This window comes from Physcomitrium patens, chromosome 21 (genome assembly GCF_059467195.1).
Source record: "Physcomitrium patens ecotype Gransden chromosome 21, ASM5946719v1, whole genome shotgun sequence".
In the NCBI taxonomy this organism is placed as follows: domain Eukaryota; kingdom Viridiplantae; phylum Streptophyta; class Bryopsida; order Funariales; family Funariaceae; genus Physcomitrium; species Physcomitrium patens.
Genome location: NC_143430.1, coordinates 12,321,407 through 12,393,495, shown reverse-complemented (window position 1 = coordinate 12,393,495; position 72,089 = coordinate 12,321,407). Strand labels below are relative to the sequence as shown.

The 72,089-nt window shown below is 37.2% G+C and overlaps 2 protein-coding genes and 1 long non-coding RNA gene across 13 annotated transcripts; all 3 read right to left on the bottom strand.

Moving 5' to 3' along the window:
- Positions 1-31,514: 31,514 nt before the first annotated feature.
- LOC149986765 (uncharacterized) lies at positions 31,515-37,233 on the bottom strand. Its single transcript, XR_016499879.1, has 2 exons — positions 36,550-37,233; positions 31,515-36,287 (listed from the first exon to the last, which is right to left on the bottom strand). It is a non-coding gene; the product is annotated as an uncharacterized LOC149986765 (long non-coding RNA).
- A 6,672-nt stretch (positions 37,234-43,905) lies between these two features.
- Positions 43,906-49,354, bottom strand: LOC112274273 (trihelix transcription factor GTL1). Of its 4 annotated transcripts, XR_016499705.1 has the most exons (5): positions 47,764-48,997; positions 45,551-47,363; positions 45,203-45,292; positions 44,862-44,944; positions 43,906-44,630 (listed from the first exon to the last, which is right to left on the bottom strand). XR_016499705.1 is itself a non-coding variant. In XM_024503595.3 (2 exons), the coding sequence occupies exons 1-2, from the start codon at positions 48,552-48,554 to the stop codon at positions 45,926-45,928; spliced, it is 2,229 nt and encodes a 742-aa protein (XP_024359363.1). In that variant the 5' UTR covers positions 48,555-49,354; the 3' UTR covers positions 45,089-45,925. The 4 variants fall into 4 exon arrangements, 1 of the variants encoding a protein (XP_024359363.1); XR_002967375.3 differs by having other exon boundaries at positions 43,906-44,944; XR_002967372.3 differs by having other exon boundaries at positions 43,906-44,944; positions 45,203-47,363.
- An 18,722-nt stretch (positions 49,355-68,076) lies between these two features.
- On the bottom strand, positions 68,077-71,295 carry LOC112274049 (uncharacterized). Of its 8 annotated transcripts, XR_016499888.1 has the most exons (5): positions 70,119-71,295; positions 69,515-69,998; positions 68,837-69,255; positions 68,597-68,681; positions 68,077-68,484 (listed from the first exon to the last, which is right to left on the bottom strand). XR_016499888.1 is itself a non-coding variant. In XM_090245893.1 (4 exons), exons 3-4 carry the CDS (start codon positions 68,756-68,758, stop codon positions 68,419-68,421), a joined length of 228 nt encoding a protein of 75 aa, XP_090102019.1. In that variant the 5' UTR covers positions 68,759-69,255; positions 69,515-69,998; positions 70,119-71,272; the 3' UTR covers positions 68,077-68,418. The 8 variants fall into 8 exon arrangements, 2 of the variants coding, with proteins under 2 accessions (XP_090102019.1, XP_090102020.1); XR_016499886.1 differs by having other exon boundaries at positions 68,597-69,255; XR_016499887.1 differs by having other exon boundaries at positions 68,077-68,681.
- Between the last annotated feature and the right edge of the window lie 794 nt (positions 71,296-72,089).

Here is a 72,089-nt window from a genome sequence, read left to right as displayed (position 1 = left end):
CGAGGATGCCCAGCCACAATAGGAACTATGCGGCTGGACAGTGAAATATCGCAACAACAACCAGGTTCCTTTCTTTCCGCTCAACCTGCCCTTTGTTTTACAATCCCTTTGCTTATTGGCCCTCAGAAATTGAGAACCTTAGCATTATTAGATTCAAGAGCATCTGCTTGTTTTTTAGACGAAGGATTTGCAAAGCGTCCTAAGATCCCTTTAGTACAAAAATCCAAACTTGTTCACGTTGAGGTCATAGATGGACGACCTTTATTGTCTGATAGTGTCACCCATGAATCAGAACCTATAGAAGTGACGTTTAAGGACCATAGTAGTCATATTATTTTCAATATTATTAGAATCCCATCAAATCCTGTTATTCTTGGTCTTTTCTGATTGGAAAAGCATAACCCATCCATAGACTGGAGATTGCGGAAGATGACCTTTCCCACAAAACCACCGAAGAGCAAGCCTAGTAGAAAACCCCAAATAGAGAAATCCTTATTTATTGGAGCAAGAGCATTTATAAGATTTTCCAAGGGAGGCACACCGTTTGTCATTTATGCGGCTCCAACTACCGAGGAGAAGATCTCGACAGCAAGTATACCGAAGCAATATAAGGATTTTAAAGACGTGTTTCAAAAGGAAAATGTCGACATGCTACCGGAACACAGATCATATGATTGCGCCATAGACTTACAGGAAGGAGCACAACCGCCTTTTGGCCCAATCTACAATCTATCGCAGATGGAGTTGGCGGAGTTGCGGAAGTACATCGACGAGAATCTAGCCAAGAACTTCATTCGTCATTCAAAATCGTCAGCTGGAGCACCTATCTTATTTGTGAAGAAGAAAGATGGCTCGTTGCGGATGTGCGTGGACTATCGAGGCCTCAACAAGGTAACAAAGAAGAATCGTTACCCGTTACCCTTGATTTTTGGTCTCTTAGAACAACTTGGACGTACAAGGATCTTTACAAAAATTGATCTAAGGGGAGCTTACAACCTCGTACGAATCAAGGAAGGAGATGAGTGGAAGACAGCGTTCCATACAAGGTATGGCCATTTTGAATATAATGTCATGCCCTTTGGTCTTACCAATGCTCCAGCGGTCTTTCAACATATGATAAATGATATTTTCCGAGAGTACCTTGACGATTTTGTTGTCATCTATTTGGATGATATTTTGATATTCTCCAAAAATGAGGAAGTGTATGAAAAATACGTTCGTTTGGTATTGGAAAAACTACGCGAGCGAGGACTATATGTCAAGTTAAAGAAGTGTTTATTTCACCAAATAGAGATGGAGTTTCTGGGGTTCGTTGCGACTACGGAAGGCTTGAAGATGGATCCCAAGAAGGTGGAAGCAATCGTGTCCTGGGAGGTTCCGAAGACGGTTACAGATGTACAATGCTTTCTTGGTTTTGCCAACTTCTATCAGATCTTTATCAAGAATTACTCTCAAGTTGCTGCTCCTCTCACTTGGTTGACATGCAAGGATAAGCTGGAATGGGGACCTCTAGCAGAGAAGGCGTTTTAAAACCTGAAGACCGCATTTACTATGGCTCCAATCTTGATACATTCAGACTTTACAAAGGCCTTCTATTTAGAAACTGATGCTTCGGATTTTGCTTTGGGAGCTGTACTTTCACAAATGGGAGAAGATAAGAAGCTCCATCCGGTTGCATTCTATTCTCGAAAGTTCTCTGCTGTTGAAATCAATTATGAGATCCACGATAAAGAACTTCTTGCTATAGTGGATTCTTTCCAAGAATGATGTCACTTTCTTGAAGGAGCTGCACATCCAGTGACCGTATACACAGATCACAAGAATTTGGAGTATTTCATGTCGGCTCGAGTTCTAAATCGACATCAAGCTCGATGGAGTATGTTGCTATCTAAGTTCGATTTTATTATCACTTATCGACCTGGAAAGCAGCAAGGACTATCTGATGCCTTATCAAGGAGATCGTATCTTGTACCAAAGGTTGGAGAAGCAGCGTTTGATCAACAATGTACGATATTATTGAAGCCAAAGCAATTTCAGCTTTGTGCTACTATTATTTCAATTGATGCTGACTTCCTGAATCAAGTACGTGCCATAACCATTGAAGATTCAGTAGTCATTGATATTAAGCAGCGTGCCAATGACGACAAGTTCAAGGTGGAGGGAGATCTTTTATACTTTGAAGAGCGGTTATATATCCCAAAAGGACCAGCACGACTCCGAGTTCTTCAATCTCGCCACGATTTTTCAGCTGCGGGACATTTTGGATTCAACAAGACCTTGGAGCTTATTTCTCGAGATTTTTGGTGGCCCCAAATGTGGAAGGATGTGAAAGATTTTGTCCTCTCCTGCGACATCTGTTCAAGATCCAAGAATCCTCGGCATCGCCCTTATGGACTCCTACAGCCATTGCCGATCCCACGTCGACCATGGTCTTCAATTTCCATAGACTTCATCATGGACCTGCCATCATCGAACTCATTTGAAAACATCTTTGTCGTGGTAGATCGGCTTACAAAAATAGCACACTTTGTCCCTTGCAAGAAGAAATCATTCAGTGAAGTCACAGCAAGACTCTTTCTTGATAATGTGTATCGATATTATAGACTACCAGATGATATCGTATCAGATCGAGGAACCCAGTTCGTATCAAAGTTTTGGAGATCTCTCTTTGAGATACTGAAGGTGGATATCAAGCTTTCTTTGGCTTTTCATCCTCAAACTGACGATCAAACGAAATGGGTGAACTAAGTCTTGGAACAATACTTACGATGCTGCATCAACTATCAGCAAGACGATTGGACCACATATCTATCGCTAGTCGAGTTTGCATATAACAACACCCTCCATGCGTCAACTCAATACACACCATTCTTTTCCAACTATGGGTATCATCCAAAGCTTGATTTATTGAGTCCATCAACAAATAACAATCCAGCAACTGAAGGATTTGCGAAACAACTATCAGAGCTTCAAAATACGTTGAAGCTTCAATTACAATCCCCTCAAGAATCCTACAAGGGGTCTGCAGATAGATTTCGAAATCAAGCAACTACTTTCAAAATTGGAGATAAAGCATGGCTTCTTCGACGGAATATTAAGACCAAGCGACCATGTCATAAGTTGGACTATCGAAGATTGGGACCATTTATCATCCAAAAGCAAATCAATCCAGTGGCGTACCGTCTGGAATTACCGGCTTCTATGAAGGTACATCCAGTCTTTCATGTTTCTTTGTTGGAGCCTTATTGAGAGTCATCTTTTCCTGGAAGAGTGCAATGTCCGCCACCTAGTATTGAGATCGAGAATCACGAGGAATACGAGGTTGAAAAGGTGCTGGATTTTCAACAAAGGTGGGACAAGTTGGAATATCTTGTTCATTGGTGCGGCTACGACATTAATGAGCGAACGTGGGAGCCAGCTGAAAATCTCACCAATGCGCCATAAAAGGTACAGGAGTTTCATCAACAACATCCTCATAAACCTAAGTCGGTTCGACAATAGCTTCTTTTTGAAGCTTGCTCATCCAAGAATATAAGAAAGGGAGAGAGCACCACCAAAATTCGTAGTTGATATAGTTATTTTTTCCAAGATAAAATAGAATTTTTTCAATAGCCATAGTTTGGTCTTTTGATATGGATAGCCAAGAGATAGATACTATGCCAGTCAGATTATCTCAACCAACTAGTTCACGAAGGCGACCCCGAGATGAAGAACCACCTGCACCATGATGACGACGGAGGATACCAAGTAACCGATCACTAGTGATTGTATTTGAGTCCGAGCAGGCTTATGATGGTCAACCAGAAGGCATATTTGCAGGACAATTTCACAATGAAGACACGGAAGTTCATGCTTGGTCAAAAGTTGAAGGAGTGGGCCACTACCGTTGGCTTCAAGGGTCGATGAACCACTTACCTCGTGAACAACAGTTGGAGTTCATAGCAGACGTTATGCGACAGATCTTCATTTTCTTGCGTTGGTACTGATTGACAACAACATTGCTTCTCAGAGACCTCAAAGCTAAAGGAGGGGGTGATGTTAGGGTCATAGTCCTTAGAACCTTCTAGAGACAAGCTTCTAGAACCTTCTAGAAGCAAGTCTCTGAAACCTTCTAGAAGCTTCTTAGTTGGTAGAAGATGTTAGGGACATAGTCCTTAGAACCTTCTAGAGATAAGTTTCTAGAACCTTCTAGAAGCAAGTCTCTGGAACCTTCTAGAAGCTTCTTAGTTGGTAGAAGTTGCTTGAGAAGCTTCCTAAATAGGAGTATATATTGGGATCGAGGCTGAAGAGTTCTTCAGTCTCGACAACACATCTCTTGGAGCTCTAGCTCACCTCTCTGGTGTTGTTCTTATATTCATCTGATTAATCTAGTTCTTGCCAGTTCTTCTTGAACTTCTTGGTAGATATCAAGTCTGTATTCTGTGTCCGTGACAGAAATATACTAATATAGATCTACATTGAACTTAAAATTCAACACATATTATTAATATATATATATATATATATATATATATATATATATATATATATATATTGTAGAGCCTATCTACAAAAATAATTATAATTAGAGGTAAAATTTTATTATAATTAAAAAAAGAGGCTTACCTACATAAATAATACAAATAAAAGAAAAATTTGAAATAATTATAAAGAAATGCACATCCACAAAAATAATTACAAAGCAAGGCACAAATCATAAATATATTTTTAAGAGGCCTGATTCTCTTCCTCCTCCTTGAACATAGTTCTTTTCATCAATCTGCCTTATTTTTCTTTGCATGGTCAAGTAAGTTAAAATTCACAAGCTAAAAATTGGACAATAGTAAGCCAAGATAAATTAGATATTGGAATAATATTTTCTAAAACTAAAGATGTCTATAGTGATATTATAAGCTATTCTATTCTTGCCTTTTTATATTACAAATTTAGAACAAATATACCTACATGCATTCCAAAAAATTGTAGCATGATTATAATTATTATGGACAATTAGGAGCAATTTGATAGAATGTTTTTATACTTTCAAGCTTTAAAGATTACAATTGTAGGTTGCCACTTCTTTTTTATGGCAAGTACAACCTAATCAAAGACAAGATATCATGGTATTTACTTGCTCTTGTTTCTTTTTTAATTGCTCCAAATAAGAACAATGAAAATTAAATATGGTATTTTTATTAGTTAATCTATGCAATGCCTTTCCTAAATTTTGCAAGCATCATAATTTTCAAAAATTATAAGAAGGTACATAAATTTTTGGCTTTTTATTTTTTATTTGATTTTGCATTCAATTTTACATTTGATTATACATTCAGTTTTGGATTGTCTATAGAAATATGTCTAATAAATCAAAAATGCAATTACAATAAAGTTTTCGTATAAAAACCATGCTTGCAACTAGCACATCAAAAAAAATGTGAATTACCACTATAAATCAAAGTTGAATGAAAAAACATAGGCAACTACAAAAGTGTTGACCATGGACGCTCATGCAATTACAATGGCAAATATTCACAAGATGTATGCTATTGCATTTGATTATCTTATGTTAAAAATAAGAACTCAAAGAATATAAATAAATAAGTATAATATTTTTTAAATAAAAATATAAAATTATATAAATAATAAATAAATATAAAATATTAAAAATATATATTTAAGAAAAAATAGAAATAGGTATTGCAAAAGATTAGAAAAGTATAAATTCTTGAAATTAGACTAAAAGCAAAGAAGAAGTTCATAAGAGTAAAGAAAACTTCACTCTTGTCTCTGTTTATATTATCTAATTAGGAATTATGTAGTGATATTTTATGAGATCTTTGATACATATCCAACTTGCAAGATATATTTCTAATTTGTACAATAAGTTTTTCTTGTATACATTGCATAGCCAACTTATAACACAAGTCACCAATATATATGATGTATGGCCAACTTTTAGAATAAAATTTCAACCTATTGATCACTTATAAACATGTTTAAAGGCAAAGCCACACTTATGAAGCTTGTTCAAAAGATATTATCAAATTTATTTATTTTTATCTACTTCTATATATTTATGTTATTTAAATAATTATTGGATTAAGTTAGTATGTTCATGATATTATTTCTTTATTTAGACATATATTTTATGAAAAGAAATAATCATATGTTGAGAAAATTTAAGATGCAAAAAATCATATTTGTCACATATTCTAGTGTCAAGGACAAGAATTTGATAAAAATAAATAAAAAAGTGAGACTTTTTTTAAAGAAAGATGATAAAATAGAAATAACTTAATATGTATATTAAGAAAGAAACTGGAATGGCTATTGCCAAAAGACAAGAAAACTAGAGACCCTTAAAACTAGACTATAAGTAAGAAAAGAATTGATAAGAGTGAAGAAGGCTTCATTCTTGTCTCTATATATACTATCTACCTAGAAGCTACGTGGTGACGTTCTATAGGACCTCCAAAAATATGTTGACCTTGCACAATACATATCTTAACTTACAAGGTAAGTTTTCTATGTAGGCGCCACATAGTTAGCTTGTTCTGTAAGCTACCAATATATGTGGCATGTGGTTAACTTGTTGATCAAGTTTCTAACCTACCAATCAAGTATAAATACATGTAAAGTCAAAGCAACATCTATGAAGCTTCTAGGAAGCTTTTCTATAAGATATATTGAAATTAATCTACTTTTACCTACTTCTACTTATTCATATCACCTGGGTAACAATTATAATAAATATATGTCTATAACATTATCCCTTCTTTTAGAGACAAGTTCCACGAGGAGCAGTGATCACATGTCGAAGAAGTCTAACATGTGGCAAATTATATTTGCTACATATTCTGATCTTTGTTTTCTTCGAAGATGATTAATAGGGCCTTTCAACCATCATAAGTATTCTATATGAGGATAAGAAGACTACCCAATTAGTTGATCATTGTTGAGGCCTTCATAACTTCCTTCAAATAAAACATTTAGAACACAGTCAGGAATTGTTCCTACTTCTAGTAAAATCACTAAACATCGGGAGTCCCTTCTGAGGTTGTGATATCAAACATATTGTATCTTGCCATCTATTCAAGGAAGGACATGTTATTCTTGAGGATCTTCATCTCGATTACGTCAACTTGAAGGTTGTAACCATTGTAATGTCTTATCCGACAAGTCTGCAAATAAAGGCTCTTCAATCAAACTCAGTGATTGTTGGTTCTCCATCTCCTTAGCGTCACAACTACAAAGAAACTATAAAGAAGGATTGAAAGTAGAATGTTATCTTACATAGATCTTATTTCTTTTATAAGAAAGGTTTTTAACTTGATTTTGATGAAAAGCCTCCACCACCTTTGCTACATTTGCAAGATTCTTTAGCGGCTTTTATGTGTGTTTATTAATATCATATTTATGCCAATGGACATGATATTCTAATTTATTTTGATGCCGCCTTGAATCTAAGACTTCTTCCACTTTGAACTCTTCATTATTGTCCACTTCTATAAGAGGAGGTGGAATTTATCTTCTTCTTCGTATATCCACTGTCTTATATAGTTCAAAAAGAGACACGTGGAATACTAGATGGATTTTTATTGACTCTGATAGGTGTAAATGATATACAACTAGATTGATTTGTACAAAAATAGGAAATGGTCTAAATCTACGATAGTCCAACTTGTCACAAAGATGAGAAGACTTAATATTATAACAAAGTAACCATACCTTGACACATGTGTAGAATGATGGTTATTCTTTTTGATAGACATCTGCATTGATCTTTTGTTGTTCTTGAACTTCTTTTAATTACGCCTTCATTGTTGTATGTAGCTCTGACAAATGATTTGCCAAATCTTTTGCCACAGGATTATTAGCTTTTGAAAAGTCAAAAATATCAAGTAGTGGATGATAACCATAATTGGCAAAGAAAGGTATTTATTTTGTAGAAGAATGTATCATGTTATTATAAGCAAATTCTACCAATGGCAAAAGTGTTGTCCAATCATCTTATTGATAGTTGATGGTACATCTTAAATACTATTCTAAAATTTGATTAACACGCTTCGTTTGTCCATCAGTTTAAAGATGGAATGCCGAAGATAGTTTTATATCTACTTTTAGAATCTTGAAAAGAGTTTGCCAAAATCTTGATACAAATTGAGTTCTTCTATTCGATATAATATCTTTGGGTAATCCATGATGGTGATAGATGTTATCAAGAAAGAATTTCGCTATTTCTTTACCTATGATAGATTTTGTACATGGTACAAAATGTGCCATATTGATTAATGATTTATTATCACGAATATAGAAACATAAGCATCTGAGATTGGAAGGTTTGTGATGAAATTCATAGAAACATAAGACCGTGATTGTTCTGGAATAGGTAATGGTTGAAGAAGTCCATAAGGTCAATGATGAGGAGTTTTTAATCTTGAACAAATGTCATATGACTGAACAAATTTTTTTACACCGTTTCACATTTGTGGCCACTAAAAATCTCTAAATATTAGTTCCAAATTTTTATTGTATCCAAAATGTCCTACTGTTGGAAAGTCATGACAAGCTTAAAGAACACGTAATTGAGATTCATCTTTTAGAACATATAGGCGTCCCTCAAAATATAATAGATTTTTTTTGAATTCAAACTTAGAAGTAATATGAGACTTTAAAGGATTTTCTTTAATATTACAAATAAGAGGATCAAAAGACATACTTGACTGAACTTGCTTAATGAAAGTTGAATCAATAATCAATATTGATTTTATTGCTAGAAGATGAAGATGCTCTGGCTTCAAGAGAATTATCCATCGTTGATCAAAAGCAGCATCTCCTTCTTTTGGTGTAAAGTAAGATTATTTAGAAAGTGCATCTGACAAACTTTGTTGTTTTCTTGATCAATAAGTAATCTTGAATTCGAATCTTAACAAAGACATACTCCAACAGGCTTGGCGATGATTCAAAACACGTGCTGACATAAAATATTTAAGATTCTTATGATTCGTATACATGATGACTAAACTAGGAGCACCTTTTAGATAATGGCGCTATTCTTGAGACTAATCTACAATTACAAGAAGTTCTTTGTCGTGGATCTCATAGTTGATCTTAGCTGCTGAAAATTTTCTAGAATGAAAAGCTATTGGGTGAAGTTTATCATCTGTTTTCATTTGAGACAATACAACACCCAAAGCAAAGTCTAATGCATGTGTTTCCAAAAAAAAATGGCTTCAAAAAAATTGACGTGATATAAGATTAGTGTAGAAACAAAGGCTGTCTTCAAAGCTTCAAATGTTATTTTTGCTTCTTGATTCCATTGAAGTTTGTCTTTACAAGTCAAACGTGTTAGTGAAATTGAAACTTGAGAGAAGTCTTTGATGAAGATCTGATAATAGTTGGCAAATTCCAAAAAGCATTGGACATCTCTTACTGTTTTTGAAATCTTCCAATCCATAATAGCTTGAACTTTCTTAGGATCCATCATAAGTCCATCATTTGAAATGATGTATCCTAAGAAGTTGACTTGAGTAGTGTAAAATATACACTTCTCTATCTTGGTATAAAATCTCGCATCTCTTAGTTTTTGTAACACACGACAAACATGAAGTTCATGTTATTTTGTGTTCTTTGAATAGATTAAGATGTCATCTAAGTAACAAACAACAAAATCATCTAAAAACTCTCGAAAGACATCATTCATTAAATATTGGAATGCTGTTGGTGCATTTCTAAGTCCAAAAGGTATGATGTTGTATTCAAAATTTCCATACCTTATTCAAAACGGAGCCTTCCATTCATCTCTTTCTTTGATGCATAACAAATTGTATGCTCCTCATAGATCTATTTTTATATAGATCTTAGCTTGATCCAATTGATCAAGGAGTCTAGATATCAAAGGTAGCGGGTACTTGTTCTTGATGGTGATTTTATTGAATCTTCAATAATTGATACACATCCACAATGATCCATCATTTTTTTTCACAAATAAAATTGAAGCTCCTACTAGAGATTTGGAATGGCATATGAAATTCTTGGCTATATTTTCTTGAATATACTCCTTAATTTCAGTCAACTCATTTTGTGATAAACTATAGATTGGTCCAAATCACGATTGTGCTCCATCTTGAAGGTCAATTGAATAGTCATAGGAACGATGTTTCAAAAGAATATTTATATTTTTTTTATCAAATACAACTTAAAAATCTTCATATTGGCTTGGAATGCCACTTGAAGTCTTTATACCAGTAGAAACAAGTACGACATAAATGACACAAGGTGATCCTTCTTTTGAGGCATGTAACAAAGCTCTTGCACCTACAGATACAAGTTTAATTGTACTAGACTTATGACTTTCTATTTGATTAACTATGTTCTTAGTTATACTTTCAGAAAAGTTAAGACCATGAGAAGTCCAATCTATTTTAGGGTTATATTTTTTTAGCCATAATAAATTTAAAATGACTAGATTAAAAGGAGATCTAATGATATTAAATATTACAAAGCTGCTATGACCATTAGTTGCTACTTCTATAGGAAGGGTTTCATAAATAATATCTCTTGAAGATAACAAACGATATCGTACTGTAAATACTTACAGTATGTAAAAATTAGTTAAAACATATTATATGTTAATAAATCTAAATGTGTGTTAAAGTGATTAATAGATTAAATTAAAAAGAGTTGGTAAAAAAAAAAAAAAAAAAAAAAAACTTTATTTTGTTTTCCTTACTTAGTTTGATTATAGTATATAAAAGTTATAGAACCTTAATGTTAAGTATGAAGCCTTGAGAGGAGATAGGGGCCTAAAGATGAAGATTTAAACTAACAGAAGGTTAATTGGGAGGGATGAAACCAATTCATGGTTGGATGAAGGTAGAAATAAGGATCTTCATCCCCATTGGTCGAAATCCATGCCCAATGGGCTTTTAGGAGGCTGCCTCCGACCTTGATAAGGGTTTCGGCGACTTCAAAGAGACCATTAGGAAATCGGAGGCAAGGGTTGTAAAGTTTAGAGTTTTGGCTACAATTTTTATACAAATTTTATAGGGTTTGGAGTTAGAATGAATAAGTTATAGCCGTTTGAAGTTAAGGTGACAATTTGAGACCTACTGTTACTCTTTTGAGTTTAAGAGGAGTCTTACGGAAGCTTTTGGAGATCGGAAGGTGCGGCTGAAAGGGCAACTTCAAGAAATAGATCTTTTGCGAAGGAAATTTTGCATTTGGAGTTTATGTAAAGGAGTTATAAGGAGTTAAAGAGAGTGCATTCAAATCAAAGGCAGTAAGTGAGCGTTTTTATTCAAAGTAGTGTTAGGAGCCATAACTTGAGTTTTCGAACGAAATTTTGGCTCAAACTTTGAGAGAATATAAAAATTTGTGTTAAAAAGGTATATATAGAAGTTAAGTGGTATTTGGACTTATGGTTTGTGAGATATGAAGAAAATTGTGCGCGAGTATATAAAGATTAGGGTTTGAAGCGACTGTTAGGGTTTTGAAGATATCTCAAGATCCGCGATGAATTTGCGGTTGAAATTTTTTGTAAAAATTAATAACAACATATCACTACTTCATGTAAATTTTTATCTTATTTGGACGGTTGAATCAAGAGTTATGAGGTGTTGAGGTTCGGGAGAATTTCCATACAAGGATATACAAGGTTTTAGAGTACTTCTACCATATTTTGGGTGTTGTTGGTTATTTAAGACTTAAGTATTTGGTGTAATTGTTCCAAAAGGAGAACTTATATATATAAAATTAGATTTTCCTTATTTTAAGCTTGATTGAGCAATTAGTGACAGCCAGAAGCCCAGTGCTTTCTTGAGGCAAAACCTCTCTACCTCGACAACAACCATGTATGACTTCTACATGAACAGGTTTAGTTTCCTTCACTAAAAGTATGCTATGTCTTTTAGCAAATTCTTCATTTAAAAAACACCCTGAGGCTCTTGAATCTATCAAGGCACAGGCTTTGTAATATTTAGGTCCTAAAATAATATTTATTATAAAACAAGGAAAGGATTTTGAAGAGAGAATAGAACCTTCATAAGGTGTTGTACAAGGTTCTAGTTGCATGGTCCCTATTGTAGTTGGAAAAATTTGTTTTTCGACATACTAGCTTCTTTGATAGCTGTACTTCTCATCTTATGGTTGTATCGCTTCTTTGGACAATATTAAGGAATGTGCTTAAGTTCTCGATAATATAAGCACAATCCTTCCTGATGACGACGAGTCTTTTCTTGCTCAGTAAGAGATTTGAAACGTATCACATCAATTTACATATCATCTACTTCCAAATATATGTGTTGAAGAGATGTTGATATTTCCATTAAATTATAGTAACATTGAGGTCCACTTATATGGTTTTCAAATCAAAATTCAAAAAGATGATTGTCACACTTTACAACAAAGTCAATTGCTTGACTCAATGTTTGAGGATTAGGTAAGTTGAGCATTAATTTTTTTATCTCATATTATAATCCGTAGAGAAATTGGCTAGCAAGTGCAGCATCATTCCAACTTGATATCAGTTGCAAGTTGTCAAAACTGTGAAGCATACAACGTTACTAATCGATTACTTTATCGCAAAATATGGATCTTATTGGTTGCAACACAAATTGCATCATGTTTTCCATACATGGATCAAAACTTTACCAAAAAAGCCTCCAGACTATCTAATATTGGATCTTATCATTCAAGAAAAAATAAAAACTACGATAATATTGAATCTATAAGAAGCGTACCATTGAATCTAACTTGCAATCCTAGAGTTGGATAGCTTTGGGATTGAAGTTCAATCACAAGTTATACTTGATTGATAAATCTTTTAAACTTTGATCTGGTGCCATCAAACTTCTCGGATAGGAAAATTCTTGATTCTCGAAGATTGGAAGAATATTCCACCATAGGAGAAGGGACATGATTTGGTGCAGATGTTGAAAAAACTTTAATCATTTTTATATCTTCACTTCCTGCCAATCTTGTTGCTTCTTGCAGTGGTAAATTGACTTGATGCATCGCAAGCATTAACTCTCTCAATTGCTCTTACATTTATGCCATTATACTCTTTATTTCAGCAAGTTCTACTATAATAACACTTAAAAAAGAGAAGATGTCTAATATCACTCAAGACAAATAGAAGAGAGGACTTGAAAATAAATAAAATACTAAGAACAATATCAGTTTAGAAGAGGGTAATCCACAACTTCTAATCTGCTTATGTCTTATCAAAAGAAAGGAGTAATCCATTCTTAATTAAGATTAGACAAAGCTCTGATATTATAAGTGTATTTTTGTCAATCTATCAAGGATAAGAACTTGATAAAAACAAATAAACAAGTAAGACTTTTCTCAAAGAAAGATGATAAAATAAAAATAACTAATTATATATATATATATATATATATTAAAAAAGAAAGTAGAATGGCTATTGCCAAAAGATAGAAAACTAGAGACCCTTGAAACTAGACTATAAGCAAGAAAGGAGTTGAGAAGAGTGAAGAAGGCTTCACTCTTGCCTTTATATATATTATCTACCTATGAGCTACGTGACGACGTTCTATAGGATCTCCAAAAACGTGTTGGCTTTGCACAACAAGTATCTTAACTTGCAAAGCAAGTTTTCTATGTAGGTGCCACATAGTTAGCTTGTTCTGCAAGCTACCAACATGTGTGGCACGTGGTTAACTTGTTGACCAAGTTTCTAATCTACCAATCAAGTATAAATACATGTAAAATCAAAGCAGCATCTATGAAGCTTTTAAGAAGCTTTTCTAGAAGTTATTATATATTTTTACTTACTTCTACTTATTCATATTACCTAGGTAATAATTACAATAAATATATGTCCGTGGCATCTAGTCTTTGTTTGTTTTTAAGATAATTGATAGGTCTTCTTAGCCATCAATAATATCCCATATTAAAACAAGAAGACCACCTTGATTTTTATCACTATTAAGGCTTTAATTACTTTTTTCAAACAAAATATTTGAAATATCATTAGAAGTGATTTTTACCTTTAATAATATCACCAAACATTGTGAGTCTCTTCCAAGGTTATAATACCAAAAGTATTATATCTTACCATTTATTTGAAGAACAATATATCATTCTTGAGAGTCTTCATCTCAATTATGTCGTCTTGAAAGTTGTGACAATTCCAATGTCTTATCCAATAACTTAGCAAACAATAGTTCTTGAGTTGAATTTGAAAGTTTGTTGATTTTTTATCTTCTTAGTGCCATAAATACAAAAAAATCACAATTACAAAAATATAATAGAATTTAATATTTATTGAATTTTATTTTCTTTATATTTTAAAATTTCTTGATTTTCCATCTTAATTTTAATAACTGTAATTGAAATAAAGTTTTATCCTTTTCTATTGCATTTGCAAGATTTATCAATGGCTTCCATATGCATTTAATTACATCATATTTATATCAATATAAAAGATATTTCAACCTATTTTGGCACCACCTTCGATCTATGACTTCATTGGCCTCAAATCTTTGATTATTATTTACTTCTATAAAAAGATATGGTATTGGTTTTTTTCTTAGTATATCCATTGTCTTATATGGCTCAAAAAGAGATACATAGAAGATGAAATGGATCTTCAAAGATTCTAAAAGATATAATTAATATGCAATTGGATTCATCTATTTAATTAAAAAAATAGCTTTAATTTAAAATAATTCAACTTATCATCAAAAAAAATAGTCTTAATATTATAATCAAATAAATATATCTTGTTGCAAATATAAAATTAAAGTTTTTCATAACAATTGATATCTATATTTACCTTTTTTTATTCTTAAGCTTTCTTTAATTATACCTTCATTGCCACATGTAGCTTTGATAAATTCAAATTCTTGATAATAATCTACTTTCATAGGAGAACAAGGCATTTTTTTTTTTTTTTGATATTTCTATTGTCTTAGATAGCTTAAAAAGAGACAAGTAGAATACAAAATAGATCTTCATAGACTTTTTTGGATGTAATTAATAAGCAATTAGATTGATGTATTTACAAAAAAGAAATGGTCCAAGTTCATACTTGTCCAACTTATCACAATAGTGACTAGTCTTGATATTATAACAAATTAATTATACTTTATTGCTTCTATAGAATTAAAATTGTTATTTACAAGAGTCATATGCATTGATCTTTTTTTTATTCTTGAGCTTCCTTTAGTTGTACTTTTATTTTTGTATGTAGCTTTAATAAATGATTTATCAAATCTTTTACTATAAGATTATTAACTTTTAAAAAGTCAAGAATATAAAATTATGGATGATAATTATAATTAATAAAGAAAAGTATTTATTGAATAAATAAATGTAGTATATTATTATAAGTAAATTTTTTCAATGATAAGAAAACTTGTACAATCATCTTAATAGTTATTAATGATACATCTTAAATATTTCTTTAAAACTTAATTCATATGTTTTTTTGTTGATAAATTTTAGGATGAAAAATTATATTTTTTAATATCTATTTTTAATTTTTAAAACAAATTTTTCAAAATCTTAATACAAATTGGATCTTTTCATTTGATATAATATCTTTTGGCAATCTATGATAACAATAAATTATCAAGGATAAAAATTTAAACAATATAAATAACTAATTGATTTATTTTTAAAGATGACAAAAATATATATGTATAAGAAGAAAATGGAATGACTATTGTCAAAGATTAAAAAATTAAAAACTCTTAAAACTAGATTAGAAACAAGAAAGGAATTAATAAGAATGAAAAAGGTTTTATTCTTACCTCCATATATATGATCTACTTAAAAGCTACATGGAAACATTCTATAAGTCCTCCAATAAGTGTCCACCTTATGAGAAATGTGTCTAACTTACAAGACAAGTTTCCTACATGTACACCATATAGTTAATTTGTACCACAAGTTATCAAAATAAATGACAAATGGCTAATTTATTGGCTAAGATTTCAACCTCTCAATCACCCATAAATATGTTTAGAAGTAAAGTCACATCTATAAAGGTTCTTATCAAGATATATATATAAACGTAGATATGCATTCTATAAAATAAAAAAATTATTTTAAAAAACTTTATCATTGTTCAAAATTATTCTCTAAATTCAAAAAAGAATCATATCTTCTTAAAAATCAAACTTACATAGTAATGAATTGCTAAATTATTAGAGATTTGATATAATCTACATATCCAAAAACTATATTTTTTTCAATAAAATAATTAAAAATACAATAAAAGGTTATTTATAAGATAATTAGATGAATCCATTTTGAACATATGTATACACATGTATCATAAAGGGACTTTCCTATGATTTCAATGAATAAATCTACACAAAAATCACAATCAATTATTTTTTTTCCATTCTACTCAAATTTTGACATTCTACTATAAAGATCAAGTCCTTCAATTCATAAACAACAAGTTTAGAAACATAATGTTATGATCTTCAATTTTTTTCATAAAAATAAAATATTCTAAATTTTATGTTCTTCTATTTTGATTATATGTACCCACATTTACACACACAGGCGCACGTATTTGCATTTGATATATAGCAAGAGATTCTGATGTGCTAGGAGAGGACTTAACACCATTCTGTGCAACACCAAATACATGATCCACTATGCTATCGCCTGGTAGAATTATGTGATCGCAGACCCAAAGTTCAGGAATTTTCATAACAAAACTTAAAAGCTGAAGATCCATCGAAATGCTGGTCGGCAATAGCTCGTTGAGTTCGATTGATAGATCGCATGAATACATGCAGAGCTTCATGAAACTCCAGACACGGCGCGCTGTCGACCGGCTGCATGGCAGCGCGGAGTGCCACCCAGCTGGATCTTGCCACCACTGGACCCATCTCCTGCCCCTTAAGTCAGCCCACTGCCGTCGCTCGTGTTCGTAGTGTTGATTCCACTGTAGTCACGCCCATGCGGATGATTCAGGCCCAGTTTCGAGTGACGCAGCTCATCGCGGTGCAGTTCAACTGCAGTTCTTTTTCTTGTACTGTCAGATAGAGCCTGGTTTCCGCGGCTGAATTGGCATGTTCCGCAGCGCATAATGACAGGTTTTCCGATTAGCGTGCATTGGCGTGAGGACAGTTGATGCGGAAGAGTCCGTGGGCGGCAGAGGGGCAGCGAACCAACAACACATGGCAGGTGCAGACTGGCGTCCGTGAAGCAGTGAGCGCGGTGATAACTGATTCTTTTTTCCTAGAGGCATAGCATGATCCATATTGGAGCTCTGAATACAGCATCAACAACAACAACATCACGGGCGTTGAGATTCACGCGACTCCCGGGGCTCTCACATCGACGCCGGCACCGCGTCGTCGGAGTCCGAACTGTTGGGACGTTCATCCCTACTCCATCATCCTCCTACTTACGCTATTACCTAGATCTACGAATACTTGACCTCAGATCCACATATCTCGGAGAGAAGTGGATCTCATCCTGTGCTTCTCTGTACTTATACAAGCATTGCTTGATGCTCGTTGAGTGTTTTTTGTGTATCACCGTAAAATGGTAGCTTTTGTGTTATGTTCTTTTGAATTATTTCCTCATGGTATCAGAGTAGAGGATTTTTGTGCAAACTTTGGTTGATGACTTGCACATTGTTTAATTCAGCTAACTTAGAAGACCATTGTTTTCTTCTTTTTTCTTCTCCTCTTATTGTGAAGAGTTCTAGAAACTCATCACTTGATACATTGCTCTTACAGATTGATCAAGTACAATGGGTTCACTTGAATTCATTTGTTCCAAAGAAACGATGCTAAATGGTCCTAACAACTACAAGGATTGGGTAGTTACAATACAAAGCATCTTCAAACAAAAAGATTTATAGGATCTAATCGAAACCATACCTTCAGCAACCTCAATAGCAGCGGACCTAAAGAAAGAAGAAGTTGTCAACCAGTTAAAGCTGGTTGAGCCCCCGGATACAATAGACTTAGATCGGAGGAGAAAGAGACGTGCCAAAGCGATGCTCAAACTATCAACCTCCTTAGATTTGCACCACAACATCCTGGATATTTCAGATTTGAGGAAAGCGTGGAATATGCTGAATACTATGTTCCAATCCAACACGATTTTAGATACTATGATGGTGTTAAATCAATAGGAGTGTGTGCAAATGACAGAACAACAAAGATGTATCAATATTCATACAACATGTAAATAACATCCTTCAACACTTGAAATGGATAAAACAAGAACCATCAAAAGAGGTAATAGTACATTTCAACCATCTCCCTCACCGTTTTAAAAAACTAGTATCTCAGATACTCTCTAAAAAGACCTTGCCACCTCTGCAAGAAGTATGAAATTGTATGCATATGATAGGAACTAATGCTGCATTACAATGATTAGAAGAAACCCCAGATGCAGCTCTTATCATAAAAATAAGAAACTTATACAACCAATACCACTATGGATGTTATGAATGGCAACACACTTGACTAAAAATGTACTAGAATCACCAAACATCCACAGGACTTCATTGCTCATACAAAGGAGTTTTTTCAAGACAATCTCATATAACACTCATATACAAAAGATGAGGCAAACTTGACCATACATCGCATTTTTGCATAGTACCAAAGCTTTTTTCATATCAACCAATACTGCCAGGGCTACTTATCATTCATAAGATAATCATAGAAGTTTTTCAATCTCAACCAACTTTCAAGTAAACTTGATAAAAGAATACACTAATAAGCACTACTTACCAAAAGACTCTATAAATCTATCTAGTAATGAAACCATACTAAAAGCATTAGAATTGCTAGCAGTTATACAAGCTAAAGAAAAAAAAATGGATAATAGATTTTGATACATTCAAATACTTCTCAAGAGATCATTCAACCTTTAGCAATGAAGACAAATCACAGAGGATATCAATGATGCCAATAGGAAGATAAAGTCATCTAATTGCTAGTCAAGGCACAATTGACATGTCTTTATCAAATAGAGAAATAAAAATCTCAAGGGATATTTGCTATGTTCTTGCTCTCCTTCACAATATTCTGTTTGTTGGCCAAATCACTTATGTGGAAAATCTGTGCATCTTCAATCCAACACATTGTAGTATAGTATGAATTCAAAAACCACACATGATAATTGCAAAAAGAACACGAAATCCAAATGATGGATTATACAAATTACATTACTTAGAATCAAACTTTCATATAGGCAAGACTAAAAATTTAGCAAACCTCACAATAGAACATACTTCCAAGTCTCATGATATAGAATCTTCTTCAAACAAATTTTCTATTCTTTAGCACAAATAGTTAGGACACATAAATATTAAAAGTCTAGCTCCTATGAGCTCTAAAGTACTAGTCATTGGGCTACTTAAGTTTATAGTTAAAAATACCGCATGTTCTATTTGTTATCAAAAAAACAACCTCATCATAGAATTTCTAAAATATTCCTAAATAGCACTATAATTCTTCTAGCACTAACATATACCGATGTGTGTGGTCCTTCATCAATCACATCTTTAACATGCTCCTATTATTATATTCTATTCATAAATGACTTTAGTTGTCGATCATAGATCTATTTCATGATGACTAAAGATGAATTCTTTTACAAATTCAGACAATTTTATATTATGATTGAAAAATATATACCACATAAAATCCTATGTTTCAAATTTGATAGAGGAGGAGAATTCATCTCTCATGAATTCAACCAATATCTAGAAGACAACAACATCCTGTGTCATGGACCAAAAATACAAACAAGAAATCTAAACAAGAAGTTCAAGAAGGAATGACAAGAACTAGATTATCAGATGAGTACAAGAGCAACGCCAAGAGAATTGAACTAGAGCTTCAAGAGATGTGTTGTCGAGACTGAAGAACTCTTCAGCCTCGACTCCTATATATACTACTGGCCTATGGTTCTAAGGAAGCGCATCAAGAAGCTTCCCAAGAACTATGAAGCTTCTCGAGCAACTACCCAAGAGCTAGGAAGCTTCTCAAGTAACTTCCTAGAATCTACTAGAATATTCTAAGAATCTTCTAGAGCCTTCTAAGGAAATCTTTAGATAATCTTCAAAGAATCTTTAGGGAATCTTTGAAGAATATTCTAAGAGAATATTCAAGGGATCTTCTGAAAGTTTCTAGAGACTTCTTTCTAGAAGGTTCTAGAAACTTGTCTCTAGAAAGGTCTAAGGACTATGTCCCTAACATCACCTCCTCTTTTAGCTTCGAGGTCTCCGAGAAGCAATGTTATCGTCAGTCAATACCAACGCAAGAAAATGAAGATCTGTCGCATAACCTCTCCTATGAACTCCAATTGTTGTTCACGAGGCAAGTGATTCAATGGTCCTTGAAGCCAACGGTAGTGGCCCACGCCTTCAACTTCTGACCAAGCATGAACCTCCGTGTCTTCATTCTGAAATTGTCCTGCAAACACTCCTTCTAGCTGACCATTGTAGGCACGCTCGACCTCAAATACAATCACCAGTGATCTGTTGCTCGGAATCCTTCGACGTCGTCGTGGTGCAAGCGGTTCTTCATCTCGCGATCGTCTTCGTGAGCTAGTTGCTTGAGATGACATGACAAGTGTAGTATCTTGGCTATCCATATTCAAAGGCTAAAACAATAAGAACAAACTTGGGCTACTAACAAAGTTCTACGCTATCTTGGAGAGAATGACTACATCAACTATGGATTTTGGTGGTGCTCTCTCCTCTTTTCTGTTTTCTGGATGAACAAGCTTTAGTAAGAAGCTATCGTCGAACCGGCTTGGGTTTCTCAAGATATCATCGATGAAACTCCTGTACCTTTTGCGGCGCATTCGCGAGATTTTCGGCCGGCTCCCATGTTCGTTCATTAATATCGTAACCGCTTCAATGCACAAAGTATTCTAATTTACCCCGTCTTTGCCGTGAATCTAGGACCTTTTCCACCTCGTATTCTTCGTGGTTCTCTATTTCTATGCTAGGTGGTGGACATTGTACTCTTCCAGGAAAAGACGATTCTCAATAAGGCTCCAATAAAGAAACATGAAAGACAGGATGTACCTTCATAGTAGCTGGTAACTCCAGACGATACGCTACAGGATTGATCTGCTTCTGGATAACAAATGGTCCCAATCTCCGATAGTCCAATTTGTTACATGGCCGCTTGGTCTTAATATTTCGTCGAAGCAGCCAAACTTTGTCTCCAATCGTGAATTTAGGTGCCTGATTCTGAAATTTGTCCGCGGACGCCTTGTAAGATTCTTGGGCAGTTTGCAATTGAAGCTTCAATGTAGTTTGAAGCTGCGAAAGCTCCTTCACCAATCCTTCAGCTGCCGGATTGTTAATCGTTGACGAACTCCATAAGTCAAGCTTCGAATGGTATCTATAATTGGAAAAGAATGGCGTTTGTTGAGTTGACGCATGAAGGGTGTTGTTATATGCGAACTCGGCTAGCGGTAGATATGCGACCCAATCATCTTATTGATAGTTGATGGTGCAACGTAAATATTGCTCTAAAACTTGATTCACCCGTTCTGTTTGGCCGTCCATTTGAGGATGAAATGCCGAAGAAAGCTTGATATCCACCTTCAATATTTCAAAAAGAGATTTCCAAAACTTTGACACAAACTGGGTTCCTCGATCCGATACGATATCATCTGGTAGACCATGATATCAATACACATTATCAAGAAAGAGTCTTGCTGTGTCTTCGCTTGACGATGTCTTCTTGCAAGGGACAAAATGTGCCATCTTTGTAAGCCGGTCTACGACAACAAAAATGCTGTCAAATGAATTCGATGGTGGTAGATCCGTAATAAAGTCCATGGAAACCGAAGACCATGGTCGGCGCGGAATAGGCAATGGCTGTAGAAGTCCATAAGGCTGATGTCGAGGGTTTTTGGATCTTGAACAAATGTCACAAGATACAAAAAAATCTTTCACATCCTTCCACATTTGAGGCCACCAAAAATCGCGGGAAATAAGTTCCAAGGTCTTATTGAATCCAAAATGTCCCACAGCTGGAAAGTCATGACGAGATTGAAGAACTCGGAGTTGTGTTGGCCCTTTTGGGATATACAACCGCTCTTCGAAATATACTAGATCTCCTTCCATCTTGAATTTATCATCACTAGCATGTTGCTTGATATCAAGGGCTAGAAAATCTTCAATGGTTGCGGCCCGTACATGGTCGAGGAAGTCAGCATCAATTGGTACAATAGCTGCGTTCAGCCGAAATTTCTCTGGCTTCAACAATGTCGTGCACTGTTGATCAAATGCTGCATCTCCAGCCTTTGGCACGAGATATGATCTCCTTGATAATGCATCGGACAACCCTTGTTGCTTCCCAGGCCAATAAGTAATAACAAAGTCGAACCTGGATAGCGACATACTCCACCGAGCTTGATGCCGATTCAAAACCCGAGCCGACATAAAATACTCCAAATTCTTGTGATCCGTATATACGGTCACTGGATGTGCAGTTCCTTCGAGAAAGTGGCGCCACTCTTGGAAAGAATCTACTATAGCAAGGAGTTCCTTATCGTGGATCTCATAGTTGATCTCAGCAGCAGAGAATTTTCGAGAATAGAACGCAACTGGATGGAGCTTCTCATCTACGCCCATCTGTGAAAGTACAGCTCCCAAAGCAAAATCCGAAGCATCTGTCTCCAAATAAAAGGCCTTTGTAAAGTCCGGATGTACCAAGATTGGAGCTGTAGTAAATACCATCTTCAAATCTTGAAATGCTTTTTCTGCGATAGGTCTCTATTCGAGCTTGTCCTTACACGTTAACCGAGTGAGGAGGGCAGCAACTTGAGAATAATTCTTGATGAAGATCCGATAGTAGTTAGCAAATCCAAGAAAACATTGTATGTCCCTAACCGTCTTCGAAACTTTCCAAGACATGATTGCTTCCACCTTCTTTGGATCCATCTTCAAGCCTTCCGTAGTCGCGATGAATCCCAAAAACTCCATCTCAGTTTGGTGAAATAAGCACTTCTCCAATTTGGCATAGAGTCCTCGCTCCCGTAGTTTTTTGAGTACCAGACGAACGTGCTTCTCATGTTCTTCCTCGTTCTTAGAAAATATCAAAATATCATCTAGATAGATGACAACAAAATCGTCTAGATGCTCTCGAAAGATGTCATTCATCATGTGTTGAAAGACCGCTGGAGCATTAGTAAGACCAAATGGCATGACATTGTATTCAAAATGGCCATACCTTGTTCGGAACGCTGTCTTCCATTCATCTCCTTCCTTAATTCGCACAAGATTGTAAGCTCCCCTTAGGTCAATCTTTGTAAAGATCCTTGCATGCCCAAGTTGTTCTAGAAGACCAGAGATCAAAGGCAGTGGGTAGCGATTCTTTTTTGTCACCTTGTTGAGACCTCGATAGTCCACGCACATCCGTAGTGAGCCATCCTTCTTCTTCACAAATAAGATTGGTGCCCCAGCTAGCGACTTCGAATGACGGATGAAGTTCTTGGCTAGATTCTCGTCAATGTACTTCCGCAACTCAATCAACTCCGTCTGCGACAAATTGTAGATTGGTCCAAAAGGTGGTTGTGCTCCTTCTTGCAATTCAATGGCACAGTCATAGGGTCGATGCCCTGGCAGCATATCAGCATTCTTCTTTTCAAAGACATCTTTGAATTCTTCATACTACTTTGGAATAACCAAAGTCGGAGTTGCATCTTCTCGAGTCGGAGTTGCGAAGATGACAAGAGGTGTATTTTGCTTGGCTTCCTTCATGAAAGCCCTTGCACCTATAAACAAGGATTTGTTTCTAGACATGGTCTTGGCAGATTCCACCTTCAAGGAGTTTGTTGGAAATGTCACTTTCCGCAACTTCCAATCTATCAATGGATTATATCTATTAAGCCAAGATAGTCCCAAAATGATAGGACATGAAGGGGTCTTGATAACATTAAATACAATATTACTCTCATGGTTTTCAAGACGTACCTTCAATGGTTTAGTTTCATGGATAACATTACCTGAAGACAATGGTCGTCCGTCTATGACTTCTACATGGACAGGCTTAAGTTTCTTTACAAGAGAAATATTGTGAAGCTTGCCAAACTCTTCATCTATAAAGCAAGCGGATGCACCCGAGTCTAATAAAGCATCGACTTGTAGTTTTTGAATACCCAGATGTAAAGGTACCATAAAACAATCTGAAGGTTGAGCTGAGAGAAAGGGACCTTGATTAATTTTGGATGTTGAGATGTCCAGCCGCACGGTTCCTATTGTGGCTGGGCGTCCTTGTTTTCCTGCATGCTTGTACTCCTGAGTCTTGTTGTTTGAGGCTTCTGTTTCTTCCGACAATCTACAACTTTATGGCCCGCTTCTCCGCAATATAAACACAAGTTTTGTTCAAACCGTCGCTTCTTTTCCTCAGTTGTGAGGGGTTTGAAACGTACCGCATCAATTTGTATGGGTTCAGGATCTGTGGAGTGATTCTCTGGACCTTTTGAAAATGTAGCAAATGCTCCATCATTTCTCTAGCTTGATCGTCTTTCTTGTCGTAATTCAAAGAGGCGGTTGTCACAAATAATTGCCTGAGATATAAGTTCTTCTAAAGTATCCGCCTTAGGCATGGTGATCAATAAGTTCTTGACATCATCTCTCAGTCCATATCGAAATCGTGTCATGAACGCCTTATCATTCCAATCAAGATCACATGTAAGCTGTTGAAATTCTGCAGCATAGATTGTAGTAGAACGTGATCCTTGTCGCAGATTTTGTATCTTTCTTTAAGCCACTCTTTCTCGATCGCTATCTCCAAACGCAGAAGTAAGTCTCTCTATGAAAGCCTCTAGGTCGTACAATATTAGAGAATCCTTCTCCAATAGTGGAGCAAACCAAGAGCGAGCATTTCCTGATAGAAGAGTACCTATGAAAGCAACCTGGGTAAATCCATTCGGATAACGAGAAGGGTATAGGCGTAGGTAAAGCCGTACTTGTTGCACAAAACCTCGGAAGTTGGCTCTTGTTCCGTCAAACTTGTCTGGCATACTCGCTTTTGGTTCTTTCGTACTAATCCTTGAAGTATCCATAGGGGTCGTATGTGACACATGTCTTGCTTCTCTCAGTCGAATAATCTCTTGTTGTAGGCTATGAATTTCGCGTCTAGCTTCTTCGGTCACTAGATCAATTTGAGGTTCTTTACTTGGATTGCGAAGAAATGCAATCTCTTTTCGTACACTATTCATAAGAGCTTGAAGATCTGCAAGAGTTGCCACTCTATTGTCTACTTGTGGAGATGCACTGTCTATGACCTGGTCTACTTCCATATTTAGAGAATAGATGGATTAAAATTTTGAGAGAAGAAGAAATTGCTAAGTGTCTTGGAGAAAATTGTAGCACTACCTGTCACTAAAACCTACTCGGAGAAAAGAAAATAAAAACACTAAACGATTTCAGTTTTAGAGGAGGGTAATCCGCAACCTCTAAAAATGCCTCAATGCTTTCGAGAAGAGGGGTAATCCGCACTCTATCAAGAAGGCAAAGCACTGAAATCGATGTTAACAGTCTTTTTTACTAGCTATGCTAAACAAAAAGAAGGAATTAATATCAGTCCAAGAGAGGGTAATCCGCAGCCCTTAGAACGCTCAAATATCTCCAAGAAAAAGGGTAGTCCACTCTCTGCCTCAAAGAACTAAGCTCTGATATTGTGATTGAGAAAATATCAGTTTAGAGGAAGGTAATCCGCAACCCCTAAAGCGCTAGAATACCTTCAAGAAGAGGGGTAATCCGCTCTCAAACAAGAAGGATTCAGCTCTGATATTAAGATAAAGGTAGTCTCGACAAACTGTCACGGACCAAAAATACAAACAAGAAATCTAAACAAGAAGTTCAAGAAGAAATGACAAGAACTAGATTATCAGATGAGTACAAGAGCAACGCCAAGAGAATTGAACTAGAGCTTCAAGAGATGTGTTGTCGAGACTGAAGAACTCTTCAGCCTTGACTCCTACATATACTACTGGCCTATGGTTCTAAGGAAGTGCATCAAGAAGCTTCCCAAGAACTATGAAGCTTCTCGAGCAACTACCCAAGAGCTAGGAAGCTTCTCAAGTAACTTCCTAGAATCTACTAGAATATTCTAAGAATCTTCTAGAGCCTTCTAAGGGAATCTTTAGGTAATCTTCAAAGAATCTTTAGAGAATCTTCAAAGAATCTTTAGAGAATCTTTGAAGAATATTCTAAGAGAATATTCAAGGGATCTTCTGGAAGTTTCTAGAGACTTCTTTCTAGAAGGTTCTAGAAACTTGTCTCTAGAAAGGTCTAAGAACTATGTCCCTAACATCTTGAGGCAGCTTAGCACTACAAGGACACCATAGAAAAATGGTGTATTAAAAAGAAAGAATTAGACAATCCTCAATAAAGTTTGAGCAATGCTGATTGAGGGTAGAATTCTTAAATTCTTATGAAGAGAAGCAACAAGGATCGTAGTTCAAATTATCAATACAATTCTTATAAGACTTAACAACTGATGATATAATCTTTGGTATCAAACTTAATTTAAGAGAACTGCATGTATTTGGATGCTTGTCCTATGTTTCTTGTGATGAAATACAAAGGCAAAAATTGGATCCACGATTACAAGTAGGACTATATATAGATCTAGATTTACAATCAAAGAGATATTACATTTATCTACTTATATTTTTTAAGGTATACATGACTCTTGATGTAGCCTTTGATGAAACTAAGTTCTTAAATATCAATGAATGAGAGATAACAATCACCAATGATTTGCTTAAGGCTTTGTATCCAAATTTCTCCTCTAATGACAATGACTTAGATTCTAATGAAGTTACTAAAGTTGCACAAATCAAATCGTCAATAACATAATCATCATATCTTTCAACCATACCATCTTTTGAAGCTAAAATTCTTATACATTCTATTATTGAACCACTTTAGATGAGCTATTCCTTCAATGCAATATCAACACAACCTATAAGCTATCTCACTAGTTCATTTTTAATATTATCTAATGTCCAACCTAAACTGACTACCTCATTATTTTATGTTACAATCAATCAAGGTGATTTGCATGCTCTCAACATATTGATCGTCTTATCTTCAAGTCTTGTAATCAATAAATAATCCTCAGCCAACTTCAATCTTTATGACTCAAAATTTGACAACATTGAAGCATGGCCAACATGTGATACAATCAATAACTTCTCTTTATATGTTAATAATCTTAAGGATATTGATAACTTGCTTGCTGCTATGCCCAATCATAGAAGATAAAAAAGAACTACTATACATCACTCTGTCTTATCCAAAGATGCTTTTTAATATGCTATTAAAAGACTCAGCTAGCTATAAGATTATTTCTATAATCTATTTAACTTCTCCATAGAATCCAATTCCTATCAAAAGGCTGTTGTTGATTCTAAATGGCAAGAAGTAATAATAGAAGAAATTATATTCATACATGTAAAAAAAATATGGAAAATTAATGTGCTTCCATGAAAAAAATAATCGATATCTATTAAATGGATATACAAAGCAAAATTCAAAACTGATGGCACTCTTTAAAAAAAATATATATATATATATATATATATATATATATATATACTAATTGCATGTAAGTTTGAGCAAAAAAAATGACTAGATTATGCAAAAACTTTTGTCCCAATGGTGAAGTGGAGAACCATTTGTTTATTGCTTGCACTAGATGTACAAAATAATTAGCCATTGTACCACATGGATGTCAAAACCGCCTTCTTACATGGTGATTTAGAAGAAAAGGTGTATATCAGTCAACCTCAAAGCTTTATTATTATAGGAAAAGAATACTTAGTATATAGAGTACACAAAGTCTTCTATGGCCTACAACAAGCTTTCAAGGCATAGTATGGCAAAATTAACACCTAGCTACAAGATCAAGGATTTTAAAAATATATATATATATATATATATATATATATGTGTGTGTGTGTGTGTGTGTGTGTGTGTAGAAAGGAAGAATTCTCTTTTTTGTAGTATATATTGATGATCTTATGTTTACAAGCAATTGCAAGAACTTGATAGCCTAATTCAAGTAAATACTACAAAGTAAATTCAAAATTTTAGAACTTGGGGAAAATAATCTCACCTTATACTTAAAATTTGAAATCATTTGTATGTCAACAAGCTTGTTTATGATACAAAGAAACTATGAACAAGAGGTAATTAAGCAATATGAACTAGAAGAGTGTCAAACTATTATTATGCCTATTATAGAATGCCTTAAAATAACTCTAAAAATATATAAAGATATAATAGATTCCACATATTATAGAGGCATGATTGAAAAACTGATACAACTTAATCATACTTGACTGGATTTATTCTACTCCATTGATATTGTAAAGAGATTCATATAGCAACCATAGGTACATCATCTTGCAATAACTAAATACATCTTTTGTTATATTGTAGAAACATCAAATTATAGAATTTTCTATACCAACATCTATAATTATACTATAATAGGTTTTATAGACATTAACTAGGCGAGAGACTTAACAGATGGTAGGTCAACAATGGGCTTTGTATTTAAATTGGAAAGTAGTCCTATTATTTGGATGTCTAAGAAGTAGGCCATTATGGCCCTCTTCTCATCTAAAGTAGAATATATGGATTTTTCACTAGCATCTTGTAAATCTACATGGCTAAAAAAGTTAATACATGATGTTGGTCTCACCATACCTAAACCTCTTATCATAAATTGTGACAATGAAGGGAGTATTAAGATGGCTATAAATCTTGACATCAATCCTCAAACCAAATACATCCCTACACACCACTACTTCACTCAAGAGAAAATCAACAATAGAAAAATTCGACTAAAAGATGTACCTTCCTTGGATGAAGAAGCTAGTATATTTACTAAGCCTTTGGAGCATGGTCTATTCAAAAAAAATTGAACTAAATTCAACATTATTTCATTAGCTGCAGTACAATCATTGGCTTTATTGACATAAAATCAGCAATCCACACCTTTAATACTTCTTAAATCCTAAGTTACTTCTTTAACCTCCAAATATGACTATAATTTGTCTTATATTTTCTTCTAAATCAAGCTCATAGTAATATGCATCAATTATCCCATTCCATTTAGGAATTACAAAAAAAACATACTTGACCATCTAATTCTTCTGTGTTCACTAAATTAGACCTATTATATTCAGTTTCAATTTTCCAATGTCTCCATTCTCTAGTAACTCTCCTTATTATTTGCAACAATTGAAATACATTGTCACTAACTTCTTGTTGCTGAAGTAATCATGGCAATATTACTCTACTTGATATTCAAAGATAATCTAATCGTACATTTTGCTGTATCCTTGACATACTCCAAACTCTCATGTAGAACATCCTCTTCTGTCACAAAAATCCTTACCTTCTTCTTTACTTCCTTCACTACTTCTAATCTGAGAGAAGTTATCTCTTCAGTAGAAACCCCACGTACACCATATCTATACTATGAAGATTCAAAACAAGACCAACTCGTAGACGATCTAGTCTTGAGCAACTCTTCATATTGTGAGATCCTCAGAGGAGAACTATCTTGAATACGATGAACTACCTCTTCTCTCAGCCGACTGTCCACAAATGATTCATGTGAAGAAACTTCTTTTCTTAATCAACTGTCCACAAGCACTTCTTGTACAAAACTTGATACATCTAAGAAGAATACACTCTCGTAAAAAATTGCCACAACCTTCTTCTTCAATTGAGGCTTTCATCACCTACACTTACTACATATACAAGCTTGCAACAATAACAACAACAAAAAAAAAAACAGTTCTTATCAACCTCAAAGTGAAGAATTGTAGACTTACGGATCACTTCCACTCTAGCTCTACATAATCTCAAGATACACTACAAGCACTTCCTTCAAGGAAAACATTGTTTCTACTTAACAAGCCCTTCAACCTCAAAGGAAACAAGTAAATCATCAACAGCACAATTGAAAAGAGTGTCACATGAAGAACCTTCAGATCCACCCTCAATGCCTAACAAAAGTTTGTTCTCACTTCTACTTGCCGTGTTCATGTTTGAGGATATGATTGCAAAAGTAACCACCATCAACCAACAAAAGATGTGGTAAATAGTATACTCTATCGTTTGTAAAAAAAACACTCGTCATTGTTATCAACAAAATAAAAACACCAGCTTCATGACTTCTATGTTTCCAGATGTCTACTCTGCTTTAGGTTTTATAGCCTTAGCCGTATAATGGTCTTTTTGATATCCTCCATCATGGACAATTTTGCAGTGAAGGAGGATGTTGGGACGTTTGTCTGTGCTCCATCATCCTCCTACTTACACTATTATCTAAGTCTACAAATACCTGACCTCAGATCTACTTATCTCAAAGAGAAGTGGATCTCATCTTGTACTTCTCTGTACTTACACGAGCATTGCTTGATGCTTGTTGAGTAATTCTTTTGTATATTTTTAGTAAAATGATAGCTTTTGTGTTATGTTCTTTTAAATTATTTCTTCATGAACTCTCTCCTTTTGCTGTTGAATGTTGGGCTGAGGCTGTATTCATCCATTGCATCTCAAGTCTGGTCTAATCCTTCTGATAAACAAGCCTCAACTTATAGAGCCTTTTTTTTGTATTACATATATATATATATATATATATGCTCATGATTGATTTTAATAACAAGAAGGGTAGGTAAATACACAAGTGACGCATACAAACAATGAACCAAGAAAATGGAATTTGTGAAAGACAAAAATGAAATTGTATTGTTGCAATTTGAATAAGTGAAAAAGTCACAAAGGATATCTTTGTGGTCTCAAAGAACTAAGAATTCTGATAAACAGAACGTCTTCTAGACGATAAGGTTAGTACTTAAACCTCAATGCATGAGAAGAAAAAAAAAACAAAACAAAACAAAACAACTTAGTAATGATGGATATACTTTTATTTTTGGCTTATATAGATGTGTGTATGTATATATTATTCTCTTTTAGCTTAACACAAATATACAAATACACAAATACCTTCAAGTATTATTACTATTTTTCAACAAAATGTGTTCTAGATGTGTTCAGAATGTTGTAAGAAATGTCATCTATTTAAGGATGACCACCCCTAAGATTCCTTTGATGGTAGTTTGTAGTGATGACAAAAAGGACCAAATTGCAAATTATATATACACATATAATTATATATATATATATATATATATATATAGACGAATTGTTTTTGGTAAAAGGTTCCAATGAAAGCATTTAAATTTTTTATTTTTAAGGTACTAACTATGATAGTTGAAGGATTATAGAAAAGTGTATATATGTAAGCATATATACAATTCAATACTAAGGTGGGTGTTTCATCCAAAAACGTGTGATTAACTTAAACGTTAAAAAGATGACATTCAACCATGGAAAATTTTTAATTCTGAATTTTGTTGTTATGATGAGATGTTTATACGACAGTATTGGATTTGGAAGAGAAAATAGACGAAGAAGGGACGATGACAAACAAGACGTGGATGAAGTCATGACATTGAAGGTGTCTTATGCAAGAATCGCTGTGTCCTCAGAATTGTTGAAACTGATTGTTACACAGCATTCGGAGTAGAAAGCAATGCAAAAATTTAAAATTTTAATAAAATTTTATAAAAAGCACACGCTCCTGCGCAGTGGGACACACTTACGGTCAGCGTTCAAAAGCTTGAGGAATCGTCGTCTTCATCTGTTTGTGAGCAGAATGGCTGGGATTGAGACGATTTGCCTCCCCACGCGCATATCTTACTGTTGTTGCATGTGCGCATGTCCCGAATACGTTGAGAAATTGGGTTGAGATCCCATTGCCTCCGATCCTCCACAAGTGGATACCCGACCGGCCGTTTTCTCAAAATACGTAGCACACTCTTCGAAAAACAGGTTGAATGTTCGCTACTCGTGGCTCCAGTGCGAATGAATGCCACCACGGGGGAGGAGGGTTGCGTGCGCGGCATTTGTGAAGATTAAATGATATCCTCATTCGGGACTAATGCTCCAACTCCCCCGTCCTCCTCCTCCTCCCAATTTTGCCTCTCCAAAAAAGCTGCAATTGCCTCTGCCCAACTCAGAGGAATCCAGCGAGTCTGGATGGGTGAGAAAGGATCCATCGTCATGCCCTTGCCCTGCCAAAAGCTGCCCACCAGGAGAGAATCCTGATGGGTACTGCCCTCTGTAGCAGTAACGCTTTGGGCAGAGCGTCATGCCAGAGAAGCGGGTCTCCATGACATCCATCTTGCTGCGTTTTGGAGCCCGCAACCACGATGGGCACAGGCATCACAGCACAGAGAAGGAGTCAGAATCAAACACTGCTGCTGAGGTCAATTCATGCCTTCATTGCTTCTGCCGGTGGCCAGCTCAAAGTGAGGGGATGGAGAAACGGGAGCGGGGCCGGTCACCGGCGGTGTTCGCAGGCCTGTGTCGTTGACAGACACACACACCTTCGGCATGTGATGTAGGAGCTACCATGCTATGGATTGAAGGCGTGCTCTCCCTGCCTCGCCCTACCTTCCTTTCCGACGCTTATAGCTTATCACACCCGCATTATGCCTGAAAAAGAAACACACACACACACACACACAATAACAACAACAAAGACTAAGCATGGCCAACAGGCGTGCTTCTCCATCTCTTCTGTGGCCGTGCCGATTTCAAAGCTCGGAGGAAAAAGCCTAATCCAACAACAAAATTTCTATGTTTTTCCATGAGTTCGGTGCCGGGTGCTTGGAACGAATTTCTCTTGTGATGCTTTGCCTTTCAGCTTGATGAAAGATTTATGTGATCATGCCAATAACAAGTGACACCCATTTACCTAGTGTTAAATGATTCCATTTAAAGATGTTTTTCCTGCACTTTGTATTTCAACCGTCAAAGTTTATATACTCTATGCGTGTTCTGAACCTCGCTGCAATCTGGGGTGAAACATACAAGACCCAGAAACTATCAATAATTTAGTGATAAATAGAAGATGGATTTATTTAATTAAATCTTCATCCAATTCAAAGTTTGGACCATGTCTAAAATATTTGGTGTGTGTTTTTATTTTGGTAGCTGAAAGGTTAGAAGTGTGATACACTAAAGTGTAGCCCAACTAAAGATACACTATCTCTAAAATAATCAATGATTTGTAAAATAAGATAATAGATGAAAATAAACATGTCAACCTCTACATCATCCAAGGTTGATCTCCACACCTTGATGTCACTGAGCCAACACGAGAGTTGATAGAATAATGTGGATGTGCCAAGTGATGCAATCCATGTGGAGGCCTACAGCATGGCTTTGTGCAATGAATAAAGGCACAGAAGACATCATATTCAAAGAATGAGATATTTCAAGCCTTTTTCCTGTTTTTTTCTGTATATTTTTTTGTTTGTTTGTTTGTTTTGTTTTTCTCTCTTCCCCACCCACCCATTTCACACCTGGCTGAAGACCATTGGTTAAGATGTCCCATTCTGGTTGTCAACAACATTCAGTTCTTTCATTCAGAATGGCCAAGGCCGGACAGGGCATGAGGAATGAGGTTGTTGGGGTGAATGCCTTGCTCATTCTACATGGAACTTATTGAAAAGAAATTGCACTAAAAAAAAACAAAACAAAACAAAACAAGTGCTAAAGAAAAGTAAAAATATGAATGGAGAAAGTAAAGATTGATTGACTTTTAGATGTATATATATATATGGATAGATGGGTGGTGCTATTGATGTTGTATTGTTTGTTTGTTTGTTTATGATTGTGTTCAAGCCACATATTGTGTATCATTCTCTTTATTTGTTTGTATCATGTACCATGGTGAGGGTGGTTGTTTGTTTTTGATTTTTTGATTTTGATTTTCCCCTTCTAAGTCACCTCATAAGTTCTTTTACAAAATGCAACTAAAATGGCCACACATGTTTTGCTTGACAAGGCAATCAATAGGCAAGGAACATACAAAAAATGCTTGACTCAAAGTGGGACCACCATGTTCAAGGAAAAAACAAAAACACACAAAACAAAAAAGCAACTGAAATTCAAAACAACACAATACAATACAGGGTTTTCCAAACTCAATGGGGTATTATCAGATTCCTTGTTTATATATTGTTTGTTTTATTTCCTTTTTTCCTTTTTTTCTTTTTTTGAAAATTAATTTAAATATATAAAAATATAACAACACAATGAAATTAAAAGTATTCCTAAGCAGGTTGCCTTAAACATACCAATCCAAATGCCAGGTTGGCAAATCCAACAATCTCAGCCAGCAGGGATTATATTGAAATGGCATCAAATCCCTATCACACAGAGAAAGCCATTGATTATTTTCACATTGTTTTTACAGCAAACTAGTTTTTATTTTTTCATAGACAGATTGAATCCCCTTGTGAATGGAAAGGAGCCTGCCTAAGATTAGAACATAAAGAAATAGAAATCAACAAGGAAAATTACATTGTATGTTTACTGATTTGTTTGGTGAAAATCAATAGGAAGTGTTGTTAGGTGACCCACTTTGATGTTTGTTGTGATACTGAAGGAATGAATCACAGGCCCATTGGACCAATTAATTCTCCATGTAAAGTTTGTCTTTGTCTGTGTACAGGGCCAGGACAACATCCATTCTACAATAACTCTATGGACAACATATATTTACACCCATGGAAGTCTAATTATATATACATTCTATACAACTCCATGGACAACATCCATCCACCTGGGGCATGTATATAACGTGTGTTTAATTAGATTATAAATGCATCTTTTTATTTTCTCATATGAGCAGTGGCAGAGTCATTCAATATCCAAGGACAACTTCCTTGCAAGAAAAGTTCATAAAATCCAACTCAAGCTATTTTATAAAGTTTTTTGGGAATGCAAACAAGCTCAAGAATTTGGGACTAAGTTACATCTTATCTGTATAAGTTTATTTTTGGATCCAAAAAATGGAGACTTTGGAAGATTTTCTATTTGGAGCAAACTATCATTTGCATGTGCTATGTCACCAAGAATTAAAAGCCTTAGTATTATATGGTCATTTTTGCCAGGATTATATCTACAAACTATTTGGCTTCAAACAAGGTGACTTGCAATAAGACTAAGAATAAGAAAAATACATATTAAGAAAACCTTAAAAGCTAAGATGGAACTTTGATGGCAAGAAATAGAACTCAAAAGTGCCACAATACAACCTCATAATCCATAACAACATAAAAAAATAATAAATAAAAAGGTAGTATATATTAAAAGAGTAGTGTACATTAACCATATATAAAAGTTTGGTTGCTCTTACATCTGTCTCAGAAGGTATTATGATGTAAGTTTTCTTCTGTTTTGTAATCACTCAATTAATCAAAGTATTGATTACATCCTCTTTTGTGTCAAAATGAAAATGAAAAAACAAACAAACAAGCAACCCTTACATAATTTATCACCATAGAATAAGAAACAAAGGAGTTTACATTGAAATAAATAAATAAATAAAATACACAATAGATAATAAGATTAACAATAGATAAGAATAAGTTTTATTTTTTCTCAATGTTTTTGAAGTAAAAGAGTACTAATCAAACTCCATATATAAATATGCGCATATCTATCAATATATATACAAAACCAAGAAGGAAAGTGAAGTAGCACAAAGAGTTGAATAACAATAAACTCAATTGACTTTGTTGAATCACCCTTTTCTTTCATGGCTAATTGTAAAATAATCCATCACTGATGATGTGGCCATATGCTTCTTGTTATGATAATAATAATAATAATAATCATACTAATAATCGCAACAATACATGTTAATATTGCCATCAAACTATCATTCATATTCTTTTTAAATGTAACTTGCCTGCTCCTCCAATCAGAAGGCAAGATTTCTACATGCATTTCTCCAAATTTGTAACATTTTAATATAGGCCTTAGATCATGTCTGTCAGACCTCAAGAAATTAGACAAACCTTTGTTAAATGTTCATTAATTTATGGCTCTACACAAATCATGGGATCCTGTGTGTTCTTGTTTGTATTTATGTAGCATACCCACAGCCAAGTTAAAATAAATATTGCAAATTTATCAATAAGTTTTCTATTGTGAGAGTTTGAATTATTCATGATTTTGAGATTAAAATGTAAATCATTGTTGTGGATAGATGTTGTCAATGGCTATTGCTACAGTCGCCATAATTTATGCTACTGCAACCACAACTTACCACTACAATTGTTTTTGTTCAGCTCACTTTTCTCATCAAAGGCAGCCTTGTATCAAATCGGAGTATTGAGGTCCAGCTTTGAAAGACACATCCGGGGTGTCAGCTGAGCTGCGCAAAGGACAATGAAGAGTGATGAGTCGGTTTGGCAGGGCCTGTGAATGTGAAGCAAAAGCGGCATCTTAGTGCTGGGTAGCAGACGCAACGATCTTGGGTGTGGACGGTAGCACCGCAAAGCGGCGCGCGTGAGGTTACCTCTACGAAAAGGGATTGCAACATCGACCATGTACAAAGCGTCGGGCAACAAAGGAGACGAGAAAACAGAAAGAGGGGAGTACAACAAAACAGAGGGGCGTTGAAGCGCATTACGCACCACTCCAGGCGCTCAAATCCTAGACCAACCACAAGATCAACAGCCTTGCGGCCTTTTCACTGAGCTGGGACAGTTATCAGATCTCCGCACCCTCAGTGTCGCAGCGTCGTCGGCAGCCCACCTTCTCCACACTGAATTTGGTTACGGACTCCACCGTTCTCCCCTTGCGCGTCCAAATTCGCACGCAACAGCAATTTCAAGGTGCAAGCTCAAATGTGCAAGCTTCCACGCGCATCAGCAGCCATGGAGTCCCGCATTTGCAACGACCCGAAAGCTCACCTTCTTGCACTCGCTTGTTTGTGCCCACGGATTGCCGTAAACACAACCAAACCGCAGTTCAAATCTTCCGAAGTGCTCCACTGCCTCTACATGTACAATCTCACCAGGTTTAGGATTTAGGGTTTTACAATCTCACCATCAATTCCATTACAGTTGGAATTGTTGATGGTTAAGAAAAGTGTATTGTGGTGGGCAGTTTAAGTTTAGGGTAATTTTGTGGTGGTATTAGGAAAAATTGTGGTCATATTTGGTGGATAGCAAGTTGTAGTGCTGGTAGCAAAAATTGCAGTTGCATTAGTAATATTCTATTGTAACAAATATATGTTTTTATCATTCAAATGCATTTCTTGGGCAATCAGACTTTGCTTTGTGTTAAATTAACATTGGTTTTGCCTTCACTTACTTCAAAGGTGTACAAGAAAAATATATTAAAATAAATGTTTTTTTAACAATATTCTTTGAGATATATTTTAAAATACTATAGTGTGCTTGCTATACCAAGTAAACCATTGGCAAGTTATTATTTAATCATCTTGATAATAATTGATGGTTTATTGCAAATACTAATCTAATACTCAATTGACATGTTTATTGTGACCTAACCATTAAGTTGTAGATTGCTTTTAAAGCAACTTTTTAAAATTAGGATACTAGTGGAACAGATTTTGTTAGCAATTTGGTATATCTATAAGAATCTAAAGATGTAATTTATATCTTGAAAAATTCCTAAAAGTTTTCTAACAATGAAATCATCTATCCAAAATATTCAATATACTCTTATCTATTCCTGTTTATTTCTATTTGTTTAATTGATATAATTTTTTTAACAAAAAAGAAATTTTTGACATCTAAAATAAATTTATATTGTAGATTAAATAATTTTTATTATCATTCAATTATTACTATGAAATTTCTGCAAGAAATTGTACATATATGTTTATATATCTCTTCTAATATTACTATTTTTTAATAAATATAAATATGTAAATATATACATATATATATATATATATATATTTATTTATTTATATACGACTATTCTTTCAAACGATACATAATTTTAAAAAATTGTGATATACAATAAAAATATGAAGTTAAAATTGAAAATAAATTCTATTTAATAAAAAAACATGTCACTAATTAATATTATCTGAGGGAATAATTAAATCTCAATTATTAGCAAAATATTAGATAAAGATATTAAATCGCTTTATAAATATTTATTTTTAATACAATCTGTATATAATATTATTAAAAAAATTAAATGAGGTTTTAAAAAAAGAAACATTACTGTATATTTTTCATAATTAGTCTATAATTTTTTTTATGTGCCAACATGATAAACTTCTGAAGATTTATTATTGAATATATTATCTTTGGTAATTTCAAAATGGTCATCAAGTAAAATTTTTACCAAATCAATATTATGCTAAAAAAAGTGTTACTTATAAAATTTTCAAGGTCAATAATAGAGTATTTTATTAAGAACTTAAGAATATATAATAGGATTTTCTAAGAATTGCACTTTATTTTATTTTCACTACTATTTTTTGGTTAATTTAGAGTCTTGCATAATTAAAAAGATAAAAAATAAAAAAAATGCTGTTGGTTTTATAACTTTTAGTTGCTTATTAATTGGAATTTCTAAATAAATGCTCAAGGTATTTCAACATGTTTTATCTTTTTTCTTTCTTATGCTGGAACAATGTTCATCTTTTTGTCTTATATGTCTGTTAATAGTAACCAGTATTTGTATCATTGATTATGGTTACTATGTTATCATTATTGCCTCTTGGACTTTACGTTTTTATGTTCTGTTGTGACCTTAGTTCTTGTAGATATAAAGAGTTGCTCTTAATTAAAATATTAATAATTAATTATATTTATTTTAGATTTAATAAAGATTAATTGAAAAAGAAAAATATGAAATTCTTAATTCAAGAACAATTTCAACTTCTAATTTAGTGGTTCATAGCCAAAAAATATGAACTAAGAATAGTAGATAGTAGTAATTAATTATATTTCTAGTCTTGACCTTAATTTTCTATATTATGATAACTTGTGATTATTATATTGTGATTTTTATTTCTTATTTCTTATTTTTCATTTTTAACCTAATAAAAGATTAGATTATTTGGTTGATAATTGGATATAAAATGACATGTCCTTTTAACCTATACTTTTCTTACAAGTTAAAATACAACTACAACACTATTTTTAGAATCATCTATATAATTACTTAAAAGATAAATGTAATATAGTATTGATATAATAAGATTAAGTCATATATCCTTTGTAAAATTATAAAAAAACTCAAAAATAAAAAAATCCTAACTCTTCAATGTAAAAGAATAAAAAAAACGTTTCTCTCATTGTTGGATTTGATAATGTAAGTAGAATTTTAAATTTAGACACACATAATTTGTCTTACAAAGCATCCCATTACCAAATTTCATCTTAAAAATTAGAGACTCATTGATCAAAACCTCATTATTAAGCTTTTTAAACAAAATAATCAACAAAAATTCTATGGATTAATTTTTGAAATCTGATCTTCAAACCTACACTTGAAATTTTTTTTCTCCTCCTACATCTAGGTTTAATATATATTATTGCAAACTCTTCCAATATATATTATATCTCTCGGTCCAGAACATCCTCTTCTCTATTTGTAGGATTCATTCCCAATGCCATCACCTTGTTTAAAGCCCAACCTGACCAGTGGAGTTAAAAACCTGTGGGATAAATTGATGATAATCGACTGAGAACACAGAGGTGAGTAAAATTGAGCCAAAAAGCTGAGTAAACCAGGAGTGGAAGGAGGATTTAGAAGAAGAAAGGAGACACCCCAATTCATAACCAGAACTACCTGACAACCTCAACTGGTTTCAGAATATGATTTAGAGATCTGTGGTTGCATTCTTTGAAGCAAACAATAAAATTCTCCGACCATGCAAAAAAAATATACATTAATATTATTAATAACAACAATAATCGAATGGGGAAATTGGCAGCTTCTTGTTTGAATGGGTTCACCAGACGGGCTTGTTATCAAAGCAACTGGTGTACTCCATATCTTTCCTGTACTTGAGCTGTGATACTCTTGTGGTACCTTCAAAAACTGAATTACTCCTCTTCTTCTACACAGTTTACATTCATTGTCTTCATGAAAGCAAGCACAAGAATATCACAACGTCTGGGTGATAAGAATTTCTTTTGTTAATTTTTACATATGTTTTTTTATACTTTATTACTTGCAACCATCACAAATTTGGCAGCCGTAGTTGCAACTGCAGTATCCTTGCTATGTTTCACATCCATCAGATTCTCAAATGAGCTGCTGCTGCTGCTGCTGCTTAAATTGCAACAGAACCTGGGTAGTAGCACCACACGCACAACACGGGCTGCATACGACCTGAGCCTGCAACAAATACAGTTTCGATACTGCCGCCTCGGGAGTGGTCAAAGAGCATATTGCAGTCTCGTATTGACTGACCAGTTCGGATATGGTTCGGAGGAGGAGCTAGTTCCTGATCATAATGATAGACCTGATCCTGCAAAAACTTTTACTGAAGTGTAACTCCCAAACAGTAATGACAGTCTCCATATATCGCAGACATATTTCTGAACTTGGTTTATCTTATTTTTCCTTCACCAAAGGTTTAGCCCATGGCCTCCCATTCTGTCTGAGCTAATCTCGAAGTAAGCACCAGGTTAAAAAAAAAAAAAACAAAACAAAACAAAAAAAAAAAAAAAAAAAAAAAAAAAAAAAAAAACAACAACAACAACACAACACTTACCGAGCCGCTCAGTGTACCCGCATCGCAAACTGCGTCATTACGCTGCAGCAAAATGCCTTTCCAGCGCTTATGTAAAAAAAATAGAGCTTTGGAGAATAACCTGATGGAGGCTTTGGATGCTTTGGTGGATACTCCATGGATTTGGTGTACACAGTCCTTGGATGAGCTCACATTATGTTGAAGCATGAGACTGAAAGTGGATTAAAAAGCCAAATTGTCAAGAAGTACTGGTGAAGTTACCGGGAGGAGTAGCCGGGTACCCGGGCACATGTGTTGGTATTGAATTTTCTTCGACAGTGCCCCGACTTTGAAGCCCGTTTTGGACCCCATATTCAAGTAAAGATAAAAATACTTCTTCGTTGGTGTTGATCAGGCACAGAAGAGAGAGAAAAGTGAGAGAGAGGGGTTTTTAGTGAAGGATGGTAATGAGAACGAAGGTGTCAGAACGAAGGCCAGGGAAAGGACACCGTTAGCGGCAGGCGTGGGAAGCACTGGTCTGCCATGTGCTCTGTCGCTAAAGGTCCACCACCGCAGGACGAACTCTCAATAGTCAATACTCAAAACCTTCAGATACCTTTGACCGCTCAAAGACCGACTTCCATTAATTGAGCTGTTCATCCTTTGTTGAATGTATTCTCCCCCTTTCTTTTATCCCCAATCGTCTCTCTACTGTCCTAAAGGGAGTTTGCTCTGACACACTGAGACGGAATTTTGTATACCATAATGTACGTATGGAAGATTTGTACACGAATAAGTCTCGATTTTCCAGCTTTTTTTGTCTGTCGTCCATCTGGGTGGAGTTGATTCAGCAAGTCCAGTCTCGCAGTTTTACGCGATCTACGACGGTTCATCATTAGCTTCAACTATGACGAACTTTTCGACGGTGTAACTACTCCTTATACTGCATTCATAGTGTGAGATTAGAAGAGCATGTGACATGGTAAATGTTATAATGTTTCATTGAAACGCAACGACATTGGTCACTACGTTCAGTTAGATTAATAGATTACAGTTCTTCTCATCTCCACAAATGTCAAAGAGAACCGCACTAGAGTAGTGGGGAAATGGTCACGAATCACACTACATCTTTCCTAATGTAAATACCTCTGAATTCCTGTTAACTCGGGTTGCTCACAGTTGATCATACATTCTGCCGTGAAATTTTGTAACTAGTTAAGCAGGATAATACTGTTGAGGTATGAATACATCGGGGAGGTGCAATCTTCCACCCATTAGCTTCAACAACAAGATGAAATGAGGCTGTAGTTTCATAATCTTCTACATCGAGGGTTGTGTCGTCTGTCCGTTGTGCCATGTCAGGGGTGTGGGATTCACCTGCCTAGTTCCCACCGGAGCCACTCTTGACCCAGTTGAAGAATTTACCGTCCACTACCTGTGCGCAGTTTCTCATTGGTTGCAGGTAGGTAACTGCATCTCCACCTAGAGCCACTGTTCCAATGCTCACAACAGCTAACAATTGCTGACGTTGATTGGTAGCACATTTGATCAGTTAGCCATACAGCGGCATCTCGTTTCAAGCTCCGAAATGGTAACGTCATCCACGAGGCGTCGGAACAAGTATAATGCAGCGTGTAAGTTTTCTGCTGGATGGAGTTTTTTCAAACTTTTTCCCACAAATCTAGCGCTTGCAGTTGCCTCTACGACCGAAACGTGTATGTCTGGGGTTGTTATTCCGTTGGACCAGACAATACCACAAATAGACCCTGGCAGACTGGCAGCCTTGCAATCTCCAGAACGGTAACCCTGATTAGCGCCGGCAAACGTATACATCGTGAATACTTCGACAAGCGACTGTGATAGGTCCGCTGATCTCATACCCTTGGGAGTTCACGATGCTTGTCACTCGACCCTCCATGTGCTGTGGGGTGCGTATACCCATCAGGGACGGTGAGGGTCTCAGTCTGTCCCTCCCCTCTCTTCATGGTTGTTACAGGTCATAAGTACAACACCACGAAGCAAACGAGTGTTCTATCTGCTAGAGGGGGGGGCGGGGGTCTTTTGTCTTTTCTCTTTTATTTTTATTTCTTCCCATGCCCACAGGAATATAAAATTTCCAAGTAACAATATGATTTGCAATGGAGGTGGTTGAGTGTGATAACGGTGTTCACCTGGAACTGTTTAAGAAAACAGAAAGTTACCTGGATGGCAAGTCCGAGACTTGTCCTCGTGCATGGTAAGAGGTTTATTACAATTCGTAAGCGTAAGTTCACTATCTAAGAGGTACTCGGTAATGTATCCAAGAACGGGATAATGGCAGTAACGATGTAGTACCTCAAGGGGAAGGAGTACTCCAGACGTTATCTCATATTTCGCTTTCACAAGTGAAGTTCAACATGTTACTTTGACCACTCAATGATTCTTTGTTATGATTAGCTAAAGTAGCATTTGTACCCGATGGGGCTATAATTGCTGGATTGGTCAGCACAAATACAGTAAGTTTTAACAGTAAAAAGAATGTGACGATCAGAAGGGGTTCCAGATTCAGGCATATGATTTAGGAGACTCGAGTGATCATCACGATGAGGCTGATTGCTGCCATGAGCTCACTGCCACCATTCGTGTTCCTAAGATGATTGCCGTTCTCCATTCTTGATGATGGACCACAGATGTAACGCCATCAAAAGAAGACTAGGGGATCTCACAATGCATGGGTTGCTGACCGACTGCCAAGCACGACATCGCATTTATGTTTGTAGTTTTGCAAATAAAGCACATCGGATTCCTGGTAAACAACCCGATCGTGCAAGAGTTCCTAACCAGGAAAGATTTCGGTCCTATTAATGGACTGTATTAGTGCGGACCTAGAAAAAAAATCAAGTGAAGAGGGTTTCATCGCTTCAAAGACCGCATCAATGATCAAGGACCGTCTGTGTCATGCATTACACAAACTTCTCTTGAAACTTCAATTTTTCGTTGCCGCTAACATGACATGATAGTGTCTGCAGAGAATGTGAGTCCAACTGTGCCAGGTGAGTCAGATCGTTGAATAAGCTTCGTTTTCACGGTGACCTTTGATAGAACCGGCAGTTGCCATGGGCAGAGTGCCCTCATGCATCCACCAGTCATCAATAATCTGCCAGTCTACATTATACCTCATAGTATGGACAAGGTAATTGCATTAAAGCATACTGATACTCGGATGTGCATTGAGTGAGTAAAAGACAGTGAAGCCCAGTTTCTAGCACAGGAATTATCGACTAGATTGTTTCTCTGGCTAGTTCGGATTTCACTGGGTTGCGATGTTGGGAAGGTAATGTGTGTTTTTTTACAATTTTTATTCACCAGTGTGAAGTCTTTGACGTAACGGACTTTTGCATTTTCTTGCATTTCAAGCTGCAGCTTACTGTCAAAATGCATATTATCAGGGTACTTTGACTCTCTTACACACTCAACCTGGGCGTGTACGAAAACCTTTCCGAGACTCGCAAGGCGTTCCAGCTCTACTTCTATCCCACTATCCCTCCCGTTCCAAAAATACTCACGCGGACCATCTATGAGTTGATTTTTAACCCAAATGGTCTGTTGCTGATTTTGCTACTAGGTGGTTTATGATCTTCGGAACTCCCCTGCCTGAGACTCTGTTGAGTCAGTTTCAAATTCTTGCTGGAAGGAGCTTTCTCACTTCAGAATATTGAAGCTCTCTTGGGAGTACTCGATACCACCAACCAAGCGAATTGATCGATCGACAGCATGTGAGCTTTTTCGAATTTTGGTTATATACGAGAGGTCAACTGTATTTTGTTCTAGGGACGTTGATTGACTTCAATCTCGTTTTCACTTCAAGAGTAGATGTGCCGTGCACCTTCGACAACTTCTTTTAAACTTTTCGGGACGGGAGAGGCCTGCGGAAGAATCGATTCCTGAAAGCCGATATCCCTCAACGTGCTTCCCCTTCAGGTTGATGCAGCCCAACAAGCATGATAACTTCCCAGACCGTACGTTTCACTTTCTTTGTTTTTGGTAGTGGTCCTTTGTTCATGACTTCGAGTAAGACAAAACCTCAGAACAAGTCACACATGTCCCAGACAACAGAACTAATAAGGAATTTTTAAATATATTTTAAAAAACAAATAAAACAAACAAACAAACAACTTACAAACATGTAACAGCGCCTCTACTGCGCCCTTGCAATATACATCAGACACAGGGATGGGGTATGCCAATGTCGAATTTGCAAGCAGTTCCATAGATTCCAGAATAGAATGCACGTACAGAGCATTACGAACTTCGTAAGAAAATCCGAGTTCTGGTGATGATCAGCAACCAGCTGAAACTCTATAGGTAACCGAAGAACCCTGGCGATTCATGAACATCTGCAATATATCAGCATGAACTGACGATGCGCGACCCAGATGAGGGATAAGACTACTACGGAGGGAGGACTGTACAATCTCGACAATCTCGACAATCTCGACAACAGCTTTTTATGAGGGTGAATGTCATTGAGAAACAGAGCAAAAAATGTATTTCAACAAAGGAGATTGAAACGTCCAGATTCAACAGTACCTAGACTACAATTGTAGTGTGTAAATAAAAATGTAGCTCGAACAAACCTCAAAATGGGAGACGCAAGAATATGAAAGATTCTGTGCGCTAAGTGAATAGACTAGTGTGCGTGGTCCTCGAAGCAAGTTCTTCTGTATCTGCAACTAAAAGGAACGCGGAACCCATTTGTTCACAAACCCATCCTGATATTCTAGCTAACATGTAACACCAGAGTGTCTGACTTATTAATTTCTGTACTCCCAAACCCTAAGGGACATCTCACAGCAGCACGCTCAGTTGGATTCCTATCCAACGCTACTGGTACATGTATGTTACAGAATGCAACCTCCACTTCCTACCTTCTACTCTTCTCTGGCTGGTCACAGAAAGCAAAGCAAGGAGGGCGTCGTACGCACTTATTCGTATTTGTCCAAGCGGCCTCCGCCGCCTCTTGCCTCCCCTTGGTCTCCAAAGCTCAGAGATTCACACACGCTAGGCGCCGCGATCCGAAATAGATGATACAGAAGAAACCCCAAATTTTAAACCGTATGCATCCCAATCCACCAGCTCGGATTGGTACAGTGATGTATAACCCATTGAATGTCTGCGGATGACTACCGAAGCCAAACCATTTTTTACTCTTCAGGTGCTCGTGGAACTAGACATCGGGAGATCATGAGAAAGGCTTACACACGGACCAAAATATGATGCTTTGGAAGTGAGGAGACCAACCCCACGCCGTTAGAAAAACAGCATTGTTGTGGACTTATCGCCAAAATAGTAAACCTTCTTCACAGAGATGGCTCTGAACCTTGCTTGGGACCGCCGCGCTCTGCACTGCTCCCATTCTCAGGGCTGGAGAAGAAATGCGCAGCGGCGCTCGGAGTGCCGTTTCCAGAGGAGGCCGCATTCTGCACGGCCTCCGCAGCCGCAGGGAGCATCTTCAGCATCTCCGAGTCGCCTGCTTTGGCACCAGCTGCAGCTTCGGTCCGATGGGCCAAGGGCACAGCTTGGTGGTCAACAAAGTCACGGGCCGGCGAGTCGGCCGCCTTCGCCGCCTGCTTATTGCTGGGGGTACCGAGAACACCTTGACGATACAATACCTCTAATTGATGGAAATAAGGACAAGTCTTGGCATTTTCAGGTCGCTTCTTATTACTCTCCTTAGTCTTTCTAAAATACTTGTTGATGTTCTCCCATTTCTCTTTACATCTCTTCTGGTTCCTGTTGTATCCCAAACAAGCCATACCCTGACTAATCTCCTCCCACAGTGGACCCTTCGGCCCCGCCTCCTGAAACCTCGTCTCCATGTCGCTCCGCAATTTAATCAGTGTTAGAACTTCCGGTTTCGGCCACCTCTTACTGTTGGGATCTATAGGGGAATCCTTGTCATGGTCGTCTACATTGGAAACTACTAGTTGTTGAGAAGTAGTGGTAGGAGGAACAGCAGGTGCTGAAGTAGTAGGAGGAGGGGTAGGCTGATGCTTTTGAGCAGCCACTACGGAATCTATCGACGGAGGAACGGCGACTACGGGAGGTCGCGTAGGGAACTGCGGGAGCTGGAGGGTTTGCCCAGTTACCTTCTGCAAGAAAGCCACCAAGGCCGCGTCTCTCGTTGCAGCTAGGGCTTGCTCTTGAGCCCGCAGCTCATGCTCCCGCGCCAAGCGGGTCATTTCCTGCCGTCTCCACGCTTCCTCCCAGACCTGTCTGTCTTGCTCCCGCCTTTCCATGAATTCCAAGAACTTCCGCTGCATACTTTCCTGTTTATCCATTAGATTCTTCATCAGCGACTCAAAAAAGTCGAGCTTGGACGTCCCAGACTTCCCCCCTTCCATACGCTTCCTTTTCTTCGACGACTTCTCCTGGTTATCAGCTTCACCACCCCCAGGCTCGTCGTAATCATCCTCAGACGACTCTGATAGTGTCACACCTGTACTAACTTCTGACGGCCTCTGAGTCGAGACATTGTAATCCTCGTTTACGACTTTGCCTGGAATAGCGGATCCTGTGAGGAGATTGGCAGCTGCCACAACTGCAGCATTACTCTCCAATTGCGCAGAAGTCTGCTGTCCCCCATATAGAGCTTCCAGTTGACTAAAGAACCGGTAGCTTTTCCCATCTTGCCTCCCAGCCCTACCATCCTTAGTCTTCTTGTAATACTTGTGCACATTCTCAAATTTTTCCTTGCATTTCTTTGCACTTCTACTGTACCCAAGCTCGGCAAGCTTTCTGCAAGACCAAAACCCCAACCAATCAAACTCCGCTTAAAACCTCAATCGAATCACAAACTCACTGCTCAAATCCAATGATTGAAGTACATTCTGATCGAATTGGTGAAGAAGATAATTATCCAGACAACTAATATCAAGAATTCGACGTGAATAGCATCTAAAGCTAACTTGAGCTCAGGGAAGTGACATCTAACACAAAACTTATTCTTTTAGCATCAATTTGTACACGAGCCCAAACTTGCAAATCGGGGGACTTGAGGGAGCTGATTGCATTAATGAGTACTTGTGGCAGCCGGATAACAACTGAACAACCGATAAAAACCAACAAACAACCAAACTGCGGCAATGACGCTGAAGGAGCTGCAATCTTCCAGTTGGATGAGCAAGTGGCCACTTACTTTGAAACGTCTTCCCAGAGCGGTCCCTTCAGTCCAGAATCCCGGAAGTTAGCATCCATGTCCGACCGGATCTTTATGAGCGCAAGAGTTTCCTGCCTGGGCCACCGATTGCCGCCTGTACTCCTCCCCTCCTCCTCAAGACCATCGTCATCCTGCGCCGGGTTAACAATCTGCTGCTGGCTGTAATTCGTGGGCGAGGGTCGACTCACCCCCGGCGAAGGAACCTCCGGCGAGTCTGGACCCCCCAAACCTAACTGCTGCACCATCTGCTGCTGCGCCTGTTGCGCTTGTTGCTGGGCTTGCTGAGCTTGTTGAGCTATCTGCTGCGCCTGTTGCTGGGCTTGTTGTTGCTTCTGCTGTTGAGCCTGTTGATGCTGCTGGTGCTGAGCAACATCCTGATGAGTAGATGAAACATGAGCTTGGGCAGGTTGTTGCTGCTGCTGCTGCTGCTGTTGCTGCTGCTGGGCTTGTGGGTGTTGCGCCAGCGGGAATTGCGGGTGTTGAGGGTGTGGGGCGTGGGTAGCATGAGAGGACTGCGTTTGGTGGATTTGCTGGTGAGCTTGTAAGCTAGGATGAGGCTGGTGACCCGGGTGTGGGCCGTAGTGGTGGTGTTGTGCTTGCAAGTGATGGGGGAGGTGATGTTGTTGCTGGTGATGGCCAGGGAGCGGATGACCAGCTGAGGAAGTCGAAATGGACATATTGTCATGCGAGATTGCGAATATGTGAGGAGGCGGTCTCCCCACCACAAACTGTGGCGAGTCCGAGACTCCATATTGCCCCGTGTTTTGCATCCTGTCGAGTCAGTTCCACACACCCAACTCACGAGCGAAGGCAGAAGAACCACCCTCTCCTTTAGCGAGACCTGTTCACTCGACGAACCTCTACTACCAATCTACCCACCTCCGCAAGACAGCGTCAGTCCACCCTCCACCCCGTCGCGGTGATCCAAGGCAACTCACACGCATACCACTCTCATCGACACCATCCGCCGCGCATATCCCATGTCTCACTGTTCCAACTGCGCAAAAGATCCTGTAACCGCCACAGCCCAAGCCCACTGGCTTGGTCTCTCACGTCTCCCACCCTCCCAGTCTAAACTAGGTGAAAACGATCACCCCTCGTCACCTCCAGACCTTCACCACAGCATAAAAGGATCCACTCACCTTTCTCAACTCCCGAATTTCTACTCCCATTCACAAGCCCTCCCCTACTACACGCGCCTGGAAAACCTTATGCTAACACATCAATCAATAAAATAAACGCCCCCACTTAAAAACTTTTCCTCTCAACTCAGTCACTCACTCGCTCCCTCTCTCTCTCTCTCTCTCTCTCTCTCCCTCTCTCACTCTCTCTCTCTCGGCTTTCTTCCCAGTTACGTTCTTTCCTCCGTCCTTCCTCGTTGCGTCCTACTGTGCCCTCACGTAGGGCAGGCACCAGGGAGCCTGCAGTAAAGGCTAATGCGGTGACGAGCTTGCTTGAGTGCCAGCCTACGCCTTTGCAAGACCTCTCTCTATTGTTCACTGGCGGAGACCCGACCCGACCAGACCAGACCCGACCCGACCCGGACCGACTGTTTCCACTTTCCACTCTCACTGGAATCAGCAATCGAGGAAAACTAACAAGGGGTTATGGAGACGATGATCGACATCATCATCGTCGTCATCATCATCACTGGCCCAGACTTAGTAAAAAAAAGTATATAAATACGTAAAAGAAAAGAAAAGAAAAAAGAAAAAAGAAAACCACTCCCCTTGCAGCACTATACCCATCCCACCCCCCTGGTGCGACAATCCTCTCATTGTCATCAGCGACATCAATCCGTGAGCCTCGCATCCATCACTTCAGGTGGAGTCTCGTTGCCTCTATCCCTCTCTCTCTAGATTGTTTGTGTCCATCGGACCCAACCAAAGCCCGCAACGGAGCCAGCCACGCGAGGCAACACTCCATCCAAAGACTATTCGCTGGACCCCACAATCCAGTAACTTTAGTAGAATCATCTCCCCTTTTCCCTTCTCTCATTCTCCCTCTCCCGCACTGGAACGGGCGGCTCAGATGCGGTCAGCGCGGGCAACGGGGCCGGAGGTCCTGGAATGGAAATGGTCTTGATGAGTAGTTGGCACATTCGGCCCATCTGGCAAATTCTAGCCCGAGTATTATGCGCGCTACAGTGGGGCGCTATTTTTACTGCGCTGCTGCGAGACTTGGTGATGCTGCTGCTGCTGCTGCTGTTGCCCCTCCCCTTGCCCCCGTCACCCTGCTGCGCCTCGTCACATCCATTGTACAACTCATCAGTAAAAGTAACAAAAATGAACAGTGGGATACAGAGCAGACCCAAACATTTTTTCCGTGATGGATGTAATCTGAACCAGTTTTTCTTTTAACCTCACATGCGCTTGAAAGCATTTCGTGCATTCATTTTGGAGTGCAAGTACGTGAAAACTAATGTTGTTTGGGAATTTTTTGGCTAAGTTTTGTTCCTTCAGTGTGTGATGTAAATTCAGAGAAGTTTGGATTCTAGACCAGTTCAGGATGTCCTTTGAGAAGAGAATTGAGATGTCAGTGACTAGATGATGGAGATGATTATCCTATTTATTTCATTGTTTGGCACCGTTGTGAACCACTGAACCTAACTCTAAAATGTGAATTTTGTTTCTACTAAAGTGCATTGTCTTTCAGTCCCCCTGTGCAATTGGTAGAAATCTAATCTTTCTGGTATAAAATAAATGTGTGAATCCAAACTCATTTAGATCATATCCACAAATGAATCAATGTTTTACCAATAATATGCATATATTGGTGAAAACGCACTTTATGGCAACCCTTCAACTTTCAGAGATGTATAGTTGTTTATTGTAGACTATATTCTGGTTGTGTAATAGTTATACCATAATAAATCATGATTTTAGATAAGTCCATCTCATAAAGGATTTGATAAACTAGTCAATCTATTTGGTCTTAAATATCTTTTCTGCCAAATATCTAGAAAAATATTATACTTTCTGAGAAAAATAATACTGAAAAAAAGACCAAGACAAGAAAAAAGTCAATTCTGTGCATCAATTTTGTTCCAATTTCACACCAAAACATTTTGGTATTACATTCTAAAATTTTAAATAAATTTTAATTTGATTTCATATCATTGATTAAATTTTGGAAAACCACAGCTCATTTCACAATTTTACCAAAATTACTACTATTTACAACATTAAAGGATTATACAATGAACATATTCTTCCTTTACATGTCTATGATCTTTTCCTTATTTTGTATTCAATGCAATGCTGGATTTCCAACTTCTGGACAATGCATATGTGAAAATAATCATATTGTTTCTGGTTATTGAATGAACAATGGAACAATGTCAATGCATTCATATTCATTTTAACCAAATTCAATATGAAAAACTACATGAATCACAGTACATTGATGTTGTATTCCACATTTGAAAAACTAACCATAGTTGTTAAAACAAAAACATGGCTTGGAACCAACCAGAATCATTTGAAAAACCAACCATTTGATCAAAGTTCAAAGTTGTGTTTTTGTTTTAATCTTAACCAAGTGACTAAATCACAAACATGTACTTTTATTAAAACACAGCACAGTATATACACAGAAAAATAACAATAATTTGCACAAATGTATATCTCAACATTCCAGAACATTTTACACCAATAAGATAAATGCAAACTAACAGTAATTTTTTTATATGTGATAATTTCATTTTGATATAATCACATTCTAAAATTTGAGTACATCAATGCAAAGACCAGTTATAGCAAGGGACCAAGTTTCCAAGCTAGCAAGAGATTAAAAGCTTGAAGGAGCAAAATTAATAAGAGTCAGTGATTTGGAACTGGGTCATCATGTGAAGGATGGAGAGATTCCACCCCACACCCACAGAATAGAAACTATCACATGGTGTTGTGGATTTTGTGAGGGATCCTTGGCAATGGGCCCCTCCCCAACCCCATTATATTCAGAACAAAGAATCCCACCCCCATTCCAACCCTCCCCTACTGCAATAAAAACCCCCAAATGGAGTCTGCTGTCAGGGTGAACAACACCTAGTTTAACAAATCCCAAGCCTTTTTAGTGTGAGCTCTGTTTGGGGAGAATTGGAAGTTAGGAGCAGTAGTCAGCTGAAATTAGCACTAAGTGACTCTCGAGCTTTGAATTCTGGTGGGACAGAATCTCACCCACAAGAAGTAGAAGAAGTAGAGGTGCCAAAAACCACTGTTCCAAGTTTATCTCACTCACTCACTCTCTCTCTCACACACACATGGGGAGGGTTTTTTTCTTTTCTTTTCTTTTCTTTTTCTTCTTCTTCTTCTTCTTCTCTCTTTGCAACTGTATTATATTCATTTTTATCTGTCTATTCATACATCCACACATAAGTGCAGTAGGGAACCACTGGCCAGCTCAATGGGGCAGTGAATTAATGGGTTTCAATCAATCTGAGTTCCAGAACTATCAGTCTCCTATAGTGTTCAGGAAATCAGATGAACCTAGCAGGACAGAAGTAACTTAGAAAAAGGGTATATCATGAGTGGGCAGGGTGGTGTTAACTCACAGCAAGAGAAGGGAAATGAAAGGAAAGGAAAGGGGGAATGATAGAGCATGAAGTGGAGGTGTGGTGTCAGAGCTTGCAGCTTGGAGTTGCAAAGAGAATCAACCAAGTATACTGTGGGAAGAAAGATATAGAGGCTGAAATCAATGGATGGATGGTAACACATGAAACTGATGATGGCTAGGCCCCCCAGGCTAGTCTGATAATGAGTTGATGAGTTGATGAGTTTCAATGCAACACCACTTTTCAAAGCTGCCAACCCTTTTACAAAAAATAAAAATAAAAAAATAAAAAAATCTTATGATTACAAAAAACTTAGGGTCCTCAAAGGTTTAGTAAGTAAGACTTCTGGAATAAATGTTTGGCATTGTTGTTGGTGTTATCAGTAAGAGTAGCCACAAATAGGAAAATTACAGACAGTGTTAAAGAAATCCAGACTCATTGGTTAATTATGCAGCAAGTTAGTCCATGTATTGTGTGTGTGGGGGAGAGATTGTACAAAAGGGGTTGGTTTTCTCCATGTTCCAGTTCCTGAACAGAGGGGGGCTCATTAGAATCTTACGGCTTTTCTTATTATTCTGATTATTATTTCTACTACTACTACTATGACCAGTCCACATTGTACCCTTCCGCTTCTTCTTCTTCTGCTTCTTCAACCCTCTTTATTTCTGTTTTTAGGTTGTCCCTTGGGGGGGGCCTGTCAGATGAGACCAGGGTGATGGATGGATCAAGAGGTAATCAAAAAATCAAGCTCCCAAGCATGGACAGTGAGAGTGACAGAAGTGGCCCCCCCAGGAACCTCACTCACTATTACCAATGGTCCTGGCAGGAGGCAAATCCCCAGCTACCCAAAAAGGAGCTAACCCCATCATTTATAAAACCGCACCAATATCAAACTGCCTTCACACATTCACACACACTCACTCCCTCTCACTCTCTTGAGAAAGAGTAAAAAAAACAAAAACAAAAACAAACAAAGGAAATTCAGAAGCAAGCAAGAGCAAAGAAAGAAGGCCACAGTGATGCAGGCAGTGTAAGTGGGTGAGTGAAGGGTGTTGGGATGTGGAGCCATGTAGTGCAGGCAGAGTTTTGGTTTGAAGTCAAATGAGGGCTCTTAATTACCCTGAGAGACAAATTGGATGTTGGCCCCAGTTTGTTGGTTTCATGCTATTGTCTACTAGCCTGCAATTTTCCACAGAAGAAGAAAGAAGAAACCAGTCCTGCACTTTGACTTCGCAGGGGGGGTCAGGAAGAGTAGGAGCCAGTGCCTGCATCTTCACACACTCCCACTCCAATTGCTCATGTAAACTTCAGTAATGGCTTGGTTAGTTAGTTAACCCATGGTTTTAGGATTTCCACCACCTCCACCACCTTTACCAAAATGAATTGAATGCATTTAAAGCAAATAGTGTAAAATTTTCTCCCCAGGGCTCTTTTAATACAACTAGGGAATAGATAGAGGATGAAGTGGCCATAGATGCTTCTAAGGAGGGCAACATCACCCAGCAGCAATAACACTGGGTACCCACAAACAGAATTACAGCTCTGAGCCTCTGATAAGTACAGGGGGGAGGAAGGGGCATGACAAGTCCAGAGCATTCAATGCTCCTGTTGACTCCAGGTACTGCACAAGAGGATTCCCCCTTCTTGACCCCCCCCAATTACACTTGTATGATCATACATATACATATATATACATATAGTATATAAGTTTATATAAGTATAGTTTTAGATGTCCATATACATGTACATACACATATGTGACAAGAAAGAAAGGAAACAACATAAAAACACAGAAGGTAATAGCCAATGTCAACAAAGCACAACACCTCAACCCAGTTGTGGGGTTAGTCAAGTCTGTCCTCCCCCCCCCCTCCATTCAGCATCAAGTATGCATGTGACTCTGGCAAATCTGAATAGCTCTGCTCACAAGGTTAGCAGACCTACACAGACAGACTCACTCACTAACAAGTACACACCCAAATCCCTTTACCCCCCTCCTTGTGCTTTCTCACCCTCTTCCTTCCCTCTCCTTCAGCCTTTCAAGGCACAGAACAATATACCCTTTATATATATATATATATATATATATGCATATCAGAATTTTCTAGATTGCATGGGAATTTATGGAGCACAATGTAGAAGCAAGTAGGAATGAGTGAATGAATGAATATTTATTTATTTAAGAATAAATAAATGAGAGAGTGAAAGAAAGAGAGAGAGAGAGAGAGAGAGAGAGCCACCCAACCTGTTGAGAGGCAAGTCCTGGTAAAGGGGGGGGGGATATACATCTTTGTCTGTACTGGCAAAGGGGGATGGCCTTTCAAAATGGTGAAGAAGCCACTGAAGGAGAGAGGCAGAGGGGATGGGGAGAGCCAAAGCCCTCTCAAACCACACTGTTGCTTCTGCTCACTCTGCCACTGATTTGACCTCATGTCCATTGGACCAAAATACTGATGGGCATTAATGGGGTCTTAGCATAACAATAATGGTAATAGTAAGTGAGTAAGATGTAGAAACAAATCCCCGTGACAACAATATCTTGTTTGCATCCCTGGTTGTAAGCATCAGCTTTTGATAAAACTGAATAAAATAACTATTCCAAGGAATTCTCTGTTGTCAAGAGCTTTTTATGTATGAGCATGAATACAACAAAGAACACAAAAAACATATAAAATATATGTTAAAAAAGAGTGGGCAGGTCTTCTTCATGAACAGTATGAAGCTCTGCAGAATCCAGATAGAATCATAAGCTTTGCCTCTCCTCCCTCCCAATGACCCACACAACAAACCTGATTGTCCAACTATTCTGTTTTCGTTAGCTCTTTTCCACTGCATTGTTTATTTTTTATTTTTGTATTTTGTTGTTGTTGCTGTTGTAATTGCATTGTTTTTTCACAAAGAGCTTGACGACATATAATGGGAACTTAGTGGATGACAAAATGTGAAGTGGTGGGAGGGGGTTGTTAAGGGAGGAGAATGGATGGATGGAATTGGAAGCCACACGCAACTGGGGCAGCCCCATCCATGCTATGGTCATGCTTCAACTACCATTGCAAATATGTTGTGATACAATCCATCCCCAAAACAAATCAAAGCCATGGAGATCTTATATTGTTTTTGTGGGTACGGCCTTTTTCAGGGCAGCCACAAGCCTCACATTGAGTTCATGTTCTATGGATGGGACTCTAACTCTTTTTGGCAAATTTTAACAAACTAGAAGCATATTGGACTTGCTTTGGATCCCCCCCCCCTAAAGCTTCTATGTTATGGTGAAGTTTGACCCACTAGTAATTCTCTTTTAACAAAAGTTTGTTAACCATTCTACTCTACCATTGGTTTATGTTTGAAGACTTTGTTAGAATTTCAGATTTTGTTTGATGTAGTTGCATTTTTATGGGGTCAAAAAGTCTTTGAATGAATACTGACCATTACTCTGAATAAGAATACCCTGTGTTTGAAAAACATATTCATCTTAATAAAAAGATTAATTAACTACATATATTTAAAAGCATATTTTGATCATCAACACTTAAATTGAAATTAAAAAGCTGAATAGTATGTTTTACTATCCAGAAAATGCCTATGTTTCTTTTGATTTCACAATAATGATTCTTTAAATACGTTGAATGAATAATGATTTAAAGTCTATTCAATTGATTTAGTCTTGAAAATTTATAATAATGTTTAAGTGATCAAACAAACAGTAGTGTTTGCATAATTTGCTTGCACTGAGATTAAGAAAAATAGGGGGTAAAGCATACAAGTACATATGAATATTAGCTTGAGTTATTAAAATATCTATTGGAATTTATTATCTATTGTTTAGATGATAGTATAACATCCTGAAATTAGTGCTAAAACATGTCTTTATTATCAGTTCTAATTACATTTATTTTTGTTAAATTCAAGTACAATTATGCATCTGCATTAAAGCAATGGATATTATCCATGTGTCTTAAACATTTATACTCATGGTGCATGTAGATTTTCTTTAAACTAATACATATTTTTCTTTTTAAATTACATTGTGACGAAATTTAAATTGAATTTTCATTTAAAGAAGAATTTAAAGTGTGAAATTTCAATTTTAATTTTACAATTCTAATACATCGAGTTGTTTCAGAGCCGTCAAACAACAGAGGAATGACTCATGGAAGTTCAATGTGATGAAATAATTACTCTTCAAAATAAAATCCTGTGTTCATCATCTTAAGAAGAGATTCAAAACATCATTTAATGAACATATTGTTGCAGCCCAGTTTTTCTTGGCTATAATTTGTGTGCTTGCACACACAATCTCAAAAGCTCAAGTTCCATTTTCCCTCTTCTGATACACATTATGTACAACTCCAATATAGGCTCCAAACGACTCTAAAATAGTCACAATGAAAGACTGACACACAATCAACAAAGAGAACACTAAACCCACCAAACCAGTCTACAACATGTAATATGCTTTTGCTTTTGAGTGAGTTGAGAAACACTACTTCTGCGATTATCCACCTTATGTGTATGTATCCTTTCCATTTGGGTAGGCAAAGTGAGGATACCCAAGTGCTCAATGTCATGAAAACTGAGAAGAAAAGAGAAGCAAAAAAAAGGACATCAAACTCTTGCAGAGTAAGTTCCTATCAAAGGAAAGTGTCAATACAAGCCCCATGGGTGCACATTTGATCACAATCCAAGTGTTGGCCCTACTCTCACAAAAACCAGAGATATATATATATATATATATATATATCTATATATAAAAAGAGAGAGAGAGTGCAAAACAATATAAAAACAAAAACACATAAACACACAAAGCCAGCTTTTGAGGGTGGGCCTTGGATGGTGTGCTACTCTACATAGCCATGTCCTCCACTCCCATGTCTAGAGCACCACTCACTCACCTTCAATCACTAATCCTCTGTCAATGAGCTTAATCATGGACTGATTAGCTTAATACTCTGCACTAATGGAAGGAGATTGTGCAGTTTGCGGCTACAAGGCCAATTTGGGTTAGTGGTGATAGAAGGGGGTAGTTGACTGGAATGCAAAGCAAGTTATGGGAGACCTGGTCTTTGATGGAGGTCTCCCTTCTTTTGCTCTACCCCTTTTTCTTTTCTTTTTCTCTTCCTCTCTTGTCTTTTTCTTTTGAGGTTGGATATGATGTGGCAGTTGCATACCTTGTCCAAAGAGGGCCAATGATTCTAATTAAGGCAGACTAAGCCAATGATTTGCAATAAGAAGGTAAGCCACAAGTGCACACACACACACACACAATTAGGGTTTTTTTAATCAATAGTGGGGGATAGTGCTAGAACCAAGTTGTAAATGGTGAAACAAACACTCATGGGTTAGGTCAATGGTAAGGGCTCATGATCTTAGTGCTTCTTCTTATGCTCTCTTCCTTTTTGACTTTCCCTCTCCTTGTTAAATGTTGCCTTCCTTCCCCCTTCAAAAGATTTAACCACAGTTTTAGCTTCAGTTGTGTTTGTGTATATATATAGATCTACACACACACACATATGACAATTTTGCTTTTCATTGTAATTTTAATGATTTTTTATTGCAAAATATATTTAGATCAAAATACCCAATATACTTATGACTAATTCTATATATATATATATATATATAGAATTTATTTTATCCTCTGTTTATATACTTTTCTTAAATGAATAAAAATTAAATTCTTATTAATATTGTTATTATTATTATCAGAGTTACCTTAGATATGACTAATATTATTGTCAATTTGTTTTTGGCTGCCTACAATATCTGGACAAACCACATTCCATTTTTTATTTGTTTTTGAATGAAAGTGGTGTATGTAAAAACTGCATCATAATTGTGAACATTTGGAAATATTCTGGGTGCTAGAAAAAAAGAAAAGAAAAGAAAAGAAAAGAAAAACTTATTAATGCATGATAGAGAGATCAATGTAGTGCATCTTATTGAATGGGATATAAATGTTCAGGAACAACAACTGGGGTCAGAGCCATTACTCTGTATGGTCTGCTTCCTTTGGCTCTCAGATCTGCATGCACAGCAACAAAATGAAGGGAAAAGGGCCAGGGAGTTGACTCCAAAACCACAAAACCATAGCCAATCCCATGGCATCACAGATGAAGAAGAAGCAGTCGAAGCTGTAGAAGCAGAACTCACCCTATTCAAAACAAATCCCCCATTAAATGGCTATGCAAAAAGTTGGTGCTTTGTGCCATATTGCTACCAAGACTGGCACCCACCAAATCCCCTTTAAAAGAAAAAAAAATGGGATCTAAAACTAACTGTGTAAGGAGGCACATTATGGAGGGTAGCACCAGCAGCAGCAGCAGTAGCACAGCAGGGCTTGTTCAAAACAGCGGTATGCATTGAAGTCTGTGAAAATATATGTAACTTATTTTTGCAAGCAGGGGAAATTGGTGCTTTTAAGCTGGATCTAGAATGACTGCAATTTAGACAAGACAAAGACTGTAAGTTTTAGGCTGTGAAGTGGAAGCTGAAGAAGAAAAAAAAAAAAAAAAAAAAAAAAAACACACACACACACAGAAGTGTGAAGTCCGAGATGGGTATAAATTATATATACAATTATGTATATATTCATGTAATATATACAAAAGCCTGCCCATAAGAGGAGGAGCTGTGGGGCAAAACCCTATCTGCATGACCTCTGCTGCAGAGCCTCTCTTTCTAGGGCATGAAGTTTTGCTGACCTAGCTTGATGCATCTGTGCCTTTCTCGGACATTTTTCAGTGCCTTTCAAAGGAATTCTGAGAGCATTCATTTTCTATTGCTCTAAACCCAGAACAGTTCAGGAGCACCGTGCTTAAAAGCAAAGGTAACTAACACAATAACACATTTTTTTTAAGAGTTCAAAATTAAATTGAACTATTTCTCTGTGGTGATGTACTTGTATAATTTGAAGTTATTATTATTATTATTATTATTTTATTTTTATTTTTATTCATAATCTAGTAGTATATTGCTTGTACTCCAATCAATGGCTAGGTTAATGTGTACGTGAAAATGTTAGTGAAAATAGAGCTTGAGATTATTAGATAAAACCTAGAGTATATGGTGCCGTTATGTCTTAAAGCATGTTTTAGAGCTAGGCCAAAATATGTTGTTTTCATTTTTTTTTCTTTTATTAAATAATTTAATGATATTTCTATATTTACTTAATTATTTATTTATGGAATATTCAAGTTTTGTTTAATTTTTATTGTTCTAGTTAGCATATTTCTTAGACATAGCCAATCTATGCTTTTAGAATAAACTTGCAAGTATAAAATTTAGCCTAGATAATATAGTTATAAATTATTTAATTTATTTCTTTTTTTCATAGTTCTAAGGATTATGCCACACATTATTCTCAAAATTGTTGAAAACTTTGAGATATTTCAAGGCCTAAGTTCTTTACTTATTGTATATTCCTGAAAAATTTAAAATCCATGCAAACATTTATTTTTAGTATAATTATTATTTATTGTTGCATATGAAAAAATAATACATATAAATAAAAAAATATTTTACCACATATTAAACACCTAACTTAATGCAAAATACCAACGAATTAAAAAAATAAAAAATTGATATTTTATTTATTAATTGTTTTGTGTAAGGTTTAGAAGTGAAGATACCATTGTAAGCCAATTCATTATCAAGTTTGGTACTACAATAATTATAAGTATAAAAACTACAATCAAATTGTATAATCATTGTAATAAGTTCATATTCCTTTGCAAACCGAGAAAAAATAATATAAGAGTATGTTTAGCAAAAATTTCTATATTAGTTTAATATGAAAATATATTAATAAATTTTATTGGTGAAAATTTCATTTTAAAGAGAATATGTGCTACAAAAGTATAAACAATATATTAATAATCATAAAATATAAATTATAATAAGTTTTGTTGTCAACATATGGTGTAAAATCTAAAACATTAGGCAAATATAAAACATTCTATAATCAGTTCTAAAATTAATTATCATTTTAAACCTCTCCATGATGTATAATTTAATTTACATCATAAATTGGAAATACCACAAAAAAGATTTATCTTAGTTTATAATTTTTTAAAATATTAATTACAAGAAGAAAGTTTAAACAATGAAATATTTGCCACCATTAGAATATTCCTTTGAACAATAGTTTTTACCAACTTGGACATTCCATCTTAAAGAATCCATATTTTTTTTCAAGTTTTATTCATAGTTTAAATATAGATGCATCAAATACTCTACATCTCAAAAAGTATATAAACAAATTTTGAGTACTAATAAAACTATTCTGCATGTAATAAATTGAAAAATTCATGCTAAATTTTTCACATGTATGTCTATTGTTTAGATCAATTTGACTTATGTTGAGTATTACCTATACTCAAGTTTTTATTAACTTTTAGAAATTTTCTTTGTCTTCTTTAGTTTAATAATTTAACAGCTAGAAAACCAAAGTACATTGTAAATAGTTACTTCTAATGTTTAAGTAATAAAAGTTTATTTTCTTCAAAAATATATATCAATATTTTTTTATTTAATTAAATCAATTATATTATATTCTTCCTTTCTGTAACGTGTGAGTCATAAAATCATATGCAAATGTTGTCATTACTACTTGCCTATAACATTTTTTTTTTATATATTTTTTTTGTTAAAAAAAAAAAAAAAAAAAAAAAAAAACTCTTGAATGTAAATTGTTGAAAGATGTTCTATTCTAAAACTTTTTTTTTTTTTTTTTTTTTTTTTTTTTTTTTAAATTATTGCTTACTGTATTTCTTATATAAGTCAGTTATTGGTGTAATATTGTGTAATCCAGATTAATAGCTACTGTTAATAGACATTTCATCTAATTATAAATTACAAGTTTAATTAAATCTTAAGGACATGAATAGTATAACTATTTGTATGTATAATATTTATGTTGTTCTCTTGTAAAACAGATCTTGAAAAGATTTACACATAGCATCACCATATCCTTATTTTATATTTTATATTATATTTTATAAAGTTATTAGTTTTAGAAAAAAAAAGTCCAGTCTAGATATTGAATGGATACAAATTTATGATATACAATGATTTAAACTCATACTTTAAAAGCCTTAAATAAATCAATAAATATTGCCTTCTAAGTCTCATTAACTTTGAATTTTATAAAAACTGTAATGATTTGAAGTTTGCATATTTGAATTTTTTTTCTAACTAATACTTTATTAATTATAATACTAATATTTACATACCTATTAGTTCTTAAGAGTAGCTATAGAAGTTGATCTATGAGAATATTTACAACAAGCTGGTATGGTTTATATTGAAGTCCTTTTTGATATCTAAAGTGAGTTTGTAATTTTATTTCAAGAAAAATAAGTTAAGCATACATAATATTATTACTATATTAGGTAAGTAGGTTAATAGGTAGTTAAAGCCATAATAATGACATTCTTTATTTTTTTATTTTTTATTTTAGTCCTATAAATTGATCAACATATTGTATTGATATTGAAAAGGTTTTAATAGATGACTTTATGGCTACAAATAGGTATAAAAAAAATAAAATATTCTATTTGCTTTATAATCATAGTTTTAGTGCAAAACATGCTCTTTTTCTTATAATTTGAGTATGTGACCCACTATTTATACTAACCTTCAATCCTTTCTCAACCAACAATGGACTTAAATATGGTTTTAAAACTTACAAGCATTGAAATATAAAATAATACCATGAACTATCTATTTCAAGTATAAAGATTGAAACAATAAATTAAAAATTGTACTTGGTATGGATGCAACTAACGCTGCAATGAGAATTTCAATATTACATAACGTTTTCATTTACATAACATTCTGGAGTTCCTCTTCAAAAATACTTGAAGAAGAAGAGGAGGAAAACACTAATAATATGTATTTGTCTATTTAAGGAATTGTTTTGGGGATGTGTTGGCAAGGACTACTTATCCACCATGTCAATGATTGGGTGTTGAAATTGGGACCACATGAAACCGAGGATTTCCTTTCCTCCTCAAAGGAATGATGTGTATGCTGTGTTGGTGGCAACATGATACGTTTTGCAACGTACTTGAGGCGAAAACAAATTCTTGTCACTTTGGTGGTGGTTGCGCTCTTGTACAGAAGACTCTCATATTCCCATTCCCTCAAGGACGATGATCCCATCCCATGCCCAATATTTGTCGGCTACAAGGAGTACAATGCGTCCAAAGATATACTTCTCTTGAGGCAAGAATCCACCTCCAAAGAGGGTTTCTTTTTACTGAAAAATAAGACAATAGCAAGCAAGCAAGCAAGAAAAAAATATATAAAAAACTCATGGCTCTGGTAATTGTGTCTGGATCGTAAGCACACTCTCTCGTTGAGTGTGGAAGTTGTGAAGAAGCTGTGTGGTGGGGTTCAATAACCCAACTGTTGCTGATTTTCTGAATTGCTGCTAGGATGCAGACGACGGAGGTTCTATGTAGAAGAAGAAGGGAGGAGTACTTTGTACTGTCCAGTTGCTTTGCTGCTGCGTGGCACCAGCTAGACAGCTCCACAGGTGTGAAATAAACCCCTAGCAATGCAGAGATAGTCCAGAATCCTCTCCCCCACTGTGGTGAGAGTCCAACTAGCGGTGACCGACAAAGGCCTTTGGAGTGGAGCGGTGATGGTCTGTGAAAGGGGCAAGCGCAGGAACTCCAACGACTCTCTCTGTCCATGGGGAATCATACCCCCCCACCCCCCATCTTCAAAGTGTTGCTTCACGCTTTGTGCAATGGTCCACACCGGGCCAAGGATCACGTCACACTCGCATCCGAATACCGTTGCGGTGGTTGAGTTTTTAATCGAAACCCTGATAGCTACATGGTTGGTGCTTTTCTATTGCCACTGTCTCTTCTACAGCTTCCCCCCATTCGGAGACTTTCATCTTTTTGTGCTCCGCTGTGTTTCGTTTCACCAGTGTTGGAGGCAGTTGCCTCATCAGCATCATCTCTAGCAGCAGCAGCAGCAGCTGGAATCACACACTCCTGCTGACTGCTCACTGTGCACTCTCTTACCACAGTAGATTTGAGTGGACGAGGGAGAGGGCGGCAATTTGACAGGCGCACATTATTGAGTGAAAGGGGCCAGCGGTTTTGGAAGCTTCGCGTTTTACAGTGGATATTGCGAAAGTAAGCAGGAAAAAGAGTTGGAATCATCTCCTGGAGTCACCCATGTGCAGTTTCTCAGACTGGCAACTCAGAGAGTTGTTCAGAAAGACTATTCACCTGTGGACTAAAAAACCGAAAGTAGAAAAAACTCGAAAAAGGGAGAAAATGTTGAATTAAACTGTAGGAAATGAATCCAGGCCAGCTGTGGCCATATGTAGGTTCGTTGAGTAAATATGGAATGCCGTGTGGAGATTCATTAACTTGTACTAAAACCACACGTAAAAACGAAAACAAAATATTTTTAATTAGAAGAGACTGAGCACAAAGATATGGATGAACGTGATCCATAGCTCAGCCTCTCTTACGTGGCAGCAGTTTGTTCCAGATCATCCAACAAGGTGTTCAAGTCCCTTGTTGTCTTCTGATTTAGGCATGAGGAATAGCTGTTCCTTTCCCACGATAATGTGGGCTCCAGACGCTGTAAGTTTTTGCAAGTATCCTTAGATTATACATATATATATATATATATATATGTGTGTGTGTGTCTTTGTGAGTGTTTTGTTTGTTTCCTTATTTTGAATTTGTGCAAGTAACCAACTCACCCGAAGAAGCACACACTCTACAATGGGCATAATTATTGCCATTTGACTATATTAACTGCTATTTTTTTTTAATATATGTATATATATATATATATATATATATATATAACAGAGCCAGCTGGCAAAGTGATTCAAGTTTATTCGTGCCCAGTAGATATGAAGTTGGTACATCATGCTCATGGAAATAAAGTTACTTGCTGCCTGCTCCTCTTTCTATGGAATCTTGATATCTTCGAAGCTTTTACAAAAAGACGAATCTCACACTGTGCAGCAGCGTTTTTGTCAACTTGTGCTTGAATAATTCTTCCTCCTCGGTTAAATGGGTTGTATTGATATTCAAGTAGAAAGAGAGAGAGAAAAATAAACGATTGTAAAGAAAAGGGTGCCAGATCACACCTCAGTGAAAAATCCAAGTCTGCCAATCTACTCGAGGTGCTGCTCCAATTTCCGGTCATTGCTCCGCGCGTGGCATCCAGTATTTTATGCTCCATCCATGCACGAATTGTTTTGTTCTGCCACAGAATACAAATAAGATATGCTTGAATCTTTTGGAACCCCTGTCATCCCGCATTTCGGCAGAAACATTCTATATTGTGCAGGTATAATTTACGGAAAAAGTTCAGACGCGAACCAAAAAGGCGCTGTAACTCTCCGGCTTGGGCATGTCTACTTACCCGAGATGAAACGCGTGCTCCATGTTCTGGATGGGATTGCTTGCATGTTCCGTGCTCTGGACGCCCTGCGCACTAAACGGGGGTGTGTCTGAATTTGACGTAGTCTGAGCTAAAATAAATGAGTCGCTGGGGTTGGGTTTGCAGGCTGGAACCTAGTTTCCCACTGCGATACTGCACATCAATAAGACCTGGCAGCCGCTGAGGATCCCATGGTAAGACCACGTTAGCAACTCAGCAGCGACTTTTTGTTTCTCTTTTGACAAGATGGCCACACAGGAGATAAAAATGAATCGATAGTAATAAATAATTAATCGCAGTCTTCTCCAAGTTTTTGGCTCATTTTACGGCTCTGAGTCGATTTTAACCCTAAACAATCCCTATCAAACCACCGACTTGTGCGCAGCCGCATCAGTACGGAGGCCAGCCGTTCCGTTACTTCAACCAATTCCTGCGTCACATGTCTCCAACCCTCATGCGACCCTTTCAAGTTACAGCTCAGGGAGCGAGAAAGATATCAGCAAAAGAAATCGTATCAAGACCGAAACTTAAATTTCAATCTTCTTTTACGTTGTTGGAAGTTTGTGGGGACAGTATTTGCGGCCTGCGTGGAGAATCTAGCGGTAGGGGAAGGGGGATAATGAAGATCGAAGTCCTCTCCCTGCTTTGGATTCTATTGTCGAACACTGCGGAACGCCCCTAGTTTCATCATTAGTCTTTTTGCAAAGCGTCGCTCTTACATCCACAAATAAAAACTCCCGACGCATCTATCGATAATGTGGCTAGAGTTGCAGCGCAGTTTTTTAAATGGAAAACGGTATCTGATGACCCCTATTATCTAGATCGATACACACAGGGGAATAAATGGGCGGGGTGTAATAGTTAGTGGAACAGTCTGTTCGCGGGAGTGACTCATGGTCAAATCCTGAGTCATATTCGTGTTGACAAATGGAGACAATGAAGGGAAGCAATCAGCCAGCCAGGCATGGAGCTACCTTTTCTCCGTTTACCTTCGCTGCTTGACGTCATGGATCACCCGAGAGATTGGCTCGCTGGCTGGCTGGCTGCGCTTGCGTCTTCCTTGCTTCCTCTCTCGAATGATCCGTCTGCTTGTATATAAAGGAGTAAGAAGCGAGGACGAGTCGCCTCATAGACGGAGAAGAGCATGGTGTGCCTGGCCCAGGTGCTCTGCCTCCCCTTTTTTCCGAGGCACCTACCCCGTATTTTTATCCACAACTTCGTCTCATTACCCGTCGTACTTCACGGTATTGTGTTTTCGAGTGCAGTGCAATGATCAGTCCTCTCCACCCCTGCCTGATACGTGCACATTGTTTTCCGCTAAGTTCTGTGTAAACCTGTTGATGTCTAATCAAGCTTTTTACCCGGTTTCGCGGGCATCTGGTTATCAAGAAACTGGGTTCCTGATACAAATAAAGAAAAAGGCTTTGCGCCGTACATGCGTGGCCGTATATCATGGTGTGAACATCTAGCCGAGACAAGGCGATTTGAAGCTCTCGCCTAAGCAGCAGTGAGTTCGTTATGGTGGAACCTCGAGCATCTAGACCATCCGAGAAGAGGCTCCTCCTATAAATGGCCCTTGTCTCCAATCTGCCTTAGAATTCCGGGGCAGGTTCGCTACAGAGTCTCGCCTTTCGGCAGCCTCGCGAGAGACTGTTTACCATATGTTCGCATATTCACAGCGCTTGGTGTTTTTTTTGCAAAAATTTTCCTTTTAAAACTAGCACTGTCGCACATTCCGAGTGATCCGCTAACCTGTTACCTCTCCCAGTTATTTGACCCGTCGCTGGAAAAGCAGCCAGCGCTACTGTGGGTTTTGACATTTATGAAAGCCTCTCGAAATCCAACCCGGTCCACTGGTCACGATGAAGGTAACAAGCCAAGTGTAGACTTTTCTGCCCGTCACAGTCTTATCCAGCCTGGTCCACAAGGGTTTTGATTATTTCCTTGTTCTTGTCAATATTCACATGGTGCTCTTCAATGCCAAACCGGCTCACTCAGGATCCTGAGAGCAGCGGGGGATGAAGTGACAGCAGGGTCGCGGTTGACTTGTAGCCCAGAATGAAGAAATTATCGCAAATCTCTGATGGTTACCAGGTTCAAATTGCAGCAAGTGGACAACAGGCGTTCTGGAAATGGGGGCATGGATCTTCGTGTTGCCTAGGTGAACGCGGTTTGCCTCGTTTTTTAGGTTCTCTACGGATAACCTCGCGTAGGTGCTGCTGTCCTGCTCAGCTTAGCGAATTCGTCCTCTCCTGACTCCACTTCTCCTAGAAAAAGCCAACGGCTGGGGGCTGCAATTTAACTGTAGGATTTTCACTCGCAAACACCACCAATGAGGTGGCAGAAGACAAAAACAAAAAATAAAAATAAAAATAAAAAACGCCTCGTAAGGTTTGCCTTTCAATCCGCATTAAATCATTACAAGCAACTCATGGGCGTCAAAATCACTTGGAATATTTGTTATAATGTGAGATTTTATCGATAAATGAATAACCTTCATGTTGCTGAAGTAAATAACCTTTTTTCTTGAGCAATTGGAATGTTTATATTCACATATAGATAGATTTTTTTAAATGATTTTCAAAAATATATACATTTTTTTTTGGCTTCTGCTTCTTCTTCTTCTTCTTCTTCCTTAATGCTAATATGAACAACAGCGTTTCAAGTAATGATGTCGATTTTTTCATCCATGTATTGAATCGTAAGTTATATTCAAAAAAAACAAAAACAAAAACAAACAAACAAACAAAACAAAACAAAAAACAAACGAGGTTACGATTCGAAATGACTGAAAAATCATTCATTGTCAGGTTTACGTGTCTGCTTTTCACAATTATCATTGACAATCATCGAAAACCTCAATCTTTTCAAAAAGAAAATCTTACTCTTAAATTTCCTACTTTCTTACAGAAATTCTTACGGTATGCTGACAACTCATTAGTCGATTTTGTAAACAAAAATAACCATCTTGTGCACGGTGGTCGTCATTTGGCTGACTAGAAAATCCTAGACCTAATACAAAATGCTGTTGATGCAATTGAATTGAAACTGCATGTCAGAGAGCGATCGGCAATGGCCCCGAAGCCCAATGCGGACAGTACTCGTACCAGCTCTTGTCCAGGAAAATGCGAAGGTTAATTTTGCAGTACTGTTTCTTCTTAATCTTCTTTGTTGAATTGATTGTTTGCTCGTTTCTTTATTATTTTCGGGATTTTTTTCACGCTATGACACGGTGGGACCCCGAAGAGCTCACCATGAACAAGACAGATTCAGCAGCCACGCCCAGGAAGTTGGGGAGGGTGCAGAAGTGATCGATGGAAGTGAAAAAATACAGTTGCTGAATTGCACAGGAAGGTACATGCGGTCTCTGCCAGACGTCGCGGTGAAATGCGTACCGTAGCTAATCCACATTTCAACCGTTGAATTCTAGCACATGGACTGGTCTCCCTATCTCCGTAACCATTTTGTATGATTTGCAAGGAAACCTCTCAAGGTTTGGACCGTTTCTCCCCACAACTTTTCCTTGCTGCCTGGTGATGGGCGTAAAGGAACGAGACCAATATTGGATAACATCCCAATTGAGGCTCGATGTTTTCCTTCAACACCTATTGCCGAGTCCCCCCCAATGTTAGCTTCTTGATCGTCGTGGGTTACGAATTTTATATCTTCGGTTGCTGCCCGAAGCAGAGTCGGTGTGAGAACGAGGGCTGTTCATACGCCCCATGCTGAAAGTGAAAACCACAACATACAAAGCGATTATTCTTAGTTTATTAAACAGCTCGAAATGGACCGGCGTTGAGTCATCCAGCGGGAAAAGAGAGAAGTGACTTAAATTACCTCTGGGTTTGTCGACGAGGAACTGGTCGGAAGGTAGTCCATAGAAATGCAGTGTTGGAGATGGAGAAATATGAATATTGAGTACCTGTGTTGCCGAGAATTACCAGGCAGTGCAAGTTCGGCGAAGCGACTCGGCGCATCATCCTCAGGTTGGTGAATCATACTTCGAGAAAAAACACAAAAGAAAAAAAAAAAAAACAAAGAAAAAAAAAGGGGAGAAAGGTGGGGGAGAAAAACTACCTCTTCTATCTAATCTGTTGCAAAGGTGATGTCGGAGAGGCGCACGAGGATGCCACTGCACTCCCCACTAATTTAAATCCTTAAATTATACACCGACCCGCCTGGCAAGCCAGATTCCGTTGATGGCACGTGCACCATTTTGAGGACCTAATAGGTTGAATATGAAGCTGAAGCTGGTCCTGACAATCATCGCCAATCCGTGGGCCAATCGCTTCGGACACCGAAACCACACCTTATTTTCTGTAGATTCTGCACACAAACACGTCAACGTTGTTCACTGCTTCGGTGCGTGAACATTCCCAACCGCCCAAAAAGCTTCCCCGGTATAGACATCGTTTGGTCCTTATGCGCCGCGACATGAGAGGGTTAGCTGTGGAGGGCATTGTGTCATTGTATACATGTCCACGCCGTCTGGTGATCTGCAGTGAAATGATACAAAATGTGGGAGAAATCTCGGGTTCTTAAATCCATCCTCACATAGCTTATGCATCACCTAGAACTTTACAGATTTTCTTTGTGGAGAAGCATGAAATTGACGATGCACACGGTCGGCATATCATTGCAACGAAGAATCTAACAATTGTAGATTTTTCCAGAGATTGCACATTTCTTGTCAACTACGAAGAACACGTTTAGCCTGCTTTTCTCCTTAAAGATTCCTTGCAGTATGTAATGCACCTTTCATACGAAAGTCACTCGCTTCCGCGACCACGTCTAGGTCGCTCCTGGAGGTGTTGAGACCTCCCCGACAGTTCATCGAAAACGATGCTGGACTCGTGAAACATACTGAATGCAGAGAGGATGAAATAAGGGCGCTTGTAGCGGCCATAGCAGCCATAGCAGTGGTTGTCTAAGAGCAGTCTTCCTCAGCCATCATTGTGGGTTACATTTATGGCGAGTTGCAGGTGACGAGAATCAGAAAATCACCGTCCAAGATCGTGCATCAGATGTTGCTGGATTTTCGCGGGCAGACCAGTTAGACTTAGTACATTCGAATATGGAGCTTGCCGTATGATTTAGACTTCCTCTTATAGAATCTGAGTGAAGGAGAAGCGGTATTTGTATCCACGACAAGGCTGAGGGAGAACGCGTTGAGGAAACTGCTTCATGTCCAGTCGATTTGAGGATTTGCCTCAGAGATTTCACATGCTTTGAGTTAAGTCTGCAGGACTCGACATCAAAATTAATCTCATCGTGGTTTCACGATTGCTACGACAGGCCATGATGCAGTTTGTTCAGGATCATGTAAAAACGTCATCTGACAACGTTTAGAGTTTCTGACCTTGTCAATATAGATCATGAAGCTTGACCGTTGCCGTTTACATAAGACGCAGTCTAGCATCTCACATGCTTAAATACTCTGCTCAGGATTTCTCCGTCTCTCAATTGCAACTCTCTTTGATGGGGCCAATGTAATTTGTCAACAAACCCCATTCCGCTTTCTCTAATTAGAACTGCATTTAATTCAAATGTGCGCACCACTACGGTGAAATGCAAACTCGTCACCTTGAAAAAAACAAGGCTCCATCAAGGCAAGGCAAGGAGGTAATTTATGCAGATGCTCTCAAATCAGACCTTGAAGAATTAGCTCAAAACAAGCGGGATTCTCGACGGGTTCGTCCTGTGTCTGATCCACGCTGCGGCACAGGTGCAACATCACGGACCAGAAACTGGATCTGCAACACTCACGCGTGGGTATTCGTCCACCAGCAACGCATGGAGTTTCTCTTCGCTGTGACTCGATAAAACCAAACCAGCGAGGACTGCAGCTGCCCGCCAGTGCTAGCTCAGTAACTCTGCAACAAACCTGCATATTTATCTCTAGAATATCTAGAAAAACACACATTGGCAATTTCCGTCTTTCTTTCTGATGTACGAATCATGTACTAGCGATGTGGTGAGGGAGGCAGTCCATTTCTAGAGTGCAGCCAGCAGCCTTCTGGGAATGGACGAGGAGGAGGATGAGGAGCAGGAGCTGTTCTGACAGCAGCCACAGGAAGCATATCTCCAGAGGGAGGGAAGGGGATCAGGCGATGGCTGGAAGGTGGGGGCATCTGCCCAGTCCTACCCATCGCACTTCACCTGTCTGTATATCTGTGTCTATCTGTGTGCCTGTCTGCCTCCTTGCTAATGCTGGTGTGCATCGCTCGTTGGCTGGCTGCCTGGCTGCGGTGTGCATGACGCTCCGGAGATGCACATTCAAAGCTTCCTTCTCTACTGGGGCTGGGGCTGGCCTCTGGTAACATCTGATCGGCTTGCTTGATTGCTTGCTTGCTCTTTCCTTCTCTCCATCGCAAGCACTCGCTCCTACTCCTCCTCTTCTCTGCCATGTCCACTACATGGGAGGTGGGTGATGCTACTACGTAGGTTGGGTCAGAGGCACAACCCCACATATCAGCCTTTTGGATCTCCACTCACAATCAAGTCAAGAAAAATTCTTCTTTTGGAAAGGTAGAAAAACAAGGACACACCCGTCATGAATAAGCAACGAAGAGTCTTGTCTTTGCTCTTAGCTAGATAGATAGATAGAATCACAGTTATAATAAGCAAGTAATGAAGAATTTAGATTGTAGATAGATAGACATAATTGGCTGCTGAGGATCAACCTCTAGATTACGTGACGAGGAAGATGAATTTGGGCAGGTACAAAAAAGTTCAGCATGCCTACTTGAGTTCGGCACCTTTGTGCAGATTAAGGGTAAAAGTGGTCCATTTGAAGACAATATAGGTGAAACATGAAAGGTGAGAATAATAAAAAGGAATCTATGTTATTTCAAAATGGCAATAGTTTTACAATAACAATGGCTGACTCTTGGTTTTAAACTCATTATTTCAGAGAAGTGAGGGACCACCATTGTCATTGTGGAAAGTCTTACCAACTTTTGGTGTTGCTCTTTAATATATATATAAATAAATAAATAAAATTTTATTTATCCTCTATCTAATACTTTTAAGCTTAGAACAAAGGGGAGATGATAGAACTAGACTTGACCCCATGAATGATAAGTCAATAGATAGTTTGTATTTATAAGTTTAATATTAGGTGGATGTGTTAGATCACACATAGCTTTACTTAAAAAATTCAATCATAAAGATTTGTTTTATTTTGTTTGTTTGTTTGTTTGTTTGTTTGTGTTTTTTTCCATGTATAGAAAAACATAATCACAAGCATATGGAGTTATTAATCAAGAATTATTTTAATCTGAACAAATAGATTTATATTATTACATATACTTAAAGAAAAAATATTATT

Excerpts from the sequence above, each read along its gene's own strand:
- LOC112274273 (XM_024503595.3), bottom strand. The coding sequence starts at position 48,554 with ATGCAAAACACGGGGCAATATGGAGTCTCGGACTCGCCACAGTTTGTG. Across the intron at positions 47,364-47,763 it reads CTCTGGGAAGACGTTTCAAA|AAAGCTTGCCGAGCTTGGGT; the intron begins GTAAGTGGCCAC and ends TTGGTCTTGCAG.
- LOC112274049 (XM_090245893.1), bottom strand. The coding sequence starts at position 68,758 with ATGATTCACCAACCTGAGGATGATGCGCCGAGTCGCTTCGCCGAACTT. Across the intron at positions 68,485-68,596 it reads CCTCGTCGACAAACCCAGAG|CATGGGGCGTATGAACAGCC; the intron begins GTAATTTAAGTC and ends TTTCACTTTCAG.